The 61908-nt window shown below is 37.6% G+C and overlaps 1 protein-coding gene across 3 annotated transcripts; it reads left to right on the top strand.

The window, feature by feature from the left end:
* The first annotated feature begins 9439 nt into the window (after positions 1-9439).
* On the top strand, positions 9440-43303 carry KLHL24 (kelch-like family member 24). 3 transcript variants are annotated; one of them, XM_012734048.1, is made up of 8 exons: positions 9440-9537; positions 17562-17624; positions 22785-23765; positions 32350-32534; positions 33734-33852; positions 35875-36063; positions 37137-37325; positions 41513-43303. In XM_012734048.1, the coding sequence occupies exons 3-8, from the start codon at positions 22846-22848 to the stop codon at positions 41711-41713; spliced, it is 1803 nt and encodes a 600-aa protein (XP_012589502.1). In that variant the 5' UTR covers positions 9440-9537; positions 17562-17624; positions 22785-22845; the 3' UTR covers positions 41714-43303. The 3 variants fall into 3 exon arrangements, with proteins under 3 accessions (XP_012589502.1, XP_012589505.1, XP_012589508.1); XM_012734051.1 differs by lacking the exon at positions 9440-9537 and adding an exon at positions 11314-11339; XM_012734054.1 differs by lacking the exons at positions 9440-9537; positions 17562-17624 and adding an exon at positions 22083-22094.
* The last annotated feature ends 18605 nt before the right edge of the window (positions 43304-61908 follow it).

A 61908-nucleotide genomic window follows, 5' to 3' on the forward strand; every position in this document is an offset into this window, starting at 1 on the left:
TATATATATATACAAAGTAAGTTCTCCTTGTCTTCTCCCAATAACTGCCTAAGTACGATACCCTTGCATACAACCTTTCACAAAATAAATTTTTTCCTATTCATTTCCAAGAACTGACCATGATAATGAAATAATGCAAGGGAAGCAAAAGTCTATGTATAAGAAAATATCAATTGTCGGGAGAAGAAAGCCAGAGGCAACATAAACATCTAAAATTAATGAGGCTGTACAAAGAATAGCATATCTACCAAGACACACCATGAAGCCAAAGTAATTGTGTGATGGTTCAGAAGGAGCACAGAGACTGGAATCAGAGTGTCTATGTTCTGGGCTTCAGGCAAACTGATTAATGATTCCCCGTCTGAGTTTTCCTATCTGTAAAATAGGGCTAGTTAATAATAGTTGTTACCTCATTGTGTAATTGTGGTCATTAAATAAGAGAATACAGGCAAGCACTCAATATCTAGAATAATGCCTAGTAAATGGTGGCCATTATTGTTATCAATACTAGCGAGAAGTTAATGAAAATAGTAAATTGGGTGAACTTAATAAAACATGGAAAATGTCCTCGTACAGTCTTAAGGGAATATATATAATAGAAAGTAAACAAATTCTGAACCAATGAGAAATATATATATGACATGTTTAAATAGTTGTATTGCTAGAATAATAGCATGAGCAAGGTTTTTGTGATTAGTTTATTCATATTGCAAATTTCTCTTTAAAAAATGAAAGGGGAGGTAAAAAATTAAAAAGTTTTTTACTGTAAAGTTGAAACTTTAAAGGAAGTAACAGTATGTAAAGAACTGGAAAAACAAAAAATAATTGGTTCTGGGATTCATGTCTATAGAGTTGACAAGTTTGAATTTGGGGAAAAACTTCTTTATTTCAGTATGGGAAATGCTAACTCATCTCAATGTTTAATAATAACACTAATTCATTCAATATTTAGTATTAAGCAAGTTCCAGACGCAGGTCAATGACAATGGAGCTGCCACGGAGTGGAAAATCAAAACAGAGAGGAGGAATGGAATGCCACAAATTAGATGTCAACACATGAGTTTGTATGAAAGTATAGTATATATGTGCATGGATAGCGTTCACTCAAATATGAAAGAGTATGTACAACTAGGTATAGACATACTGTAAATACAGATACAAGAAAAAGGATTGGAAACACTAAAAGTAGGTATTTTGGAGATGGAAGATCAAAAATGACTTCCAATTTCTTCTTCATCCGTCCTGTTTTCTCCAGTTCACATACAACTCTCTTAAATTTGAAGGAAGGAAACTTCAAACGTGATTTGTTTCTTCTTTTTAAAAAAGAAGAGAGCTAAGCCAGTCATGTCATAAATTCCCTAGCTCATGTGATTGTTGTGTCCAAAGAGTCCTTGTGATAGGAGCTAAAAATAAAGCTGGGGGCTCCAGAAGAGGGGGTGTGAGCAGGGCCAAGGGTGATGCAGGGGGCATGGGAGACTTGGAGTGAGGGAAGTTTGTCCCTTAGGAGTAGGGCCTGCAAGGAAAGGAGGTACTTGTCCAGACAGACTGGACTCCTCCTCCCCCCCCCCCACCCCACACACACACCAAAATACAAAATACTTAATCTTAAGTCTTTATGGGGAGACAGAAGACATGACTGTCAAAGTGCTGAGCTGATGTAAAGGAGCCCAAATGAGGGGGCTCCCTAGATATCAGTGTCTAGAGAGAGACTCGGCTTGGAAATGCAGTGTGGAGGGGGGTTGCTTCAGGAGTGGGAGAATCGTTTTTAAGGGTTTGGCATAGGAATAGGACATAGTCTGAGTCCCCCCAATCTCTTTAGCCTATTAAGCCAACTCTGCACTTTCAGAGCTAGGACCTAATCTGTCGTCCTATATGTCTTCACATGTCCCCCCCACTTCCTTCTCAAGAAATCCAGGTATGTCCAGATTTGGATGCATCTTGAACCAAAAGAACTTTTCTACTGCAATTCTTTACAATCAAACACTATGCAGACTTCCTGTATTTCCAAAACTGGACCGGCCTTTGGAAATAGTGGACTTTGACTTCATATGTGGTTTCATACTGCTCCATGACCTTTAAGAGACACTGAGTAATCCCAGCTTGATCTTCCTCTGCTGTCCCTAGCACAGCTCTCCTTCCAATTGCCTGCCGCCCTGTCTGAGCCTGCGACTTGCCACCTGTGGTTCCCAGATTGCATCATGTGTTCACCCTTGATTACTTGATAGGAATCCTGTGGGAGTGCATCTGCAGCAGACCTTTTCTTTTCTTGAGAGATTCCACCCAGTTCGTTAAGAAATCATCTCTCTTGATGCTAGATCATTAACCTCCAGCCAGAGAATTCTCACTTTAGGAAATCACTGATGCTGTGCTCACCTGAAGCACAATATCTGAAGCATTCATTTTGGACAGCTAACCCTCCTGGTGCAGGAGGGTTATCCAGCCCCACCCCCCAATCTGGGTTCCTTTATATAAGCTCAGCACTTTGACAGTCATGTCTTCTGTCTCCCCATAAGGACTTAAGATCTAAGTACTGCAGGTCGTGGTAGGGCGGAGGGTAGTTAAAGATCTAAGCACAAAATTTCAGTTTTGTTACTTTATATGTCTTTGAGAAAGTGACTTAATCTCTCTCAGTTTTCTTATCTATAAAATGAGGACAAAAGCACCTACTTCATAGAATTATTATGACAATGAAATGAGAAATTACATGTGACATACATTATATTTACATGTATATCTATATATGTGTGTGCACACACATATATATAAACGTATATATACACGAATGTGTACATGTGTATGTACTGGCTGGGATGTAGTAAGCACTCAATAACCACAATTATTGTTAATGTTTCCTCTCCCACTAGTTCCACAGTCTGCTCTATACCTTGTCTTTTACTGAAGGGGAAAGGAAGAAAGAAAGGGAGGGCAAAAGAAAATATAATCTCTATTATATAGTTTTGATAAACAAAACTGAAGTAGTGAAGTGATTTTAAAAACTAGAAGCCAGGGCCCTCCCTGGTGGCGCAGCAGATTAAAATAAAGTACAGCATTAAGAAGCTAAAGCCACTTCAGCAAGAGTTCGATCCCCGCCTGCCCCGGAGGTGACCACATTGCACGGCAGACCTCTCCTGACCCACCCACTGCTCCCCTCAGCAGGGTACTTCATCAGTTGACCTGTTCTGCTCCCCACTCTGTCTCTGGTGAATCCTCTCACCGCCCCTTCACCTATAGCCTGTACCCCAGTTCTGTATGTATAATAAATCAATCTTTGAAAAAAAGAAATTAGAAGCCAAGTTAACCCTTCTAGCATTCAACCAGAGTCCTGTCCTCTAACTTATTTTGTCTTTCCCAATGGGCATTGATAAGATAAAAGAGAGACTACCACCAGATGTGGGAGAACAGTTTGCCTCTGCTCTTTAAATATCCACACTCAGAGGCCACGGCACTGAGCTTAAGCCACCATTGCCTCTGAGTTGCAGACCAAGGGAGTAATAGCCGGGGGGAGGAATGCATATGCCTTTTTATTAAACTCTTAATTTTTTTTGAATAATGTCTAGATACATATATACACTTTTCAAGTAATCCTTGCCTGACTAATGTGATCAAAATAAGTACCTGTGCTCACCGTTTTGCAATCTTCTTTGCTTCCAGCCCCAGTGTAACTGGCCTAGAAAACAGTGAGGCTCCCCAGGTCACCAGCACACAGGGACAGACACTCAACCCTGCTGTGACAGCATCGCAAACACATGCCTGACATACTCTGGACAGCCTGCCTAGTTCTATTAGTAGTACATGAAAGTTTCACTCAGGCAGCAAATCTCTAAATTTAGATGCTTTTCAGGATGAACTCTGCATGATCTTTGTCCTGAAAACTAGTACAGAACTGGAGGGCACCTTGTTTTTTATTCATTAATTCAAATGTCAGAGTTAATGTTTTATAATGCAGAACTTGTGAAGAATGCCATATTCAAGAAATATAAAAAACACACAAAGCATCTCCTTCACAGTTCTCATAAAAATTTTATCCTGGTGGGCCCTCCCTGGTGGCAAAATGGGTTAAAGCACACCACTAGGGAGCTAGCCACCAGAATTCCATCTCAGCCAGGGAGTAACCCACATGGTGAAGCAGACATCTCCTGTCTCACCACTGCTCCCCTTAGCAGTGTACTTTGTCAGTCTGCCTGTTCTGCTCCCCACTCAATCTCTGGTGAATCCTCTCACCGCTCCTGAGCCTCTGGCCTGTACCCCAGTTCTGTGTGAATATATATATATAGATATGTATACACATACACACACATACATACACACACACACACACATATATAATTTATCCTGTGTTCCATTTTTGCACTTAAGATTGCAAAGCATTACTGTATTATAGAACTGCATCATAATAATACTTTACAAACAAAAGTGAGGGCCCTCCCTGGGGGCACAACAGGTTAGGACACAGCCGCCTCAGTGCAAGTTCCATACCCCACCCAGAGCTGATCCACATGGCATGGCAGACCTCTCCTGACCCGCCCGCTGCTCCCCTCATCAGTATACTTCATTGATCTGCCTGTCCTAGTGAATCCTCTCATGGCCCCTGCACCTCTAGCTTGTACCCCAGTTCTGTATGCATAAATGATTTTTTTTAAAATACCTATGGTAAAAATATCTTATCCTAGTAACTCCATAGAGTACTTAGAATTACTACAATTTAGGAATTTAGTTCTCATATAATGTCAAGATGCTTAAATGACATTTTAATAGATGAAAAGATATTTTGGTTAAGGAAAGGACTTAATATAGTGCTGAACTGAATAAAGAACCAATTCCTAATAAGCCAACCCCCACCAGGAGATACAGTCAAGTTATTTAAAAAATGTCAGAGAAGTGTATTTGACAAGTAAAAATTATATATATATATATTCAAGGTGCACAATTTGATGATTTGGTATACTTATTGTAAAACATTATGAAGTGATTACCACAATCTAGCTAATTAGTGCATCTATCATCTTACATAGTTATGTTTTCTTACTTTTTTTTGATATGGTGTCAACATTTAAGATTTATCCTCCTAGCAAATATCAAGTATACAGTGTTGTTAAACATTAGCTCTTCCACAGGTTCAACTTGGTTAGACTCCACATATAGTTGAGATCATGCAATATCTGTCTTTTTGCATCTGGTTTACTTCACTTAACCTAATGTCCACCAGATTTATCTGTGTGCGTTTCATTTATATGCAGAATATAGAGAAATCAAAAAAGTGTCCGGAAAAAAGACAAAGTTTGCAAGTGGATAGATCTAACACACACAGCATGGGAGGAGGTGGAAGACGGTCAATTAGGGAGGGGAGAGTACTAGGTTCACAGGCGCTGTGGTGGTGGGAGAACTACGGGAACTCCACCTGACCAGAGAAACGAAATACTGTCCAAAAATTAATAGTGATGTAAGAAACTAAATATAATTTGTTTTAATTTATGATTGTAAGAAATTAAAGTTTGTAAGTACTTAAGTATGGGGGGCGGAGGGGGGAAGGAGGGAACAGATTCAACCAGGTTGTTGCAAGTTGCAGGTTTCATTCTATTTTCTGAAGCTCCAGAGGTGAGACTCCCTGGCTGTGTATTCAGTAGGGAAAGTTGGTGTGACCCCACTCCCACCCCAACCCTGCTACACCCTGACTATTCTAGTTGGGTCCAATTCTCCAAGGTACACCCATAGTACCTTTTCACAAGACACTGCAAAACTCTCAAGTATGAACATATATAAAAAGTATCTGCTCCTGCTCACCCATCTGGTCTCAAGTTCAGGCCAATTTTTAAAATGACTATATTCCCACTCTTATTCCCACTCTTAGCACAGTTCAGTGATCTATCCACGGATGGTTGAGAGCCCACCCAGAATTTCTAGGACAGACTTCTGAACAGTCAGGGCAGGAATAATTTACAACAAATCTTTTTAAATCTTTTTAAATTTTTTCTTCCTTTAATTAAGGAAGAAGAGAGGGAGATGGAGTCAGATGTCCTTGAACAGAAGAATGAAGGAGAAAAGCAGTAATCAAAGTGCAGGGGGAATGCAAGTGCATCCCTGGAGTTGGAGTCCGGGCTCAAGGTGATGACTTATCCCCTTTATCTGCGTTTCGTGTGGAAGGTTTGGTCACCAACAGGATCCTGGAGCCACACATTGACCTCAACCTGTTTGAAGGACAATTTCAGAAGCCACGCAAAAACTGCAGCCACCACCACCTTCCCCACCCCACCTAGCAGGAGATGAAATGCTCACCTCTAGTTGCTCTTGTAAGGAAGGACACCTCGTGGCAACCTCCAGATTACAGAAAAGCTCAGGGAGGAAAAGGGACAGCTCACCTTCCAGGTAAGCAAGACTTACTCTGTCTTTTCTTAGCGCTCACAATGAGAAATCTTCCAGTCATATCTTTCCTTGTTGTATGTTAAAGTGACTATGTTTGACCCCAGGCTTCAACTGGTGGGTGAGGGAGTTGGGCTCCAGAAGGGTATTTTGAGTCTTTCCTATTAACCACACAGTGAGGGAGGGTTGCATCTATGCATCCAAAAGGGTTTCAGAGGCAAGTCACATCTGACTTCACCGAGAAGGAGGGGCAGGTGGACTTCCAGTGGAGAGGCCTGGGCGCCAAGAGCAAATAGTGCATTGTGTTTGCTCTTCCCTTCACTCAACACTCTGAGGGGTTATTGTGTAACAGACTTGCTGAGGTGTCAGTAAATCTGTGGAGGAAAACTGGGTGTGGGCGGGTGGCCAGAGATGATTTGTTATTCATGATATTCTCTCTCTTGTAAAGAATGGAACTCTCTTGTTTGAAAGTTGATGATTATGAAAATGCAAATTAAAGCGTAAGAATGGGGAAGGGGTTGTCTAGAAGGAAAGTGGTGAGATCAGAGGGAGAGAGAAAACCCAACTGGTGGCCAAAGGGAGAGGGTGTCTGGTGGGAATAAAGGAGTAGCTGGTACCAAGGGAGCAGCTGATGTGAGGGAGCAGAGCTGTTTACAGTGTGTATGAAGTGTTGCACTGTGTGGTGCGATATGATTCTTTGTGGAACCTTCAGTAAAATCTCTATTCATCAGTGCTTCACAAGTGAGATTTATTTCAAGGAAGGAGCTCAAAATGCTGGGTCCAGAACTAGTCAAGGAACCCAGCTGTATTCAGGAGCTTGTTATAAACATGCAGCAAGGGGCCTCCCTAGTGGCACAGGGGTTAAAATCTCAGCACTATCAAGCTATTGCCAGCCACTGCAACTTGAGTTCAATCCCCAGTCAGGGAGCTGACCCACATGGAGCCTGAGCAGACCTCTCCTCTTACCCACTGCTCCCCTCCGCAGGTATTTCAGTAGACCTGCCTGTTCTGTTCCCCATTCTGTCTCTGGTGAATCCTCTCACCCCCTGCACCTCTGGCCTACACTCCAGTTTTTGTATGCATAAATTAAATAAATCCTTAAAAAAAAAAACAGCAAATAAACATACAGCAAGTGACACATTCTAAAGGATGTGGGAGTTGTATACCGCTTCATAACAGCTGAGAGAGAGGGGAGAGACTCAAGAAGGCCCTTCACAAGAGGTGGCCCCAGAGATGGACCTTAAAGGATGACCAGCGTTTCTACTGCAATGGAGAACAAGGAGGGACTTCAAGCATGAGAAACCAAGTGGGGAGGCAAGGAAGTCTGGGGCAAGGAATATTCAGGAAGTGATGATTTACTACATCCTGACCACCGTCTGCCTGGGGGAGGGGAGCAGGCTAGAAATAAAAGAATGACCAGAGGAACTATGGTTATGTGGCTATGTGTGCTCTGGAGAGTAGAACAAGAATGTCCTGAGGTATTTGCAAGAACACAGAGTATGACACTATATTCCCTGAAAGGAGGGAAAATAGTTCTAAAAACCCTCTGGATCCTCCCCTACCACTCTATTTCAAGTATCCACATCCTCCAAATACCAGGGGCCTGGATTGGAAACATTCCAAAAAGTGAATTACATTATTATTTACACATGCTTAATTTTGCAACCTCCCCCATCACACTAATCCTATCAGTTCTTTTTCCAGATGAGGTTAAGGCTGCTACCTGACCACGAGCACCGGCTTGAGCAGTGAGTAGATGGCCCTCCACTGGCCCCCCACCTGTGGAGCTCCCACACCCACCAGTTGGCTCTGGCATTGTGCCCAGGCTGTCTGTCCTGTGAGTCTCCCCACCTGCCTTCCTCTCTCAGTCATGACTCACCACCTTGCACCCAAGAGAGTCTGAGGACTCATGCAGGCACATCCAGGTAGATACCAGGAGTCCTGTGGCATTTTTCTTTTCTCAAAGTCCCCTTACTTTAAGTGGCAGAAACAATTCTATCAGTTAACAGATAGATACTGAGTACCTATCGCAGTTTATTGAGGCCACTTAGTTGTCTGCCAACTGCAGGCGGAAGGAGGGAGTCATACAAGAAAGAAAACTACATACTATTTGACTCAACATTGAACAATAAATACATATTCTTAATAACAAATATTAATGATTTAACCATAAGTTAAATAAATAAATAAAGTGATTGACATTGAGTCTAGAGTTTATCAGGAACCCAATAAATGACAGTATTTTCATTTTTAAATTAACTTGACAATCTCTCTCCAGGCCAGTCCTATCCATTCCCTGCCCCTTGTGCCTTTTATGGTCCCTCCTTCCCATCACACCATCCACTAAGCTAATTCTTGCTCTTTTTTCTGGGGGTTCCATTACTTAATAAAGACGCGACTATTCATAAAGTACAGAAGAGAGGGAAAGTACAGAAGAGAGAAGTTATAATTCTGGTATCAGAAACCAAACACTAGTTAAATGTTTCACAATCAGGAGGTATACTTCTCTTTAAAAAACATTCTGCAATGTTTTTTAAAAACAATATCCTTTGAGGTCTGTCTTAGAAAACAGGAATTTGCGACAACTTTGTTCCATTTGCACGTATCTTTGAAATAATAAGATAACCTAGAATTCAATACGAGAGAAGACCACCCCTCAAACCCTCCATTGCACATCCAAAAACCAAATGAAAAGATCTCTAAACATTATTCCAGGCTGCTCGGTTGTGCGAATTCACGGTAAAGTGCTTTTTGCCTTGGGACGTGGCAACAAACAAACGGCTCGGGTTTCTCGCTGGCTCCAAACACAGGATGCATTTCATCAACCTGTCTCTACTTCAAACTAAGTGTTTCAGAATCAGCACTCCCGGGATTGTGTTTGCTCCATCTCCACTTCTGACACCCGCCTATAGCTGTTTTACCCCTGGGGTCCCAGGGGCTGCCCCGGAGAGAGAACTACAGCTCCCAGGGTACACCAGGGCCGAGGGCACCCACTCGGATTGGCTAAGGGTCGGTGACGTTCACTGTTTTGGCCCGGACGGTCACATGTTTCCTTTGTTGTGAGCTGCTGCAAAGACCGGAGGCTGGGAAGACGCCGGCGCTGGAGAGTGCGCTGCACCGCTGGCCGCTGAGGGACAGAGCGGGCCGCAGCTGCTGGTCGCTTCCAGCCTTAGCCGAGAGGTACCCGTGGGTGACAGCTCCGAGACCAGCCGAAAGGCGAGGAGCCGGCCTGAGCCGAGGGCGGAGGGGCGGCGGAGTTCATGACCACCGGGGTGTCTGGGGGAGGGGAGCCAGCGGCAATCGGCCTCTCAGAACTAAACGGGGGTTCGGCGGAGTGGTTGCGATGAGGCTGCAGGGCCCTTGTCAGAGGCGAGGGACTTCCCGGCTTCCCTCAGGGGTCGCCAGCCCCAGCTGGGTAAAGACAGCCCTGAAGGGAGAGCACCCCCCCACCCCCCGCCGCCTGCTCTACCGCCCCGGAACCTTGGCGCTGCAGGCGCGCCCTGCCGGGGCCGTGTTGGGTGGGGGCTCGCTGCAAGGTGGGGGGTGGGGGAGCAGGTGCGAGCCACCCGCCGCCTCGGAATTGGGGGCCGCTGCGGGTGAGTGGCGATTCGGTCCCAACACGCTGGCGGTGGGCTTAGAGCGGGCGCTGCTTTTTCTTATTCGGAGAGACACAGTGCGAACGTCCCACACCAAGCCTTCCCGTCGGGTGGGGGCGAACGTTTGTCCAATCGAGAAGGACGGACGGGGTCAAGGTAGGGTCCCCGGGCCACGGGCCAGAGAAGCCCCATTAAAGCGATTGCGAAATGTACTCAGCACTGTCACCTGACCGTTACTCCGCCCCCACCCCCCGCGAGCCTTTGTTTACCACGGATGGCAGCGGGGCCCGCGCCGGGAACCCGGCCCGCGAGAGCCGGTCGGCGGGGAGGCGGGGCGGGCGGGGAGGGGGCGTTCCGCCGGCGGAGCCCAGGCCGAACCTCCCACTTCCTACCACTCGGGGACTCGATTTCTTAATTTAGGTCCTAACGGCCCCTCCCCCAAGTTCTGGACTCTCGGGGCGAAGACTGTTAACCGGCCGGCGATTGGGCGCCTGCGGCGGCTCGCGGGCGGGCCAGCGGGGCGAGTTGCGAGTGAATATTGGCGCTGTCTGGTCGTTAGGTGGACCTGTCCCTGCAGTTCCTCCCCGCCCCCTTGAAGGTGATCTGGAGGACGCGCGAGAGCGCCCTCTCCTCTGGCTGCGGCGGCCGGAGCGGAGCTGGCGGCGTGTTCCTGCACCGAAGGTCGCGGGCTGGAGGCCGCGCTGCCCCGCGGCCTCTCCGAGGGGCACGGCGGCTTCTGTCCGAATCTGGACCCGCTGAGGACGGCTGGCGTTGCCCGCCCTCCGAGAACTGGAAAATTAGCTCCTCCTTGATGGTGCCGGGATGTTGGGAAGAAAATCTTGCGAATTCGTTTCGCTGGCAGTGTAAACAAGGTTTAAATAGCTAAATATGAGACCATAACACCACATTTTACGGTGCCTTGAAGCAGAAGCCAGTCACACTTCATTGTAGCGAAATTTAAGATTAATCAGCGGCTTTCTTGAATATCTTTTTTGAAATCACAGTATTTGACACTACTGAGTACTCAAGCAGCTGAAATTGATTCGAAAATGGATTTGAAATCTGCCTCTTTTCAATGACGTTAAAGAATTAGAATTCGACGTTTTAAAGTAGATGACTTCCTAGAAGTTAAAGATTCCCTCTTTTTCCCGTTTGGGGAATTGTAGTTCAGTTCTCTATGTATGTATTCCCAGGGTAATTCAACATCTGTGAGTGGACTGCAAATGTGTTGTTTTTAAAGTTGTAAATTAAGAAGGTAGCAATGAAATTTACGGAAATCATTTCGCCTTAGAACATTGAAGATGCATTTTTTTTCTATTTTAACAGATTTTCTTTTCCTGTAAATCAGTAAGAATTCACCCAAGATTTAGTGCGTTTCTGTAAGAGGTAAATTGAGCCCCTTGGGTGAAGCAGAAATTGAATAAGAGCACTACTTTTTTGGTTATGCATTTATTCTTTACTATTGTTATTAATTTACTGTTTACATGTGTGTATAACTTAGGGATTAATTTTTACTCCTAATATATACTATACACAAGCTTCACTCAATCTCCACCAAATCTGTGCAATGCATTATCCCTTTTCTTCCCCTGTTCCCTCTATAACCCAATATATTCTTCACAGTCTAAGAGAGTTGTTTTTGCTGTACTTTGCCAGTGTTTTGATTTTTTTTTTATTATATTACACAGATCAGTGAAACTATTCCATATCTGTCTCTCACTTTCTGACTTATTTCATTTAGCATAATCACCTCAAGGTCCATTCATTCTGTCCCCAGAAGCACTATTTCATTTTTTAAAGTTAGCTGAATAGCACTTTCATACTGTTCAATAATACTTTTCCATTAGTACTGAATATATATTCCAAGTATGCATTATTTTAAAAATTCTAGTGGAGATGACTACACCCAGAAGGAACAATTTCTGTGGTTCTGAGCTGCCTCATCATTTGTGCATTGAGGGAATTTAATATATCTAAATAAGTACAAAATGCAAATCCTAACTTTAAAAAAATAAGTAAATAAAATCACTCCAAAGCTTGCTGATTCATGATAAACCCTGCAACTTAATCTCTAAACAAGCGGAAGAATTAATATTCTGAATTAAAGCTAATTATTAGCTTTAATTTAAACTTTCCTGGCTTTTGTCCAAGTTGTTAAAACCTTCATGCTTTTTCAAAAACCTTTGTCTTCTTTGCTTTTCTATTTCATTAAAATCTAAAGCTCAAATCTGTGAAAAAATACATACTATTTATTAAATAAATGGCTGCAGTTCCTTTTGTGTATATAAAAAATAAATATTATTTATTAAATACGTGACTGCAGTTCTTTTTATCTACAAGTTTGGGACATCTTTTTCAATAAATAGGGATGAACTCTACAGTAATAAATATAAATAAAATATCCTCCTAAGTATTCATATGAAAAATACATTTTGTATGCATGTTTATTTTTTTAAAGACTTTATTTATTTATGCATACAAGAACTGGGGTACAGGCTAGAGGTGTGGATGGTGAGGTTTCACCAGAGACAGTGGGGAGCAGAACAGGCAGATTGTCTGAACACTGCTGAGGAGAACAGTGGGCAAGTCAGGAAAGGTCTGCCTCTCCATGTGGGTCACCTCCCTGGCCAGGTGAAGTGTGTGCTACAGTGGCTGCGGAGAGCTTCATAAGTGCCATGCTTTAACCTGCTAGGCCAACAGGGAGGACCCTATATGTGGCTACTTGGTAACTGCTGATTATTTACTTAATTTATTTGTGTTATAATACTTTTATATTAGAAACAAATGAAGTACTATTGTTTTACATCCTTGTTAATATTTTGGCAGTATAGAATTTCTCCCCTTCATTGTGATCACTATAGCTCTCTCACAACCAAAGCATCCATAGTTCTCCACCATAGTCTATTGTGCTCTCTCTTACCTCTCTATCTCCCCTATTGAATGCCTGAAATCTATGGTCAGCTTTTAAGGGTTGTTTTTAAAGTTTGTCATTGCCTGACTGTTTTCTCTTATTTTGTAAGTGACACCATCTGGTATTTATCTTATTCACTGTGGCTTATTTCATGTAACATAATCCTCCATTTTAATTACAAAAAATGGCATAATTGCTGAGTAGTGTTCCATTTTATTTGTATGTACACATACACATCTTCTTGAGCTACTTATCTTGGAACATTTGGGTTATTTCCATATTTTAGCTATTATGGGTAGTTCTTCATTTAACATAGAAGTGCACATTTCCTTTCAAATTAGTGTCTTTGTATTCTTTGGGTAGATTCCTAGGAGTGGAATTGCAGTATTCTATGGCAGATCTATTTGTAGTCATTTGTAGAAACTCCACACTGCTTTCCATAGGAGCTGGACCAGTCTACACTCCCACCAACCATACAACAGGTCCTTTTTTCTCCACCTTCTTGCTAACATTTATTTCTGGTTTGTTTGGTTTTTAATATGGGCCATTCTTATTGGTGTGTAGTGATACCTCATTGTGGTTTTGATTTGCATTTCCTGAAGATAAGTTATGATTATTTTTCCATGTGCCAATTGACCATCTGTCTTCTTTGGAGAAGAGACCTATTCAGTTCTTCTTCCCAGTTTTTATTGGGTTTATTTCTGGTTGAGTTGTATGAGTTTTTGTAGATATTCTGTATTGGTCCCTTGTCAAATATGCACTATGCAAATATTTTCCCAGTTAGTAAGGTGTCTCTTCATTTTGGTTACTGTCTCTTTTGCTGTACAGGAGCTTCTCATTTTGATGTAGCCCCAGGTGTTTATATTCGACTTTATTTTCCTTGCTAGTCAGAATTAATCTATAAAAACACTTGTGAAGTTTATGTCATGGAGTAGTTTGACTATGTTTTTCTTACATGTAGTTTATGGTTTCAGGTCTTACATTCATGTCTTTTATCCATTTCAAATGGTTTTTTATGTATGGTGTCAGATAGTGGTCAAGTTTCATTCTTTTGCATGTGGCACTTCAGTTTTCCCAACAACATTTATTAAAGACGCTTTCCTTGTTCCTATGTATGTTCTTCACTCCTTAGTTATAAATTGGTTATCCATACACGTGTGGCTTTATTTCTGGGCTCTCATCTATTCCATTGACCTGTATGTCTGTTTTCATTTCAGTACCATGCTATTTTGATTTTTATAGCTTTGTAATATAGTTTGAAGCCTGAATAAATACTACTATTTCCCACCCCCCTCTTTTTTTTTTGTTTCTCAGGCATTTAAAAAAAATTTTTTTTACATCATTTATTTTTCCCCTTTTTAATGGGTAGAGCATTGACTAATCAGGGTCTTCTGTGTTTCCATATAAATTTCAATAATATTTGTTCCAATTCTTTGAAGAATATCATCAAGATTTTTATTGGGATTGTATTAAATCTGTAAATTTCTTTGGGTAGGGTGACCATTTTGGCAGTGGACAACTGTTGGCATTTTTAAATCCTTATTCTATCTCTTAAAAATAGCTAATTTAACTTTTTAAATAAAGTTTATAACTGCCTAAATTCATCACCCAAACACTAAATTTTTTTGGCATTTGGCATATTTTAAAGGCTACTCAGTTGATGTTTAAAAGTGATTAGCCTTTACCTTTTATTGAATGTTTTCTAAGTTAATTCTGAAAATAAGTTGATACCACTACCAGATAAAAATTACTTACTCAGAAGTGCTTTTATAGCTAGAGAAATCATCTAAAATACTGGAGGAGTAGCAGAGTACCAGATAGTGTCCTTGCAGATATAATTAATTCTAATAAGAGAGCCACAAACAATTTGCTAATGGAACAACTATATTATACACCTATAGATTTTGCAATTTAAAAATAAAAGTGTATTCAGTATTTAAATGAAACATGTTGCCAGGAGAAAACCAAATGGCTACTAACTTTGCATGTCAACTGTAGTGAACTGCATAAAGTAGGATCAATAGGGCAACGTGATGCTAGGTGTGATGTTGATGACTAACAATTCTATTTTCTTCCTTTGGTGTTGGAAACTAATAGTAAACAAAAATGTCAAAGCAGTGGAAACAATGAGTGCATAAATGAGATTTTTCTTTTTGTTCTTGGGAGATCACAAACTAGTTGTTGATCACATTGGAAGATCACAAAGTAGTTGTTGACCACATTGTTTTAGTACTCCTAAACTTTTCATCATCAGGTATCTCTTATTTTTCTTTTATTTTTCAAAGTCATCATGTACTGACCATATGTGGCCCTAGTGAGCATAGGATTTTGTCACTAGTTGCTATAATTCTAGACATTTAAGAAATTAAGAAATTTTAAGATTTTAGCTGACTTCTCATATATTATGGTGGATAAATCTTTTCTTGGAGATTCCATTAAGAAATTAGAAGTAATTGAAAATAGAACTTGAAGATTAGACTTTGAATATTACATTTGTAAAACTACCATCAGAAAACACTACTTCAACAGTAAAACTTTAAACTGAAAATTTTTAAGTGTAAGTTTATAACTTTTGAAAATTATAAGTAGATTAGTTCGATTAAATAAATAGCTTGTGACAATATCTGACATTTATAAAAACTTCGATTTTGTGTGAATTTTCTAGGTTTGTTTTTTTTTTTAAGATTTATTTATTTATGCATACAGAGCTGGGTACAGGCCAGAGGTGAAGGGGTGATGAGAAGATTGACCATAGTCAGAGTGGGGAGTAGAACAGGCAGATTGATGAAGTACACTGCTGAGGGGAGCAACGGGCCAGACAGGAGAGGTCTGCAGCGTTGTGTGGATGACAGGAGAGGTCTGCAGCGTTGTGTGGATCACCTCCTGGCAGCGAAGCTGCTGTGGCCATCTTCGCAGTGCTGTGCTTTAACCCACTTGTGCCATCAGGGAGGGCCCTTTAGTTGTTTTGAAGACTACGACATTGTACTTTTCTGGCATTTCTTCTGTTCATTACTTTATATCTTAAAGATAAACTTTTATCTGTTAGTTGTAGTGTCTCTGTTACATTATTTTTTGCTCAGATTTGAAAATGGAGTAGTATAGAACATAGCATGTGGCAATTCTCTATTTCAAGCTATAGACATGTTAGTCAAAATTATGTTGGTTTCCTTTGTTTTGGGGTTTTTTTTGTTTATTTTATTCCTAGTGAGACCCTTATAATATTGGCTCATACTGATAGTAACTTCTTGGGGACATAATTCCTGCATTCTAAGGAAAAATAAGGTTGATTTTATATATAGTTCTGCTGTCACATAAATCCTTCAGGTTTTGTATACTGACCTCCTCTGTCCCTTTTAATCAAAACTCTGAAGAAAATGCGCAGATGAATTGCCTTGCCATTCTAATTCTTAGGATATAATTCTAGGCCAGATTAGTTATGAGTTTGCCATAATCTGTATTCTGCTAGAAACACTAAGAATCTGAATCTTTTTTAGTATCAGTCTTGAAGTTTTTGTTTAGTTTTATTCTAACCCAACTTCACAAAATCTAAGTTTGGATTTGAATCCATTACTTGCCACTCCAATGACATACAGTAAGCTCTTTATAAATACTTCTTGAGTTGACCTCTATGTTGGATAAGGATCTTAGTGCCGATTGGGAAAAAACTTCCTTACCTAGCACTGAGAGTCCCTGAATATTCTTTACCCAAGGATACATGTGAGTTACACTCATGCCTGAAAGTAAGGAATATGCAAGATAACATTCACCTCACAACCAGCACAACCTGGGTGTAGAGATGTGTATTTGTGTATTTAAAAAAAAAAAAAATCACTCCATATCATGGCTGTTAGGATAAACTTCTGAATTTGCCTAAACTTAAGAATTTATGAATCCTGTTTGTAGATATGTAGACCAGAAAACAGAACTATTTGTGTGTTTAATTATTGTTGCCATTCTGTGTACTCTTCAAATTTCTAGTAGTTTTTCTTAAGAATTCCTCTCCTAAAAAAAAAATTCCTCTCCTCCCCTTCCACTGAAGAAAAAAGAGAATTGTGCTGAATTCATTGGTTGGTTTCTATAGGTGTTAAGTCTATAAGGTTCAACAAATCAGAAGAAATATGCATTTATATTTTAAAAGTTAAAAAGATATTTCATAAGCTTGGAGATTTTATATGGATCACCTAGATGACTTATTAAAAATGAATCTTTTCCTGAATTACCCAGAATGCTTGAGATTTTCTCAAATTTCTCAAATTGTAATAGTTAAACTTTGCATGTGATAATATTGATATACTAACTCTTAGAATTATATAATGCCCCAAACTCAGATGAAACATCAGTTACCAAATACTCTTCAAATATCTAGTACAGGATAATAACAGGATATGTACCTTCTCATCTCAGTGCCATCATTATGTTGATGTGAATATTTGTTTACTCATCTTTTCACTCAAGAAACCTGGTGCAGGATACAGTTACCAAGTAAAGAAGTGAATAAAAAGGGAAAATCACTTATATATAAAATAATGAAGATGTTAATATGCTTTAAGTTATTACTTGGTAATGATTTTCTATCTAAAGCTGAACTTTCAGTCAAACTGAAATCTAAAAATTTATTTAAGTATATTAGTAAATACCAACTGTACAAGAAGTGAGTAGTATCTGACTTATGTCTTGCTATTCTCCATTTATTTTAGGTGTGGAAATTAAAACAACACAAATACTTTCACTGGGACTTTGATCAAGCAAATGCTAACAAGGTATTTATTATAATAATCATAAACTCTTAAACATTGTTAGTAAAATTCCTAAATCATTTTCTTTTCTTGAACTAGGAGACTCTTAAGCCAAACTGAGTAACATGGAATAATTCTGTTTTCAAGATCATAAAGGAAGACACAATCATTTCTGTTTTCAGATGAAATATTTACCCACTTCTTTCTAATCTTTACTGATCCCCTGCATGCCTTTTTACATTTTTCTACTGTCTAATAGACACTAAAATAAGTTATCTACATTCGTTTTTATGAGACACAGGTCAAAAACGTAACAAAATCTACTGAGTAATCAGATGCTAGGTCTGTAACGTTTATAAGTTCTGCAAGTTGGAAATAAACCTTAAAGTAACTTAACCAGAAGAATCTGTCTTTTAAGAAAAGTCTTCTTTTAAGTGTAGTTCCGGGAATAAAACTGGAGAAATGAGGGAGAGAAAGGAGACACTAGTTTTTCTAAACAAATCTAAACATTTTAACCCTTATAAATGAAAACACTTGGACTTTAAATGGTGTAAATGGAAAAGTAAAGTCTAATAAATTGCATCTAGAAACCCAAAAACTACATGTTGTAATACATCTCTTTCTTAAGACCTTGTTATGTTAAATCACTTACCCTATCACTGATATTTGGTGATGTATAGAGACTGGTTAATGGAGCAGTCTTAGAAAGTGAACATGTCCTAATAGCCAGCCCAACGCTTGGAAAGAAACAAGCCAAAGATATGAGATTTTGCCACTGTTGATTACTTTATAATATCAAGTAATTTTATAGTTGTTCTAATCCAGGATTTTTAGTTTTACATGGGGTAAAAGCAATTTCAGTCAACAATCAAGGAATCAGCTTAAAAAATAAGGGGCAAAAGTTAGCATAAAAAGACACACCCTTCCCACCTGTAGTTTGTTTTTTTTTTTTTTTTTTTAAGATTTATTTATTTGTGCATACAGAACTGGGGTACAGGCCAGAGGCTCAGGGGCGGCAAGAGGCTTCCCCAGAGACAGAGTAGGGAGCAGAACAGGCAGATCAACGAAGTACACTGCTGAGGGGAGCAGCGGGCGGGTCAGGAGAGGTCTGCCACGCCATGTGGTCACCTCCAGGGCAGGCGGGAATCGAACTCATGCGTAAGTGGCTTTAGCTTTTCAGTGCTGTGCTTTAACCCAGGGAGGGCCCCCACCTGTAGTTTTAATCCACCTTATGATCATGCTTAATTCAGTCAATATAGTGATTATTTCCAAATTTATCTTACAGATATCAGATACAGAAACTAATAATGAAGCATATCAAACTCAGATGTAATTTTATTCATTTCAGAATTAAAATGATCTGTTACTTAAAACCTCCAAAGTATAATTAGACTTCAGTTCAAAATCTAACTTGCTTGAAGTTAAACATGTGTAGACAAATGACATCCACAAATGTAAGAGAAGTTAATCTTACTGATTGTGATACTTTGCTGAGATTTGCCCTAAAAAACCCCAGCTTTTGTAAGCATCCTTCTGGGTCTATTATTACTTTATATATTCATTTAAGTCATCCTTCCACTAATGCTTCCACTGCCATGTTTCATCACATTAGACACCTTTGTTAATGCATTTAGAAAATAAATTGCCTGTTTATTTGTATACTTGGGATTTGTTATTGTTGTTTTTCATTTAGAAATAAGGGAAAAGTTTATCCCTGTCATTCTTTGGTTCCTTTGTTAATAGTTCTTATCTATTTAGACACATCTCTTAGTCCTATATACATATAAAGTTCTAAAGCTATATATAATTCAATTTTTTCATTAATTGCCCTATCAACCTCATGAGTTTATTAGAAGGATTACGTTAAATAATCCATATGAGCAGTTTGGAAAGTTGGTACATGGCAACTAGTCAAAAAAAAAAAAAAATAGTGTTGCTATTCTGTTTGTTGTTTGATATAAGAAAAACTAGCCTCTGCGGTTTCATCAAACTAGTTGATACACAATTAGTACACAGATTTGACTCTGTAGTTCCTAAAACCTTACCTGGTAGATTTTTAAGACCTTTTACAGTTCTGTCAGGATTTTGTCCACAGCAGACATTTCCTTATTAGTGTAGTGTCTCTGAATCCCCACCTAGTGATCCCAGATGAAAGCAAAATTTGTTTTACTTACTCTTTATTCTGTTGGATTGATAAAACTGCCTGAATTTTTTGTGACCATACCTGTAAACTGGATGAAAGAGAGGAATGGAAGAGAAAAGATCTATATGAAATGCAAGTTTTTAGATGCACTTCAGATTGTTATAACCTGGTACTTTTCCCTGGGCAATTCAAATAATCTGCACACATCTGTCTAGGGAAAATTCTGTCACCTAGAATTGAGGAAAGTAAAGTGGTGATTTATGTGAAGAAGTAAAAGAACAGAAAATTAAATCTATACAAGTGTATCATCATATTGCCTATTCTATATTATGGTATTTATCTTTTTATGAATATGTTTTGTCTCAACTATATTTTATAAAAATCTGAACAGCAGACTTTCCATCTCTATAAAATGTAGGGCTAGCATAGTATCCAAATAGTAGATACACAATAAATATTTACTTATTTATTTATTACATCACTCTTCATTTTGGGCATTTTTCCCATCTCAGTTGTAATTCCTGTGGACTTCCACCATCAGTTCTCCTGTGCAATATCACCATAGTCCCATGCACTCTTCACACCCCAGTTTTCCCAATCCCTTTCCACCCCCCAAAAATGTCTCTGGCTTATAGTTGTTTTTGTTTTTACTTTATTACAATTGCTTTTTCTTTCTGGCTTATTTCACTGCATGAATCCTTCCAATTCCATCCATGTTGCTGCAAAAGGCATGAGTTTATCTTTATTGATTGCTGAGTAATATTCCATTGTACAGTAAATATGTTTTAATGATGATAGTAATATGTTACAAAATTAAGTGAACTCATTAAGGGGAGTGATAAAAATTGGTAGCACCTAGAGAATATGCTAGAATCACTGACTTGTTAGGACTATTGAGGAAAGAGGGCAAAGATAAGAAAATGATATGAAAAAAGAATACATATCTATAAATAAAAATTTGCTTCTTGATTTTGATGTTTCATGATTGCTTACACATTATGTCTTAAAGACTTAAAATGGGATACAATTAATATGTGATAGGGAATACAAAATATAATCTTAAACTGAAATTAATTTTCAAGTCTAGGCTGTCTGTATTTGGGGCTTGAATGTAAGAAAACATTCTACATCCTGTATAGATTATCTGTAATATTCTTCAGCTTTTTCTTTTTGTTGATACAGTTAGGCCTGAATGTCCGACTATTGTAATATTTCAGGAAGAAGTTGAGACATTTAGAAGAGTTGTACATGAGATCATGAGGGCATGAGAATAGATGAGTTACTCTGAGTACTTTTAAGCCAATTACAAATAAATTTTTGTTCACTTATCAATTTTTGGAGTTATAAAAATGACTAGGGGCCCTCCCTGGTGGCGCAGCGGGTTAAAGCACAGCACTGAGAATCTAAAGCCGCTTCTGCATGAGTTCGATTCCCGCCTGCCCCGGAGGTGACCACATGGTGTGGCAGACCTCTCCTGACCCGCCCGCTGCTCCCCTCAGCAGTATACTTCGTTGATCTGCCTGTTCTGTTCCTCACTCTGTCTCTGGTGAAGCCTCTCACCACCCTTGAGCCTCTGGCCTGTACCCCAGTTCTGTATGCATAAATAAATAAATCTTAAAAAAAAAAAAATGACTAGGATCCAAAAAGCCTCTTAAAGTCAGAATTTAAGAGAACTGTAGCCAAGTACCTCAATGTATTACCTATTAATAGTAATTTCTGAGAGTGGTTTAGAGATGTTCTTTTTTTTTACAAAAGTAGAGATGTTCTTTTTTAATTAATTTTTTTCTTAGATTGTTGTAGTCCCAATAGTCCTCCCATCACCATATCATCCATATTCCCTTGTGTTCATCCCTCCCTTGTTTTGACCCCTCCTGTCTTCTCCTTTTCTCTATGCCTCTGTTCTGTGTGTCAGTTTGCTAATTGACTTTTTCTTGATCTTTTATTTGGTTTTTCTATATTCCACATATAAGTGAGACTTTCTAGTATTTATCTTTCTCCTTTTAATTTTGGCTAGCATAATCCCATCCAGCTCCATCCATGTTCCTGCAAATGCCATAAATTTGTCTGTTTTGATTGCTAAGTAATATTCCATTGTATAAGTCTACCACAACTTGGTGATCCATTTGTCTATTTGTGAAGCATTTGGGTTTTTTCCATATCTTAGGTATTGTAAATAGTGCTTCCATTAAGATAAGAGTGCAGGTTTCCTTTCACTTTGTGTTTTTGTGCCCTTAGGGTAGATTCCTGGAAGTGGAATTACTGGATCATGTAGTAGATCCATTGCTAGTTTCTCAGGAATCTCCACACAACTTTCTATAATGGCTGGACCAGTTTACATTCCCACCAACAGTGTAAGAGGATTCCTTGATGGAGCTATTTCTTTTCAATGACTCTATAAACTGTTCCACTATTTAAGATGTGCTGTGGTTTCACTAATCTCCTATTATAGGGTTTTTAGGTTGTCTTAAGTATTATCTATTAATGATACAGCAGTGAACATATCTATAAATAAATCTTTCCACATATTCTGGATAATTTCCTGAGGACAGTTACTAGAAAATGATGTACTGGTAAAATAATACACATATTAAAAGACTATTGATAGATATAAATTAATTCCTCTCTATAATAAGATGTAGAGACTATATTAAGATTTTATATAATACTATATCAAGATAATAACTATATTAGGATTCTGAATGAATCAAATGTCTTGCTTTACAGCATTCTGACTTCACTTCTCTGTCATTAGATGAAACCTCGCTGTGTAAAAGGGGAGGTAGGGTTATTAGTAATTCACAGTAAATTACTGGGCAAAAGGCAACTTAAGAGGTACTATTGCAAATTACCCCAAATTTCTAACTGTGCAAATGCAAAATTTTCATTTGTAAGTTGTTATGAAAATGAGATCAAGTATATGTTATGAAGTATATGTTATTTCATTGTATAATTTACATCAAAATGAAGTGTACTGTAAATACTGAATATTTTCACATTCAGCTGTTTTGTGGTTCTTTGTTTGTTTGTTTGTTTTGCTTTAGCCACATAAAGAAGATTCCTAGCAATCATTTCTCAATAATTATATAGTCAACTGATGTAACAATGGTACTAATATTGGGCCGAAGACTAAACAGAGAGGATCTTGGGGTGCGTGATTCTCCAGCAACTAAGCGAAAAGTTTTTGAAATGGACCCTAAATCTCTGGCAGCTCATGAGTTTTTTGAATTCTCTTCAGAATCATCCCATGCTGAAAACATACTCCAGATATTTAATGAATTCCGAGATAGCCGCTTATTCACAGATGTTATCATTTGTGTGGAAGGAAAAGAATTTCCTTGCCATAGAGCTGTTCTCTCAGCCTGCAGTAGCTACTTCAGAGCAATGTTTTGTAATGACCACAGAGAAAGCCGAGAAATGTTAGTGGAGATCAATGGTATTTTAGCTGAAGCTATGGAATGTTTCTTGCAGTATGTTTATACAGGAAAGGTGAAGATCACCACAGAGAATGTGCAGTATCTTTTTGAGACATCAAGCCTCTTTCAGATCAGTGTTCTCCGTGATGTGTGTGCCAAGTTTTTGGAGGAGCAACTTGATCCTTGTAATTGCTTAGGAATCCAGCGCTTTGCTGACACCCATTCACTCAAGACACTGTTCACAAAATGCAAGAATTTTGCATTACAGACTTTTGAGGATGTGTCCCAGCATGAAGAATTTCTTGAGCTTGACAAAGATGAACTTATTGATTATATTTGTAGCGATGAACTTGTTATTGGCAAAGAAGAAATGGTTTTTGAAGCCGTCATGCGTTGGGTATATCATGCTGTCGATCTGAGAAGACCACTATTGCATGAGCTCCTGACACATGTGAGACTCCCTCTGTTACATCCCAACTACTTCGTTCAAACAGTTGAGGTGGACCAATTGATCCAGAATTCTCCTGAATGTTACCAGTTATTGCATGAAGCAAGACGGTACCACATACTTGGAAATGAAATGATGTCCCCACGCACTAGACCACGAAGGTGAGATGACAGTAAATTAACTACAATAAAATGAATAAAAGCTTTTTTAAAAAAAAAAAAAGACCACTAAACCTCCTGTATGTAATCTCATTGCAGTCATTTATATATATTGCATACATGTGTTTTTATAAAACTTAATATGTGTTATGAATTATGCAGTTCATTAGGATATCTTGCCCAGTGAAGGCTAGATTCAACAATAGCATTTTTTAATAATTGTTTTGACATGTCAGAGGATGTTGGCAAAGGATCTTGTCAACTGTGCATGTCAATGTATTTCTACCTATTTCTGTTAATGATGTTCTTCTCAAAGAAGCTTTGCATATAAAGTAGCAAAAGACCTTGGTAGAACTCTTTGGACTGCTGGTACTTAAAGACTTATACAAAAACAACTTGCACATAACAGATTAACCTTTTTCCTAACAGACAACTTGAATTACAGGAATACAGTAATAAGTAATCTGGTAAACACTGAGTAGATTCTCAGATGTAAAATCCAGGCGTCAGATCTTTTCTCATTACCACAGTAACTACTTTTTTTTTTTTTAAGATTTATTTATTTATGCATACAGACCTGGGGTACAGGCCAGAGGCGCAGGGGCAGTGAGATGATTCACCAGAGACTGGGGAGCAGAACAGGCAGATCAACGAAGTACAGTGCTGAGGGGAGCAGCGGGTAGGCAGGAGAGGTCTGCTGCGCCATGTGGATCACCTCCAGATGGGCATTAAACTCATGCCAGAGTGGCTTTAGCCTCTCAGTGCTGTGCCACCAACGAGGGCCTCAGTAACTACTTTTAATGTCAGTCAAAATTTTTTTTTCTAATTATAAAAATTATGTCCTTATAATAGAGAATTTAGAAAATATGCTTTGGAGTAGGAATGCAAATAAATATTGTACTGTCTTTCTCTAACTTCTTAAAATGAGTTACTTCTATAATATATCTATATATTTTAATTTATGATTTATAGAAAAATTGTCTATATGCCTTAAGACTAAAAGGAGTAATATTAAATGTAATTTACCATGAATCATTAAGAAATGGATATTGTAAGAAATATTAAAGAATCATCTTAACAGATAGAATTTTTCCTAACAAAGTTTATATCCTTATGGTGGAAAAAACATATAAAATTTACTGTCTTAACCACTTTTTCGGTTCAGTGGTGTTACATTCAATTGTTGTGAAACTACTTTGTTACATTCATTTGTTGTGAAACTATCTCTACTTTTTCTATAATTTGCTATAGCATAGTTTTCAAACCACATATTTTAGTTTTGACTTTAACTTTTGTTTTGAGATGTGATTCAAATTCAGCATAGTATGAGATAACATGTCTTTTAAATCAACACTAGTTTGAATTAGTAAGATTTAATCCTCTCATCTGAATGAAGTGATGAAATTGAAATGAAAATGATAAATAGTACTTAATTTCACAGGTTTTATCATTGAACATATTAAGCGTAACAGTTCCTAAGTACTCATCATGGAAAAGGATACATAAAAAGTGGTTAAAAATAATTAGCTATTTAGATAATATAGTATAGCCATACACACACACACACACACACACACATATGGTATAGTTAGTATTTATAAAGTCTAACGCACTTATTTAAGAGAACGCACTTATTTAAGAGAACTCGCAGTACCGGATACTCCACAAACTTTTTATAAGTAGATACAACAATGAGTAACTATTATTACAAAATACTAATGTGATATTTCTGTGTATTGAGATTGGGGTGTTTTTTTTTCTTTAAAGTCAGCTGACTTTAGTTAAATTTGTTTATAAGAAAGAAATATAAAATATTTTATTCTTATACAATAACCAAGGACAAAGAAAAACACTTGCCCTATAATATTCTAATGGCTTCTTGTTAAAGCTCTCTTTTTAAAAATTTACTATTAATAGACTTGGACTAAGGATAAGAATGTGGAAAGAACATGTTTTTGAAGGTTTTAATTAGGAAAGCTAAGCAACTTTGAGGCTATTGGAGAACTTTTCTGTATACAAGGTACCCTTTCAAGGGGAAAAATCATACATTATTCCTTATAACAAATAGAATAACTTGAAGTCAAATAGGGCTATTAATAACTAGTCCATATAGCTCATAGAATTAGTATCAGGACCAATCAGGAATTTGAATTGTAAAATAAAAGTAAGTCCTTTATTATTAAATTATTTATATATATCTGAATGAAATCAGATTGCAGCTAAGTTAGGCTAGATGATAATTTTCCTGATTCATTTACTTATTTAATTTACAGGAATTTATTTTACATTTAATTTTTAAAGGATCTCATCCATTTCATACACTGAAACATCTATGTATAGGACTGCAATATCACCTTTCTGTAGGAAACAAATGAAGGGAAAAACTGTTGTTATACTGAAATTTTAAATTTCTGATATTTCAATAGCAGATATTTATATAGGAGTGTATGAAGAAACCTTTTCTATATCTACAGCTCTGCCATTATCTTTACAGTATGTCTTTCACTTACCTATTACTGCATGTTAGTACCAGTCCTAGGTATTTCATTATCTGAACTCTGTCTGTTATTTGTACAGGTTCTCATCTTTCTGAAAAACTCCAAACTTCTTTGAAAAAGGAGTGATGTCTCCACGCTTCAACTGCAGTTCACTCCTCTGACTTCTGCTCCAGTCACTCTACTGCAGTCACTCTACTGAAACTCCTCTCCATCAGGTCATCACTGACCTGTTTGCAACTTGTTAGCCTCTTCTCAGTCTTTATCCAGCTTGATCTCTCTTGAGTATTTGATATTGCTGATTGCTTTAAGCCCTCTTGAAATTCTGCTCTCTGTTAGCTTCTATTTCTTCATGGTCCTCTTCTCCATTTGTTCTTTATCAAATTGATGTTTCTGTAGCTAGTCTTTTGAAGTGTTGATGATCACCTTGGTTCACATCTCTTTGCCTTGCCTTATATTCTTTCCTAGATGATCTCATCTATATTATCATGGTCTTAATTGCCATGCATACTTTTGACTATCAAACCTCTATCTCTAACACATACTGTTCTCATTTGCTCATTCAACCACTGCTTGTGTTCTTTTTTAAATTTTGTGTGTGTGTATATATATATAAAATCATTACATATATATATACACACTTGTATGTACACATATTTTTTTAACTTAAGGGTACACATTCTAAAAAATAATATAGTTGAAGTGGTATCAGACTTCAACATATTTCTTTCTTATTTAATTCTTTCATATTATCTCATTTCTAATCCATATTTTGATTTCCCCAATCTTTTCTAAACTGTTCTTTTATGAACCTCGATCCAATCTCATTGATTGATGTGGTTATTTCCATGAATTCTCTTTTATTCTAAAACAGTTTCTTTTTATTCTGACTCACTGATGAACAAGTTGTTCAGAAAAATATTCCACTTTCTATATTAGTCTGATTGCTTCTTTAAAGTGTATTCCTTATCAGCTATATTTAGATATGTTTCTTGGAAATCAGAAGATGGTCCCCCAAACTTCAGATTAATGGAAACAAGTTAAATGGTTTGGGCTAGAATTTGTCTTAGGCAGTGCTTTAGATTAGGAGAGCCTGCATAGCTGGTGATCCCAGTTAGTGATAGAAAGATTAACTCTGGATTAGAATGTTGACAGCGCTTTTCTATCATCGTGCAGTTAGGTTACATGCTTAGCATTAACTAGTTTTTCTTTAGTCCTTATCCTGGCCAATTATCTACCAGAGCTCAACCCATACATTATAGTCTGATTATATAAACCCACATATTTCTTAAATAACAGAGAAAATCTCAAAATGCATTTATATTAATTAAAAACAAGGTATGATAGTAGTTTCCTGGAAAGAGGATATATATAGACCAAATTAAAAGCACCTGCACCACCAGTTATAAACTGGATCGATCCTTTCTTTTGCTATATAGCCCTGTTTTTTTTAATATTCATTTATTTATGCATATAAGAACTGGGTACAGGCCAGAGGTGTGAGCATGGTGGAAAGGATTCACCAGAGACAGAGTAGGAAACAGAACAGGTGGATTAAGTAAAATATACTGCTGAGAGGAGCACTGGGTGAGACAAAAGAAGTCTGCCATGCCATGTGGGTCACCTCCCTGGCCAGGGATTGAATAGTGCTGCAGTGGCTGCAGATAGCTTCATAGTGCTGTGATTTAACCCCTTGTGCCAACAGGGAGGCTCCCATAGCTCTATCTTTAGATCTTACAGATAGAAAGCCATTGGTCTCTTTAGGGCTTAAAATCTCATATCTCTGTTTTAATTTATTATTTTCATTTGATTACTTGGCTTTCAGATATAATAACATCTTGGAATGGTGAGTAGAATAGGCCATATCAATAACATCTCTCACCTTTCCCTTCCAACTTCTCACTTATGGAAACACACTGCTTTTTCTATAATTTTTACTATATTTGGTTATTCTTCTCATTAGTCAGGTTCACTTGGTGCAAATCCCTTTTTGTTGATGAAAGTTAGTTTGGCAGTTCAACTGACTCTGGCATACTTGGAATTCATAATAAGTAAGTCTGTTATTCAGCCAACAAATCTTGTTTTTCACTTTGAGATCCTTAACTGAACCTGGTCATTTTTATACATTGTATTGACTTGTTTCAGAGTATCTCTCAGATTTTAATTTTTCCTTTACAGAAGTCAAAGTATCTGATCTTTTAATTTTGTCTTTTCTCAAATTCGTGATAAAAGGTAACAATACTTATTTTTAACTCACTGTTGTAAGAGGGTATTTTAAAAAGTAATATATATGAAGTGGCATCAGACATAAACTTCATTCATATTATCTAATTTCTAGTCCGTATTTATATTTCCCAAATCTTTTCTAAACTGTTCTTCAATGAACTCAGGTCCAATCTAGGACCATTCTCATTGATCTAGGACAAATGGTTAAGACTTACTACTAAAGCAGCAGAAAATCAGAATGTTCATTTAAAGGATTAGTAAAGTAGCATTCACTCTAAAAATAGGTTTTATGGGTATTCTAGACTTTTTTCATCCCAGACTATCATCTTGACAACTACTACCTTTTTGTTCTAGTTTCCATGTCAGCTAGAGTAACTTATTTCCTTTAAGGCAGTCAGCTCTCTGCCTGAGATGAGTATTTTTCCAAATTATTTTTCCAGAAATAAGAATTATGTTTTCTGGGTTAACTGTCTGTATGGAAACACTAGGCCTTTAAAAAGTCATTTGGGGGCCCTCCCTGGCGGCGCAGCGGGTTAAAGCACAGCACTAAGAAGCTAAAAGTCACTTCCGCATGAGTTCGATTCCTACCTACCCCCCCCAGATCCACATGGCGTGGCAGACCTCTCCTGACCCGCCCACTGCTCCCCTCAGCAGTGTACTTCGTCGATCTGCCTGTTCTGCTCCCCACTCTGTCTCTGTTGAATCCTCTCACCCTCCGCATCTCTGGCCTGTACCCCAGTTCTGTACGAATAAATAAATAAATCTTAAAAAAAAAAAAGTCATTTGGTTGTCAACCCTTAGTACAAGCAAAACTACTACAATAAATACTCTCCAAACCCCTACTTTATTAAAGGCTCACTAGAAGATCAAATCACTTTACCAGGATTCCTTCTTATTAAAATACAAACCACTTTAAAATTTAATATTCATATTACCATTGCCATCAATTAGGCCATGTGAGTGGGGCATTTGATTAATTTAGTATATCAACAAAATTATAGTGTTTATCGATGTGATTTGTCATACATAGTCAGTAAAAATCATACTGATAAAGTATAGAGATGTTTTAGTTTTTAGTCTTTATCCTTACATACGAGTGGTTATTAAATTGTGTAAGTACTGTGCTGAATTGTAAATTGGTGTAAAGAGCATATTGAAATTTCAGTTAAAACAAGTAATTATAAAAAAGAACAATGATGGTTTGAAAGACATTGGTACAAAAATTTGGTTTTTCCTACCCTATCCATTAGCAAAGTAAGTAATTTTGAAATTACCTTTTCCCGTTTATTTGTTTGTTTTTAAGATTTCTTTTTATTTATTTATGCATACAAGAACTGGGGGATAGGCCAGAGGTATGAGGGGATTGCTGGTGAGAGATTTCACCAGAGACAGAGTGGAGAGCAGAACAGGCAGATCCACTGAAACACACTGTTTAGGAGAGCAGCAGGTGAGACAGGAGAGGCCTGTGTGGGGTCTCCTTTAGCTCCTTGGTCAGGGATAGAACCCATGCTACAGTGCTGACAATAGCTTAGTCGCACTGAAACCTTAACCTCCACGTTACCAGAGAGGGCTTACATTACTTGTTTAATTATCAAATTGTAATGCCAACAGGATGAAATTCTCAGTATTTTTGTTGTTTTGTTGTCTAAATCACAGTGAACTTATTTGTTACAAAATTTTCAAATTATGCCATCTTAGAAGTTACACGATACAATGTATTATTGTGAACATAATGACAGTTTCACGTTTGAGTCTGTAAAACAGATTAATGTGGTAAGTCAAGGTTCTCCAGTAGTTTGCAGATTCTTTCAAGTAAATACACATTCCAGCAGACTCTGAAATGACCCTTTATCCCGTTTTACAACTAATTTTTTGTGCCATTTTCTCTTCTTGTTAAAACAAATGTTTATTGGACTTGAAAAAGGCAAGCAAGTTAAAGGAAGGAAAAGCATAAAATAATTAAATGTTGTAGGGAAAGTATGAAGCAAAAGTATCTTTTAATAATTGCCTTGATTATCACTTGGAATTTTCTTATAGTACTGTAAGTATAATTTTAGGAAGTGATACTTATATAGAAAGAAAGATGATTTAAACTAAGTACCTAGTACTATTTACTTTTAATATTTTCATTTTGAAATATTTAGAAAAAAAATTACACTATTGATACTTGAGTCCTCTGGAAGATAGTATGTCCTACATATAATTTGCTGGATCTAAAAGTAATTTTATGAATACAATTATTTTCTTCAACTTTTTCTGGTTTTTGTTTTTCTGGTTTATAATGGAAAGGTATGGCTGGTATAGAATGAGTGATTGACTCAGTTGTAGTAGCTATGAGTAAATGTGGCTGGACTATGGCAGCTCTGTTAAAGGGATGTCCCACTTTAATTTTTTTTTCCAACTGTAATTGTGAAACATCATACTACCTAAAACTAGAAATTAGTGTTGTGATGTAGTTTTTTCCTCTCCACATTTAAGAGAAAATGGGTTGTTCCTATTTTTTTAATTGTGATACTTAAAATTATAACAACAAGTGCTCACTTCAGTAACACATAAACTGAAGTTAGAAAATTACAAAAATGCAATTTGAAGTCTTCTTAATGCATTCATGAAAAAAATAAGCCCAATGAATTTTAAAATTCCAGAACTATCTATTAAGCCTTTTAAACAACAAAAGGTTAGATAAGCTTTTAGTTTTTCTTGCCTCTATCTTAGATTTAAGCTACAAAACAGAAAAAAGCCAGTAATTAAAATATAAATCTCAGTATTCTCTTAGTTCTCATAAAAGTTGACTTTTCCACTCCAAAAATTACCCAGCTTCACTATCATTTTAAAATGTTTTGTGCTAGGAAGTAGGAAGTCATGCAGTTCAGAGGCAAACATTGTTAGCATTCTTATGTATTCTTTCCAGACCATTTTTTTTTCATAGTTTTTTTTTTTTTTCATAGTATTCATTGTACTTTAGGTACAATTTTTCATAGTACTTTTTTATTTTGACATTCTTTGTTGTAAACATTGTTAACATTTTTAGTGACTGCAACAGTTTGTGTTGAATTACCTTAATTTAAATAACTTTATTTTAAATTTTTTTTTTTTTAGATTTTTATTTTATTTGTACATGCAGAACTGGGGTACAGGCCAGAGGCTCAGGGGTGGTGAGAGGCTTCACCAGAGACAGAGTGGGGAGCAGAACAGGCAGATCTAAGAAGTACACTGCTGAGGGGAGCAGCGGACTGGTCAGGAGAGGTCTGCCACACCATGTGGTCACCTCCGGGGCAGGCGGGGATCGAACTCATGCGGAAGTGGCTTCAGATTCTCAGTGCTGTGCTTTAACCCGCTGCGCACCCAGGGAGGGCCTTATTTTAAATTTAAATTAAAAAATTTTAATTTATTTTAAAAAGTAATTTCTGAACAAATGCATACACTCTTTTAAAGGGTGCACAGATTATACTAGATTTAGCTTTTTTAGAAGTAACAATCTGAGGAAAACACCATTTTCCTACACTTAAAAGAAGTGCGCTATCTTGTATGGTTATGTATATATGAACCAACAGAAAACTGCATTTGAAAGTCATAAATATTTCCAGGTTTCCAGTTAAGTAAAACTTTTGAACTGCTTTACAAATTCACAAGGCAAAACTTCTAGGAATAAATACAAGGTTTTGTGGTAAAATGATTTCATTAAATCCCTAATATATGTTCTCAAAGTAAGTGATTCGCATCCTGTATTATTTAGCACATGCACAAATAAACTTAACCGTTTATAATACTGTTCTACTTTCTCTAAGTATGTATGTTTTTAGGATTTTTAAACAGTCTTCAGTGTATTTTGTTATTTATGCATTCTTTTATAATAAATATTTTAGGTCAACTGGCTATTCTGAGGTGATAGTTGTGGTCGGAGGCTGTGAACGAGTTGGAGGGTTTAACCTTCCATACACTGAGTGCTATGATCCTGTCACAGGAGAATGGAAGTCTTTGGCTAAGCTTCCAGAATTTACCAAATCAGAATATGCAGTCTGTGCCCTAAGGAATGACATTCTTGTTTCAGGTAAATAATTTTCACAGTAGCTACTTTAAATTGAACATGGCTTAGCTGTTTTAAAATGGTAACAGTGTCTTAAAGAAAACTAGAGATACCCTTTTTTAAAATTAGTTGGCAGTGGTTTATAGGTTCCAAGATTATATCTTCTCACCATGTTACCAAACATCCCTTCATGACTCCAGACAAACCAGTTCACCTTCCCCATTTCCTCCCTTCTCTTTCCCCTGTGGTAATCACCACTCTATTTTCAGAGTCTAAAATTTTGTTTTGTTTTCTTTATATTCTTCGAATAAGTGAAATCATACACAATTTTTGTCTTTCTACTCCTGACTTATTTCTGGGTGTGCCTATTTTATAGGCAGGTTAGTTTATACAACATATACAATGGAGATGTTTTTGCTCTTAAAATAGGCACAAGATGATGCAGAAATTTTACCAAAAATCTACTAGAAAATACCTTTAAGCATATCATATTTCAAATGCTCTCAAGTGCATATAAAATATGGTATAAATTTTAGAAACTATTTACTCAGTATTTTAAGAAACAGTTAAGTGTGCAACATCAAAAGTACTCAAGAATTAAGCAACTCTAATCTGCCCGTATTTTCTGAAAATGTCCCCAAGGTTTATTATATAGGTTTTCCTTTAAAATTCTTTAATTTCTTTTATAATATGTAATATCAAAAATCAAATAATAAAATGACAAACTTACCAAATATAACCTGTCTATATATATGCTCTAAAGTCTGTCAGTTGTTTAATTTCACCAATCTTGCAAAATTAATATATTATCACATATTAAATAATATACAACAATACATACTTTATATTGTACAATGGTATGCTTCCAAAAAGATGAAACTTTTTAAACTCTTTTTAGAAGAATTATGTTGTTTAGGTGCTTCTGATATCTCACTTTTAAGTTAACAGTCCACACATTTATAAAATTCTTATCCTGCATCTTACTATTTTAAGGTATATAATCATTTCTCAAAATAGCAGTTGTCCAGTTTTAAGTATGATTTGTAGAACTATTTCTAATAAGTATTCCGAGGGTTCTTTTTTATTTATTGAACTCAATTCTCAAGTTCTTGTACTGGGTAAATAAATGCCATGTTTTCATTACCTTATACCATGGTGGCATATATCCCTTCATGATATACATATGTATATATAATTGTATGTACTTTATTTTGCATTTAAAGGTGGAAGAATCAATGGCCGTGATGTCTGGATTTATAACTCACAGTTAAATATTTGGATAAGAGTTGCATCTCTAAATAAAGGCAGGTGGCGTCACAAAATGGCTGTCCTTCTTGGTAAAGTAAGAGAAACTACTTTTTATTACTATCGTTGGAACATTTCCAAAATAACATAGCTAAATCCTTCATTTTACTCTCTGGGTATATTGGATTCAAATTGTGTATTCCTTCTACTTGTAACCCAATAGATAAACTAAAAATATAAAAAATTTGACACTGTACTTTTGAATGGATATTTTGTTCTCCCAACTTGGAATTTGTAGCAGTGTAGCACATTTCTCTTCTCATGCTCCAGTAGATTTTATATGCCTAAGAAGCATTGGGAAATAAGGTGGTTACATTAGGTACAAAAGCAGACCAATGTCTAATCCAAGCAATCTTTTACTTTTTACTGACTTTGGTGGCTAGTCAGAGATATATTTATCTAAATGATGCTGTTTTATCTGTACAACTAAAGACAAAATTTTTAAGAAATATTAAGATAAACTCATCGGTATATTTTAAAGAAAACCTACTACTGACTGCAGCTAAAAAACATTCGAGAGTAAATTCTGGATTTGAACCAGAATTCAAACTTATACTATTATTTAAATTTATAATCTGTTAAGAATATCTGGGGTAGTTTAGAATATAGAACTTTGGAACAAAGAGGCATCTTGGAGAATATTTAATGTAGATTTTTCAGTTTATTAAGAAATTAAATGATATCCAAAGTCATCAAGTCACTTGCCCAAGCTTACAAAGAAAAATTGACAAGGTACTTATGGATATAATATAATCTGTGCTTTAGAGAACACAAGAGGGGAGACCAGGAGATTAATTGAAAAGTATGAAGTGACATGGACCCTGAGGTAGGATACTGGCAGTTGGAAACAAAAGATAGGGACAGGTATGAGAGACACTGTTAAAGGAGACTCATGGGAATTAATAATTAAGATGTGGAGGGAAGAATTAATCCATTAAAGGAATTGTGAAATGTTATATTGGAGAATTTCTTTAAGTTCAAGATTTCTTGTATAGCTCGTGATGTTTAATGGATTACTATGCACATAAATCATGTAATATGTAGCTTTTTAATTCACCTGTCATGTAAAGATGTTAATTTGCCTCATGTTTGTGAAAACGAAATGTACATGAAAGCCCTTTCAAATATATGGTTTATTATGCGTCAGGTACTTTGCTAGGTATTGTAGGGGATAAAATTAGTAAGAAGGTAAGCCCTCACTTCAAAGACTTTACAGTTTACTAGTCTTTACCTAATATTTAAGTTTCCTATCTTTATTACTTTGTAATAATCAAATATTTTCATTATCCGTAAATGTGAACATTTAATTTAAATAATGTACAGATCTTCCTTGTCTTAAGAGATGCCATCCCAATAAATCCTTTATAAGTTAAAAATATCATGAATTCAAATTCCATTTAATATTCCTAATCTAGCAAGCAGCAACATCGTAGTGTAAGCCTATCTTAAATATGCTCAGAATATTTCTGTTATCCTACAGTTGAGCAATGAAAGTGAAAAAATGAGGTGGTAGTTTGCCCTCACGACTAACTGGGAGTTTTGGCTTCCTCCTGCGGCCCAGAGTCAGAGTACTATACTGAATATGGCCGATTGGGAAAAGATCAGAATTCAAATTATATCAAAGTGATGCATATCACTTTGGCACCATTGTAAAATAAAAAGTCAGTAGTCAGATCATCACAAGTCAGGAACCATCTATAATTCTCAATTTGAGAAGTATCATATTGAAGAGATGGAAGTTGGTTCTTCGGGGCTGGGAAAAAAATTGTACTGTTTCATATAAAAACAATTATATGCATATAGGACTTAAACAGATACACAATATCTCTTGTATACACACATTACATTTTCAATGGCGGGGGCTATTATGAAAAAAAATTGTCTAAGATGGCTCCTTTGTGGTGGTAAGGGATGATTAAAAAATATTTTCAGAAACTGAGCTAAATCTATTGCAGTTGTAATTATCAAGGGCTTTTCAAAGAAGCAATCCCTTGTTTAAGTAACGTCCAAAAATCCAGACTTGATAATTAAGATTTGTTTCCATGTATTTTACGTGTAGGTATATGTTGTCGGAGGCTATGATGGGCAAAACAGACTTAGCAGTGTAGAATGTTATGACTCCTTTTCAAACCGATGGACTGAAGTTGCTCCCCTTAAGGAGGCAGTGAGTTCTCCTGCTGTGACTAGCTGTGTAGGCAAATTGTTTGTGATCGGTGGAGGACCTGATGATAATACTTGTTCTGATAAGGTAAGCCAAGTTCTGTTTTAGAAATGGCCACTGATTTATCTACAGGTACAGAAACAGAAAGCTTATCAATTAAGGAGTAGTTTCTAATATTAGGTTCATTAGACCATTTAAAAAATGATCTAGCACTTTGTGTGTTAAGGAGAAAACAGTGAATTTCAAGTTATTTAAGTTCCTAATATATCTGACAATTTGCTATTTAAAACTTGATTCAGTCTTTTTTGAAACCATTAATGAGACTAGTCTCAAAGTGTTGATAACTTGTACTAAATTGTTTTAATCCTTTCATGCCCTGGTCTGCAGAATCAAAGTTATTTACACAAAACATGGATGGAAAGTAAATTTGCAAAGGACAAGACTACTTTCACTTAGGTCATTTTCTGCATACTTTAAAAGTATTTTTTAGAACAAAGAAGGGGAAAGAAAATCTCTGTAATGTAAATGGAGGGCTGCTCCTACTTGATGTAGTTCACTGAGCTCCTGGGACAAAAGGACATGTGCCATCCTGACCTCTCAGGACATGCCTGCCATGTTTATTCTAGAAATAAGTATCTAATACTTAATTAGTTAAGCTGAATTTTACCCAAATAGTCAACTGAATTTTGTCAATTATTTTTCTAAACGAAATTTTAACATGTTGTCAAATGTTAGATATTTAGAATTCATTTATTCAAAATGTGTGATAATTCAGCATATACTAAATTTAGATTTATGTGTTCCTTTGAAAAAAGAAATTCCTAAAAATTTAAAAAGAAATTATATTGAGATTGAGGCATAGTTCTATGTGGCACAACTTTAATTGTTAATTTTAATGGAAATAAGTAGCAAACCGGGTCACCCTTTTCCCTGGAAGCAATCTGTATTTGGTACTCTGTTATTTCTGTTTTATAGAAATAAATTTGTCTTTCTTTTGAGGATTTAGTGATCCATACACTTCACTATCAAACTAATCTCCCTTAATTCTGTGAATTAATGGGATTGGGTTTTTAATGATGATACTATATATCAGCAGAGTTTATTAAGTAAATTTTCATTTTCATTAGAAATTTTAATAAAATATTTTTACGTATTATCAGGTTCAATCTTACGATCCAGAAACCAATTCTTGGCTACTTCGTGCAGCTATACCAATTGCCAAGAGATGTATTACAGCTGTATCCTTAAACAACCTGATCTATGTTGCCGGTGGACTGACCAAGGCAATATACTGTTATGATCCAGTGGAAGATTACTGGATGCATGTACAGAATACATTCAGTCGACAGGTAATAAATTAATCTAGAAGGGGCTAAGAATATGACTATTATGAATATGCTATAATTTCACTATTAAAATTTTTCATATGTGATAGAATTCTTTCATAATTTTTTAAAACTCTACAGAAAGTATATGGTTTACCTATTTTGAACTCCTACCAAAGAAATGTTTTCTTGAAATAACTTACTTTTACCATCCCTTCATGAAGTAGCTGTTACATGTGGACTGTTGATTTTTTTTCATTGACCTTTTTCAGAATCTTGTAGCCCTTTCCCCTCTTTTCTTGCATATTTGAAGAGAGAATAAATCTTACATTGGTTTTTGTCATAACAGAAATGACTGTATTCAGATATCCTTCACTCACTCTCTCCTCCCCTCCTAAATTTCCTGCCACCACAAAAGGCCTTCGCATAGCCTTTTGATTCATAACAGGACTTCCTTTCTTCCACCACTGAATGTTTGGAGGTTCTCATCCTTAAAATTTGACTCTACCCATACCACTCCAGGGATGCTGTAGTCCCCTTTAGGCATCATTACTAGTTACCTCCTCAGTGTCATTCTTAGTCTGTTTATTTTCTCCACTCAGTCTTGAGTGTCTTTCCCCTGCTCTCTTCCCTACTTTAAAGCTTGCTGAATGATCTCTTCTACTACTAAGTACTTATGACTTCAAGTCTTCATATCCATGGAATACTCTCTCCTGTGCTCCAGAATCAAATTTCCATCTATGTGTGAATGGAATTTGATATTTTCCAAGATTTCAAACTTAGAATTCACCTTCTAAAGGACCTAATCAATGAAAGAACTGTTTCATTGTGTAAGGGGAAAAAAACTACCAACATTTCAACATTTCTTACACCACATGTGTGGGTACCTTAGAATTCAATTTGATTCTGGTACTATCTATCAAATAGTTATTCAATTTAAAAATTATTCAAGTTAAGAATTCAGTCCCACAAGACTGCTGCTGCTTCAGACACTAGTTGCATGTCCCAGGTTATGTCCCCAGTACTTCTAACAGACAGGCTGTAAATCAGTATCCCCACAACCCTTCCTTGAGTTAGGTAATTTGCTAGGGCAGCTCACAAAACTCAGGGAAACTGCATGTTTCCATTTATGCTACAGAAAGGAAATAGAGGAACAGCCAGAGGGAGAGGTACATAGGATGAGGTCCAGAAGCTCACCAGCACAGGAGCTTCACCACAGGGGGTTCCACATCCCATACTTCTGTGAATTTCATGGACACTTGCATTTAACTTACAGATCACACGTATTCTTGCCTTGACCAGTGCTGTGCTTGTAGCCTTTAATGCCTTTTCTCTGTTCAGTTTGCTTCACTTTCAAGGACTAATTCATACTTATAACAAACTGAGGTTGTCCTGTTGAGAATTGATTTCTTTTTTCCTGTTCTTTCACTACACTTGCATATCTATTTATACCTTGATATCTATTCATATATCTACATATCTTTATTTCTAGGTATAAATGTTGGTTTCTGTACTAGAATGCAATCTTCTTGAGGAAAGAATTTTTCCCTAATTCATCTCATGTATTTTACATTTTTTGGTTTTATGTACATTTTTATTCAGTAAGTAAACAAATGATAAACTGAAATAACAGAGGGCCCTTATTTTAAGATATTCTTACGCAAGTTATAAAATGTAAAGCTAAGGAATAGAGTTGAATATAATGCTGTTTTTCTAAAATTGTTGACATTGAGGTATAGTCTCCAACTAATATTAGAATAGTATTGCTTCAGCTGATGAAAGAGGGATGATAGGACAGCTTCATGGGACAGAGGATATACTGCTCATTCCACATTTAAGTAAAATAAAACATATCTCTCTAGCTCAGTGGCCTCTTCTGGAAAGGACAGATTCCAGCCCTTAGTGGTGAGTGTGCCTTACCACATAAAACACACATTATAGTCCAGTGTAGCAAGCATTTACACTTATTTCTAAATGTTTTCATCTAAGCTAGGCTTTATTATAGTGACTATTTAAATAATTTAAAATTTTAATTTTAATGAATTAATCTTCATTAGAACTTGTCTCATCTTCATTAGAACTTGATAACAGCTTAGGAAAGTAATTGCCAAAACTAGTATAATGAAGATCATACAATGAATATATTTTTGACTAAATGATTGAGGTAAAGTAAGAAAAAAACAATAAGTTGCACATGACACATTTAACGTACTCAAACAATGAATAACTGACTTTTAAAATTTCAAGGAAAAACATTTAGATCATCCCAAATCTATTATAACAAAGACAGATAATTCATGTCCAAATCTAGTACTCTATATTAAATGCTTTAAAGCAAAAAAATCCTGAAATTTTCAGAATTATCTTTCTCCCCTGCTTTGTCCTTATATAGTATCTCTGAGTATATCTTCTATACATTATTAATAGAATTTAACTTCTGTGCTTGTCCTTTTAATCCTGATTAATGATAAATGAAACAGTCATTTGAATCCAAAGCTGGCTTTTAAATGCTTAGTATATTGAAAATTCTGTGATTTTCAAAAAGTCAGTGATGGAGTAATTTTATTAACTCTTCACCAGGCAAGATATTTTTAAAATGTCATTAAAGTTAAGAATAATAGGCCCTCCCTGGTGGCGCAGCGGGTTAAAGCACAGCACTAAGAAGTCAAAGCCACTTCCGCATGAGTTCGATCCCTGCCTGCCCCGGAGGTGACCACATGGCGTGGCAGACCTCTCCTGACCCGCCCGCTGCTCCCCTCAGCAGTGTACTTCGTCGATCTGCCTGTTCTGCTCTCCACTCTGTCTCTGGTGAATCCTCTCACCCTCCCCATCTCTGGCCTGTACCCCAGTTCTGTATGAATAAATAAATAAATCTAAAAAAAAAAGTTAAGAATAATAAATGAAAAGAAATGTTCTTTTTTGTTTATTGATAGCATTTTAATATGTAAACCTAAAGCATTATAAATTAAGAGTTAGGGATTTGGTATTTTTTATGATATTTCAGTGCTTCCTCTTAATCTTGAAAAATAACATTAAAACAGTGCCACCATTCTCGAGAGTACACTTCATCTAGCACAAGTCACTTCTTGATAAATAAATAACGATTTTGCTTGCTTCATTTAATTCTGAGCATTATTATTATCATCAATGTGACTGACTATGAAGTTTAGCAATGTGAGCTAGCTGGTACTTAAAAGCTAAGGGTACGTTTTTTTGTACTTCAGAACTTTTAGAATGTATTTTAATTAAAAATATTTTTAATTAAAAAATTTTACTAAAAAATTTCATTGTGCTTTAGATGAAAAATTTTATCGTTTGGCCTTGAACTGCTACTAATCATGAGTGGTAGTATGGAGAAGTTTGTCATTCACTAATGAGAATGAGCCAAGTCACTCTGGATATATCCAGACTCTAAATAGAGGTATCTTAAGTGCTCACTAATTCTTGTAGACCTCTGAAGATACATCAGTTCATCAAGATTTAACTTCTTCTGCAAAAGAAAAAAATATATATAGCAAATCAAGTGAAAATGCTTATTGTACTTAAGTAATAAAACACATCTCATTAATGGCTATAAGGATCCAGGATTATAATATGCAGTAAGTTTCTGAATCAGAGTAAACTGTAAATAAAAAATAATTTGACCTGCAGAATAACCAGATGCATATAATAGTGAGACAATTTTAGTGTAAATTTTTTTTCATTAGTCACCCTTATCCTTGCAAGAATATTTGTCTTGTATAGGACTACAATTTATATTATTGAGAGAGAAGAGTTTAGCTAAGAATCCCATTAGGTGGAAAGGTAACTGTAAAATGTTATTTAGGATATTTCTATGACCCAGCCAGTGCTTTGTTAATTTGATTGTAATTCTTCCGTTCATTCCATATGGGTATTTCCATATAATGAATATGGGTAATTCCACATAATGAATAATGTCTCTGCTTTGTGGTCATGTAATAGCCACTCTCTATAATAAAAGATCTTCCTTAGTAGGAATAGCAAGTCAAACTCTTCAAAAATGTTTTTGTTCAGCCGTCATTGACTGCACCCTTCTCTCAGTCCACCAAAGGGAAGCTTATTTCATTTCTCGCTTTTTTTTTTTTTTTTTTTAACTATATTATAGCATGTCTCATTTTACTTTACACTTTGTCACCAAATGCCTTACCTTCAACAGTTAATTTTTTTTTTTAATTTATTTGGTTAAACAGGAGAACTGTGGTATGTCTGTGTGCAATGGTAAAATATATATCCTGGGTGGACGACGGGAAAATGGAGATGCAACAGACACTATTCTCTGTTACGATCCCGCAACAAGTATCATCACGGGGGTAGCTGCAATGCCCAGGCCAGTGTCCTATCATGGCTGTGTGACTATTCATAGATACAATGAGAAATTCTTTAAGCTCTAAAACCAGGATACCTCACCCAAGAAGCCACACCAATCCAAGATGGAAAGGTTTTTGAAACTCCAGAGTGGGAACTTGACATATCTCCTTTGTGCTATATGCACACACAAAAAATATAATAATTGTGGTGCCTTTCTCCCCAAAATAGCAATCTTTCAAATCATAATAAAGCCTTATTGTATTTGAAAAATATTTTGCTCACTGAAGGTAATGGTGGTTGTTACTTGGGCTCTGAGAGTTTACCTTTGTAAGTATTTGTGAAAAACCTGTATGGAATAGGACGTAATGGCTGCCTGCATACCTTTTAGGAATATGTGGATGGTTTCTTATATATGTATGTGTATGTCTATAAAACTGTATAGTCCTTATTTTCTCATAAGTAGATAGAAACTTTCATGACTTAAAGTTTCATTTAGGTTGAATCTTAGCGTAGGATGCATCCTAAAATGAAAAATTAGTTTAAAAGATAATTATTGTTAAAAATATGTACAAATTGATTAATTTTATTGAAGGTTGTTTCTATAATTGATAAAATTTACATGGCAACAACTTGAATATCATAAAATACTGAATTTTTATGACTTATTTGTGTTGCTGTTTTTCATTAAACATTTTTTGAAGGAGATTGGATAGGAGATATAAAAAGCAAGTGCCCTTGAAATGAGGATTAAATTTTTAGGTTAGTTCCTAAGAAAAAACTATCTAAGACCTTTGAAGGAAAAATGACCCGTTGTGGCTCTCAAGGTATTTATGTATCATCTCTAAATTGTATAGGGAAGCTCCTTGTCTTAAACATACCTAAATCCATTTTGCAATATTATCTTATGAAAAGCAGGGACAGATTTTCTCCCTAGCCCAACAGGGTTTGATCTCATTAATATAGTGCTTTGGGTGAGGATCTTTTTCCTGGTTATCCTGTTTTCTTGTGAGCTGAAAATTCTGGGAGTCTAGTCTAAAGAGAGGATAAAAGCAGGGACCACATATCTCTGGGTCCATTTTTCTTTTAAAATGAAATGGCTATCTAAAAAGAAAAAACTCAACAGCAGTCGTTACGATCTTCTAAGATAAATCTCTCATTTGGTATCCATTGTGTAAGTTACTGATCATTATTCCCAAGTTTCTGTACAGCGAATTACCTTTTTCTAGATTTTTCAGTTCCAGTTTATAAAGTTTATTAGTTTTCAGAGAATAATGTAAAAATTCTTTTTAAGGCACATGAGATGACAGAAACTACAGCATACGTGATTATTGTTCTTCCTGGGTGGGCAAATATAATTCACAACATTTTAAGGATGTTCTAGGTAGCCTACATTTCCATTTCCCAGGCAATGTTGTTGTCTCACATTATAATTGTATATTCCTTGTCATAATAGAGATGATGCAGATATTTGATGATAGTATAACCAGGTTTCTATTAAAACCAAGGTAATTGAACAGAAGACCTAACAGTGAATTTCTTTTTGTTCTCACCATAGAGTGATACAGAGATTTTTAAGTAAAACATATGGAATCAATTTTAATGTTTATGTGGAATATAAATGCTGAGAACTTTGAAAATCTTACAAATTTTTAGGAAATTTTTATTTTTGAAATTAAAATTTAAAAGGGTATAGATACTTTTTGTGACAGTTATCAGAACAGTTCAAGAAACAATCTTTTCTCATTTTAGTTGAACAACAACTATAGGTATATTGGGATACTTGTACTTTAATTTTAAAGTAAACGTCTACTTCTGCATTATACTTTTTGTAGATAATGGAACATATTTAGTTCAGAAATTCTTTGCAGTAAATGAGATAATGTATAAGAATATTGTTTTGTAATGCTGAGGATTATGCAAGTAATACTTATTTTCATGTATATTTGTAAGAGGGTGGTCATCCATAAATACAGAGACATCACACAAAAAACTTTGTCAAGATAACTTGTATTCTTGTATTTTGCCTGTTGTAAACTATTAACTATCTGCTTGTATTTTAGTATACATTTATCTGTGTTTTTATTGTAGTAAATTTGAGTTGAAATTCTATAAAAGAGTTGTTTAAACATAGACCTTGTACCAATATTGCTTCATTTTTTTCTCTACCTAATTAAAACTGTAATTAGGTAGGCCACCATGAACTTTCCTTTAATCCTAGGAAACTAAATTAACTGTTTTTAAAGTTACCTAACTGGTATTATGATTTCCTTTCATTGTCTTCATTTAATGATTTTTGATAAGTAAATTCTAGTATTGATAAAATAATTTTAGCATATAACTAGTTTATCAAAAGAGCTATATCAATGAAATTGGTGTTAGAGTATATCCATACTATCACCATACAGTTGACAGATTTTCTTTTGATAGGTCATGTTCATTTAAGTCTTTGTGTTTGTATACGCATAGATATGTGTAAATATATTGTATGGTCATGTACACATACATACAGACAATAAGAATTTTATCAGTTTGTGATGATCAGAGAAAAGCACATAAAGTAAATATTCATAGACCTTATTAAATTCAGTTCCAGAAGATGTTTTTATTTGAGTATTTCTAGAATTTTTTTTAATGTTTGAAAGTACATGATGAATTAGGATGATGACTTGTATACAGACTCTATATAGTACATACACTCTTACAAAATCAGAAAACAAATTGGAAGAAGACATGAGTTTGCTAAACCCAGCTGTGATACCTCAGTGGAAAGAAAATTCAAGGGCGTATTTTGTGGGTCAACAGAAAAGTACCTTTTTTCCTGTAAACTTAAATCCTTCAAGTTTTTCTATAAGTAAGTGATCCATAAAGTATCTGATTTTTACAACAAAGACCTTCCTTTTCTACTCTAATACTCGACTGACTTTACTGCACAGCTATAAAAATGGTAGCCTATGGATCTTCAGTAACATTTTTTCCTAAATGACTTCACTTTGTTTAAACCAGGTGTTAAAAAAATGACGTAAATACTCAGGGAGGGTATTAACATTTTGCCTATTGGGGGTGTTTAAAATGCCATAACTAAAACTTCAGTATGATTCTACGGTAAATTTAATTTGATAAAGGGCTTCACACATGACGGTGGTTGAACATTCATTCTTCTATATTTAGAAAGATGAAAATGTTTTGTGGACTGAAACATTTTTCTCTTAGTGAATATGAACTATTTATGTATCTCTACTGTCAAATACCCTTTTGAAACTCAGGAAAGACAAAGGTTCAAATATACAACTTTTGTCAATATACAAACCAGGTTTTTTTTTTTTCCTGTTGTCTGGATATGACAATAGATTTTTTTTTTTTTTTTTTTAAAGAACTGCTGTGAGAACCCATCACAAAAAGAAAAGGGTTAAACTGTTTGTGTGTGCCTTTTGTGTCTTGAGACTTATGTATGGAAAAAACATCTTTCTGATCTAGACTGATTTTCAAAGAGGAGAGATTGCTAAGTGGTGTGAAGTGATAAGATAATGTCTCTTAAAGGCTTCCTGTGGATTGCCTTGTTTTACTAAACTCAAGACACCAGTAAACCTCAATGTAATTTTGGCCTTACTAGGATTTGTTGTGCATTATATTGAAAGCCAGGTTTACATCACCTCAGCCCACTGTTCTTTAGTTAAATAATTTCACCATCCTGAGTAACCAGAATGGGGCAATTTGGTTGACCTTTAAAGCAGTAGGTTTGACTAGCGAACTATACATATTGTTACATCCAGCTCTAGGCACCAGAAACCACTTGAGCCAGGAGTGTGAGCTGATAATTCCAGAGACACTTGCAACATACTTCAAACATTTTTAAATGTTTTATATGAATGTTTTACATTTGTGTGATTGCCTTAGATGTTAAATTTACTTAGTACTAAAAAATGATCATCATAATTTTTTAAAACAGGAATTGTCATAATTTATTTTATATATTATTCCAAAGAATTTGTTTCAGTGTTTTCAGAAAAACATCATCTGAATTTATGTGCCTTAAGTTCTCTAGTGCTGTCTCAACTTTTTTTTTTTCAGTCTAAATTCTCTATGTAGAGTAAATAAAATTCTCTTCTTAAATTTTTTAATAAGCACCAACCACGTGATTGCTTGGCAGAATGAGAATGCTGAGAGGTTGGCTGTTTGGAGTTTTATTACAATGTTTGGTTTGCTTTTGATACCAAGGTGCTTTTTAAGATATTGAGAAAAATACCTATTTTACATTGGTTAAACCCTTGTAACCATCACTTGCCATTTCTACATCTAATATAGAAAAAGTAAATCCACTTACTTTGTTTCATTCGGATGTACTTTTTTTTCTCTACAGACTTTTCAAAATTTAACTTTCTTGAAAAAGTTCTTACCCTTCCCCAATACCCTTCCCTACAGCATCTTTATTTAAACTTTTGTTGAGAGTTTCTGGAGCTAAGATAACACAATTACTGAGTTGAAAAACTTATACAGACCCTTGACAGCCAAATGTCATTTGCTTTCAATTAGAGTCTCCAGAGTCTTCACAGTTAAAAAGAAAATGCTTTGTATTTGTTCCCCACTCAATTTGTAACGCATTAATACTTAAATGTTTTGTTTAAATATACTCTGTGCATAGTCTAATTTTTTAAAAGTTGTATCTAATAAAATGTTGTTTAACCATTATTACTTGACTATATGGTTGTATTAAATTTTGTTTACCAAAAATTTGATGTTCTGTTTTATTTTAAATACATTCACTTGGTTGTATGTGAAAAAGGAATGGGATTGTATATTAACATAGATATGTTCATAGGTATGTCCATAAAGTAACTGAGAGATTAAACAAGAAACCAAAGACATTGGTGTGTATGAGGAGAGGAATTGGTGGCTTAGAGAGAAGTGAAAAGCAAACTTCACTACACACTAATTTATAATTATATATGTGTGTGTGTGTTTATTTGTAGTTATATATAAATATATATAATCAATTATATAGTGTAAACTAAACATGAAAGTGTTACCTAGTCAAAAAAAAATTCAATAACCAGGATATGACCCATAACATTTGAACTCTAGTTTTCTTTTGATTTATAGGGTTCTCAAAAGTAACCCTATAATAAAATAATGCTGAGGTTAAATCAGCTAAAATTTATTTCCGGTGTCAAGGAGAAGAAAATTGTCTAATAAAAGTAAAAATTTTGAAAACATGCAAGCATTATAGAGGCACAGGCAATGCTTAGCTTTTTATGCTTAGCTTTTAAATTATACTATCAAAATTAAATGTGAAGTTAGAGTCCTTTAATAATAAATGGTGCCTTTGTTTGCATTTGACTTAATTCCTCTACAGCCACACCTGGAAAGTGCATGCACTTCATCAGACCTGACTCCAACTCAGCTCAGCTGTAAAGCCATTTAACACTGACTCATGCTTTTCTTCTTTTAAGAAATGCACTCATAATACCTTACAGGCTTGTTGTTAAGATGAGGTCATGCAATGTATGTTGAAGGTGAGCAACATTCTGGCACAGAAAAAAAAAAACTGTAAATGTTGATTCTTTCTCATGCAGCTGGCTCAAGGCAAAATTACAATGGGTACAAGAAGGACAAGAAAGAATTAAAAGTATGAGTTATATTTGGAATACAGGGCAATGGGGGAAGCTTAAGACCCATTTATATTTTAAATTTTCTCCCAAAAGATCACCTGCACTTTTAATGGAATGTGGGGAGAAATGGTTTCTGCCTTGTGCTTCTCTGCTCTTCACTAGCTGTTAAAGGAGACGGGAAATGAAAAGGGATGTTTCCCTCTGTTTTTTTTGTTTGTTTGATTTTTTCTTTACATCTTTGAGGAAACTTGGTGGCTGAAGAGAGACTATCCCTTGCAGGATTATTTAATTCTTAGACCATTAAACAACTTGCCAATAAAACCACCTTTTGATGTAAACCCTTGCCCTTATCCCCACCACCACCACCACCATACCACCACTTGAAGTCTCAAATACCATGCCGGTATTTCCAGGTACCAGATGACGAGGAGCAACCCCTGTATCCCACGGAAGTTTTCCCACTGGCCGGTCCTATGCTTTTACTTTGCCCTGAGTTTCCCTTGAAGCCCCAGTAGAGGTCATTGCCTATGTTCTCCAGTTATTCCTACCTGCCGCCTCACTAACGCTGGTTCTTCCTGCAGCCGGCGTGGGCATGCTGTGTCTCATGTTTCTAAGAGGGCGATAAGCAGCACTCTTTCAGTGGTATTGACCTCTTGATATCCTCAATAACCTTTATAAATTCAGACAGATCACTTGACATTCTTGTAACACTTTTAGCATCGAGGTGTTCAATGTTTCCAGTGATGAAAGCGCCAATTCGGGTTCCTATGACTGTAAAAGAACCTGTTCAAAATAGACCTTAAAACAGGACTTTCCCTACTGTGATAAACAATAATCCATATATATGTACTAAGACCAAAATGCTAAAGAGAATCAGTCCAAAGAGTCAAGGTCTTGGGTACTATATTTTTCAGTTGATGTTAAAGGGAGGAGACATCTTGTCCAACTGGAAGGGGGAAAGAGTGTTTTGAAAGGACACTTGTTTAAGCGGTCTATTATATGGAAACTTGACTGATAGCACTGTAAAGCACTGTAGGAATTCACTGTCAGTAGATGGGCAAACTGGTGGTGAAACAAAACAGACAGCAGCCCTTCTCCAAGAAGCTGTCAGCATGGTGCGGCACCCTGGAAACAGGCCTGCAAATTGGGCCTGACTGGCTCCCAGCCACAGGGAGTGTGACTAACCAGTGTCCAGCTGCTGCCTTTGAAACCATCTTGCCACCCTCCCTCCAGCTGCTCCCAGCCATTGACTTGTCTCTGGGAAACTACCCACACATCTGTTCTGGGAGACAGGTGTCTTCTGATGGTGAATTTTGACACAAAAACTGCCTTTTAAGGGGTGTTGGGGGGGGTCAGGGGAGAGAGGCAGATAATGTATGGACATTGAGGGTTTGGTGGAGGGTGAATGGAATGTGCACATATGGAAGAACAAATCTGTTACAGCAAAAATTAAAGTAAAAATTTTAAATCACCCTCTGCTTTGTCCAGCCCTCATTAAACTATCAGGCAAGGTGGGATGCTGGTAACCAACCTTCTTTTGCTCTTTTGCTTGCTTTTAGGTTCTAATGGCTCTCCCAGGCTTTCTCTGATGCTCCCTCCCTGCTTTCTCTCACAGGGCATTTCCTTACGTAGTTTTATTAAAATCCTTACTGGTTCGATCACATCTTGGCATCTGCTTCTCAGAGGACACAGGACTAGCACACATGGCGGCTCTTTAAAAGTCCCTTGAGAATTATTACTCTAAAGATAACATTAGCTGGCCCTCCCTGGTAGTGCATTGGGTTAAAACATAGCACTATGAAGCTAGAGCAGCCACTCCAGCACAAGTTCAATCCCAGGCTGGGGAGCTGACCCACATGGCATGGCAGACCTCTCCTGGCCCGCCCGCTGCTCCCCTCAGCAGTGTCCCTCATCGATCTGCCTGTTCTGCTCCCTGCTCTGTCTCTGGTGAAGTCTCTCAGCACTCCTGTACTTCTGGTCTGTACCCCAGTTCTATATGCATAAATAAATAAACCTTTTTAAAAAAATTTAAAATTAAAGATAAAGTTAGCATATGGAGCCTAAAGCTGGTTTTCTGAAAAGCACTAGTGGTTACACTTGGACTAGGTGTGGTAGAAATATGTGTGAAAATAGGTTTTGAAATCAGAACTGTATTCAACTGCCAGCTTTAACATCTATTAACCTGTGTGTCTTTGGGTAAGATATTTAATCTTTCTGAGCTTGTCTCCCTCTTTCCAGGCAGTCTTGTTGTGAAGATCAAATTAAAATGTAAAAACACTTAACTTACTACTTGGTAATCGTGCTTAATCAGAGATAGTAGCTCTTAACAGCCCTTATTCATTTATTATTTGATAATGGAATCAATGTAGATCAGGCAGGGCCTCCCCGGTGGCAGAAGGGGTTAAAGCACTGCAGACTATGAAGCTATCCTCAGACACTGCAGCGTGAATTTAATTCTTGCCTAAGAGCTAACTCACATGGTGCAGCAGATCTCTCCTGTCTCTCTTACTGCTCCCCTCAACAGTGTATTTTGGTCTGTTTGCCTGTTCTGCTCCCTACTCTGTCTCTGGTGAATCCTCTCACCCCTTGCACTTCTGGCCTGTACCCAAGTTCTTGTATGCATTCCTAAATAAATCTTTTTAAGAAAAAATATGGATCAAGCAGAAAGTTACCTGTTAGGTTTGCAAAAAAAAAAAAATGAAGTGATAATCCCTCTCCTCAAAGTTTATAAAATGAGGAAACTCCCTGATGCAGGGACATGGGTTAAAAGTCAGTGCTATCCTGGACTATGTTGACGGCACAGGGGTGATTTGGTGATGAGAAGCCCACGGGGATTACAACTGAGATGAAAAAAATGCACAAAATGATGTAAAAATAAACTTTTTTTTTTTTTTAAAGATCTATTTGTGCATACAGAACTGGGGTACAGGCCAGAAGCTCAGGGGCGGTGAGAGGCTTCACCAGAGACAGAGTGGGGAGCAGAACAGGCAGATCTACGAAGTACACTGCTGAGGGGAGCAGTGGGCGGGTCAGGAGAGGTCTGCCACGCCATGTGGTCTCCTCCGGGGCAGGCGGGAATCGAACTCATGCGGAAGCGGCTTTAGATTCTCAGTGCTGTGCTTTAACCCGCTGCGCCACCAGGGAGGGCCATAAACTTTTTTTTTTAAGTCAATGCTATCAAGCTATCATCAGCCACTGTGGCTTGAACGTTATCCCCAGCCAGGACGTGAATATACATGGTACAGCAGCAGACCTCTCCTGTCTCACCTGCTGCTCACCTCAGCAGTGTATTTCAGTAGATTCACATGTTCTGTTCTACATTCTGTTTCTGGTGAACCCTTTCACCCTCCACACCTCTGGCCTGTACCTTAGTTCTTGTATACATAAATAAAAATAAATCTAAAAAAAGTTTACAAAATGATGGGAGAAGCAGGCTTTATAAACAGATAAATTCTAGATAGTGCAAAAGAGGAAGTCATAGGCATTCCAGGTACTGAGAACTGTGTAAATGAGAATAAAGCATCACTAGCGATTTTATGGTCTTTTATTTCCAGTTGTTGCCAAGCACTGGGTCAGGTACTATGGGATAAATACATCAAATGAGACAGGCCCAGATGTCCAAGAGCTTTCTGTAAAGTTAGAAAATACGTAACAATCAGAAAGGGCTGTTTGCTGGAAACATGGAAATAACATTCCACTAAAGTCCTAATATCCTGTTTCCCGCTTTCCAACTGTGGCTTCTTTATACCTACTATTCACATGTTCTTTATCAGCAAAGTTGACAATCTGACTCATCACCTGATTCTTTAATTTTTATTTCTGCCATTATGCCTGAGTCATGTCAGTCTATAGGACCCATCCCCTTTGCTCTAGACTCACTTTTTTTTTTTTAGATTTATTTATTTGTGCACACAGAACTGGGGTACAGGCCAGAGGTGCAGAGAGGATTCACCAGAGACAGAGAGGGGAGCAGAACAGGCAGATCGACAAAGTACACTGCTGAGGGGAGCATCGGGCAGGTCAGAGAGGTCTGCCACGCCATGTGGTCACCTCCGGGGCAGGCGGGAATCGAACTCATTGGTAAGTGACTTCTGATTCTCAATGCTGTGCTTTAACCCGCTGAACCACCAGGGAGGGCCGCAGTCTCACTTATTTTGACCTCTACTTTATGGACCTCTACCCCTCACTCACTCCAGTAACATGCAAACTCAACGCCTTAGATGCCTTCATCACCCAGGATTACTCTGCCTATGAAACCTTACTCCAAGCCCTCTGACTTATGCCAAAGCCTTCCTCCCCTTGCATCTTTCTTATTCTGTGACTCTCCTTGGGCTCTTATCCGCATCTCCTCTCTAACATCAATTCACGCAGGTCCCTGGCTCTCATTAACCCTGCCCAGCCTGCACTCCATAATTATAATGTCATTCAACCACTCTCACCATCACGCAAACTCTGGTCTTCCTTTGATGTCCCCTTCCACTTATTCTTCTGCTGCCTGGGCAGGTATCAACCAGGTTGCTGTTGACCTCTAAAACTACCGCCAAGCTATTAAAGAGCTGTAGAGAAAATCAATTAGCAGCAAGTTGATACCTAACAAGCTTGTGGCCTCCCTTCTCACCTGAGCGAGGTATTCTTGACAAGCCTTCAGTGTGCTCCTTCTTCCCTTCCCCTTTTTCTGTGACAGCTTAGTCACTCTCCCCAGGGGTCCTCGACTGTTTTCTGTTTTCAGCAGTTTCTCTGGAAAAAGGCTTGAAGGGAAAGACTGGAGTAGAATGTCTCTGGACATCTTATCCTCTCATACTTATGTCTTATCTTCTTCCTCCTTGGAGACTGAGGTTTCCTTCCCCCGTCTAAACTCTGAAAGCTGCTCATCCAGCATCTTAGGACTCTCTTCTCTCTCTTGCTCTGATTTCCAGCCTCTTTCTGTCCCATGGCATTTAAACATTTTCCCACCTTCCCATTCTTTAAAATTTATTCTGCAACCTCATGTTCCTATCTAACTCCACGCTCTTTTTTTTAAAGTATTTGAAATTTTTTCTCTGTGCTCACGCTAGCACTGGTACTCTGCCCTTTTAGGATTACTCTGACATATCATGTCTGTTCAGTTTGAAACACCAAACCAGAAGGCATTTACTCTGACCATAGATGAATAAGGTGTTTTAAAAGCTGAAATGAAAATTATGGCTCTCCCTGGTGGTATAGCCAGTTAAAGCTCAGCACTGCAAGCCAGCCACAGCAGCAGGCGCTTCAGTGCGATTTCGATCCCTGGCCCTGGAGGTGACCACATAGTGCAGCAGACCTCTCCTGACCCTCCCCACTGTCTCTGGTGAATATTCTCACTGCCCCTGCACCTCTGGCCTGTATCCCAGTTCTGTATGCATAAATGGATAATCTTAAATTTTAAAAAAGCATACATGAAAAAGCATAATGGTCATACAAAGGGAGACAACATGAAGCTATTTGGAGAAATTAAAGTGATTACACACATGGTATATCTCACTGACAAGGTCTTCCAAAGGGAAGAAGCTCTTCCCAGCTAAAACCCCTTTGTTTGCTTGCACTGGAGAAAAGAGATCTGATTACAGGGACAACATCTCATAATTAGTCATTGCATGTCCCATTGTAAGGGCAGAATAATAAGATTTCTAACATCAGGTGAACAGGATATACCCTGGGCAGTAATCAGCTTTTGAAACCTGATAGACGCAACCTTATTTGCCTTGGCTCAGTCTAGGCTACCAGAGATTATATTTGGGAATAAGTGCTATTTACAGTCAGGACTATGCATTTGAACTAAGGCCATTGGGGGCATTTCTAGAGTAGATGGATCATAAAATAGAAAGCCAGGCAAACATCATGATTAAAAGCTGGCAGAGGAAAATACAATTAAATACCCTAAGAATAATAAAGAATATTTAAAATTCTGTCAGCAAATAAATAAACTCAACATTATTTATCCTTCACAATAGCTATACAGCAGAGGCTCCACTAAAAAATGATAAATAGATGAAAAATCTCAGTGTTGGCATTCACTGGGCATTTAAAATCCAGTTAAGGATATCAGGAAATTTAACCAAATTAAAGTCAGAACTCTTCAGTCTTTCAAAATTTGACTCGGACTTTTAAGTTGAACTATTTTTTTACGTTTCTCTTTACATTGTCTAGATTTCATAACTCATGATATAGCTAAAATTTTCTATCTAACTTGCTTTACCTTATAAGTAATTTCCAGACATGGTTAGCCTATGGCTAGAAGCTTAAAAAAAGAGAGAGAAAGTGGTTGTATTTAGATACATGCCTTTGTTGCAAAAACCTCATGAACAAATTTTGTGTAAACATGCACGTTCATTTCTCCTGAATATTTGCTGGGTGCTATGGTTTGACATGTTGAAGAACTGCGAAGCTATTTGCCGAAGAGCAAATAGCTCTTCTCACCAGCAATGTATGAGAACTTCAATTTCTCCACATCTAGAGGTTTCCTTTTTAAAAGAAACAAACATTCAGAACCCAGCCAGAACAGACACAAGAAGAACAAATATCATGTTTTCATGAATGAAAACATGTGTTGCATCATTTCTCCTATTCTCAAACTTTGTCGTCTGTGGTTATTAAATAATCCAAAAGAAACACAATGCTCAGGTTATTTGCGGTTATAACAGGGACCAATAAGAGCTACAAAGCTGGAATATGATTTACCAAAATCCAAACATTTTGTTTCTTGTTTGGACTTTGCTGTTTGGTCAAACAGGATTTAGCAGAGGTTGTAACTCCCCACCCCACCACCACCACCACCACACCCCATCCAGTAAGTCTGAAAAAAAAAGTCTATGCACATTCCAGAGCAAGGCCACTCAAATCCTATTAGCTTATATCCTTTTCTCACGCTGGGTGTCCGTGATTATAAAACCTCTCCCTATCTTACTTAACCAAGAGGGGTGTTATGACCCAGTGGTCTTATTAAACCACTGGTCAAAAACAGTTCAGGATCCCATCTGTAAAACCCTACCCCTTCTTGCTAAACAAAACTGGTCAGGACTTACCCAGTGACCCAACTCCGAGCCCTTCCTCTTACCCCCTCAGAGTAAGCAAGTATTTTATATCAGCAGCCTTAAAGCCTTTGGTGCAATTCTCTTGAATCTACCTGCTCTCACTCCAGTGTGTACTTTTGCCTGCAGTAAAGCTTCACTGCTAATTCACCTACTCTGACTCTTGCATGAATTCTTCCCTGGGCCAAAGTTAACTCCCTCTCCCATCCCTGCCTTCCCAGTTTCATCAGTTGGAGACAATCATTCATTTTTTTTAACTGCCTGTGTATAGTACTAGGCAGTAAGGGTTTGTTTGGGACTGTAAAGTGAGTTTCTCATTTTACAAGTCTGATAAGTCTCTGTATCCTGGTGGAGAAAGTTCATCACCCTAAAGACTCCAGGGTTCCTACTCCCTTTTATCTCAGGAAGGATGATTGGTCTTCTTAAGAGAAGGCCAGACATTTGGGGACTGTGTATTTTTGCACTTGAGATTAGCCACAATTTTCCATCTGAGCCAGCTCTCCCTTCCCACTCTCAGGTGGAGTTTTGGATTCTCCATCCTTCTCGATCTTTCCTTATTTCTCTGACCATTGCTTTCAGCCTGTAGATTCCCCTTCTGCTGGAGCCCCCCAAAGAGGTCTTTGGAAGCTGCTCCAGGCTTGAGGCCCCACATTAACATTTACCTTTTCCTGGTCAGTGACAACGCTCTAGGAACTTCTTGACCAACTTTAATATGTTTTTCCTTTTATTTTTTAAAATTATGCAACTGCCTAGTACTATACTAAGGCACTTAAAAACTGGGATACAGGCCAGAGGTGCAGGGGCAGTGAGAGGATTCACCAGAGACAGAGTGGGGAGCAGAACAGGGGAGCAGCCGGGAGTCAAGAAAGGTTTGCCACTCCAGGGAGGTGGGTCAGCTCCCTGGTGGGAATTGCACTTGTACTGAAGCGGCTTTAGTTTCACAGTGCTTCGTGTTAGCCTGCTGCGCCACCAGGGAGGGCCCTGCTTTCCCTCTTATTAATGTAGGACATTTGACATTTAATATCCATCCCACCTCCCACCGCCCTCCTCTCACACCTTCCCTAAGGTAGACACTGGTGAGCAAGCTAAACTTTATATCCCCACACTCCTTTCCAGTTAAGAATCTATAATACTGACTAAATTACACTTTTCCCCAAGACTTGAAACTAAATTGACGCATGCTATCAAAGTGTCTCCCACCTAGCTAAGGAAATCAACATTATCTAAGTAAAAATGCCTGAAATGAAACAGTTAACATTTAAGCTGTCATTTTAATCTCATAAACTTGGGAGTGACAGATCACTTCAAGAATGGAAATAGTTTTTTCTCATACAGAATTAAATTATTTATCGGGCTACTTTTATCAACTTTATCTGACCAAACAACAAACAAAAAACAAAATTTCACTAATAATTTTTTTAAATTCTAAACCATAGATGTTAAATGGCTCAAAGCAATATATTTTTTTTATTTAGTAGAGACATGGCTATAAACAGGGTGGGGGGGAGGGGAAGGATGTCCTTTATAGAACCCCACTCTCACCCTAGACCAAAGAGGTCCAAGACACCAAGCACTACAAATCCCATAATGTCATCACTAATGAAGAGTGGATTGCTGGGAACTGAGGGTAGGGTTAAGCAGCCAGACTTGGTACATAACAAAACATGGGGGCCTTGGGGTTATTGGTTTTTCACAAGTTTTCAGCATGATATTGGAGTCCACGCTAGCAGAACTGGTAGGACGCATTCATCAGTTTATCTCTCTTTCTTCCTGAATTATTCTTTCCTTCATTTCCCCTTTTTTGTATATAAACCCTTTATTAACCTTTTTGTATGTATCTGCACTTGAGTCTCATTTTAAGTCCCATGTTAAGCACATGGGTGAGGAACCACAGTCAGGCCAACCCATTTCACACTGGGTTTGCCCTGTAACAACTCTTAAGAGGCAAAAATAGCAGTGTAAGTAAAACAATAAATGGCAATTGAAGCTCAGACTGGGATGAAGGAGACAGGGAAACAACAGAGAGCAGGGGGGTAGGGGAGATGATCCCCTGAAGGCAATGGGACACCTGAGTGGGGTGGCAGCTTCCCAGAAGCATCCCAGCCCATCTGGTGTAGATCTAAACTTCGAGATGCTGATCTGTCACTCCACTCCATCACTTAGCTGTTACTCTACCTTTTTACTGTAATGTAACTTTCTCTAATCAAAGTAATCTGTGTTAATTTGATTACATTTGTGAGGTGCTTAGACTCCTAGCCTAGTACATAGTAAGTGGTAGCTAATAGCCAACTTTAGCAATTGGGTCCAGATTAACACAGCTTCTGACTTTTTCATAGAAAGAAACTCTGGTTATTATGTGAAATTTCTCATTATTTGGAACATTGGCTTGTTTCTTTTTTTAAAGATTATTTTTATTTATTTATGCATACAAGAACAGAGGTGTAAGCCAGAAGTGGGTGAAAGGATTCGCCAGACAGAGTGGGGAGCAGAACAGGCAGATCTGCTGAAATACACTGCTGAGGGAAGTAGTGGGTGAGCAAGGAGAGGTCTGCTGTGACATGTGGGTCAGCTCCCTAGCAGGGATTCAAATTCACATGGCCACAGCTTGATAGTGCTGAGACTTTAACCCCTGTGCAAGCAGGGAGACCCACGTTGGCTTGCTTAAAGCCATGTGGGACTTTGGCAGTATGGCCTTACAATCACTCTAATCTGCACTGTCTTCTGCTGCACCCTCACCAGCCCTGGCTAACTAGCTATTGGGGTGTCCCTCTCCCTGCCCTGTAACAGAACTAAGTCTGGTGAGAAAAACTTTACAACGAAAACCATGGAAGCCTTTAGTAGCAGGGCCCCTGCCAGCCAATAGAAATGGCCAATGTGATGACATATGTATTGATGGGAAACTGATGCAAATAAATGTTCTGTTAAATGTAAAATGTTTCCATGTTACTGACTTTTTATCATCAAAAAATTCAAACAAACTTTTAGGAGATGTGTTAATGTTGGATATTATGGTAATAAGGACATGTAAATCAATTTTTGATTTGTAAAGTATATATTCAAATTACTTCAAAGATGATTTTTTTTAAGATTTATATATTTATGCATCTAAGAACTGGGATACAGGACAGAAGTGCAGGGGTGAGAGGATTCACCAGATATGGAGTGGGGAGCAGAACAGGCAGATCCATCGAAATACACATCTGAGGGGACCAGCGGGCAGGTCAGGAGAGGTCTGCTGCACCATCTGAGTCAGCATCCTGGCCAGGGATAGAACTCATGCTGCAGTGGCTGCAAATAGCTCACAGTGCTGCTCCTTAATCCATTGCGCCACCAGATTGGTCTGGAAAGATGATAGCTCTTTAGGGAGTGTATGTGAAGATCTGAAATTTAACTGGAAAAATTCCTGTAGATTTTCAATGCCGCATCCATATTCAAAAGAGGAAGTATTTTTAGTGGCATCTGCAACTCATTTCTTTTTTTTTTAATTCTTCTTTTTTAAGATTTATTTATTTGTTCATACAGAACTGGGGTACAGGCCAGAGGTGCAGGGGCAGTGAGAGGATTCACCAGAGACAGAGTGGGGAGCAGAACAGGCAGATCTATGAAGAACACTACTGAGGGGAGCAGTGGGCGGGTCAGGAGAGGTCTGCCACGCCATGTGGTCTCCTCCGGGGCAGGCGGGGATCGAACTCCCCATGGGGAAGTGGCTTTAGCTTCTTAGTGCTGTGCTTTAACCCACTGTGCCACCAGGGAGGGCCCTTATTTTTAATTCTTAATAAAACAGAAAAAGTATTTTCTCATTTAAACAAATTTATAGGTCATGTTTCAAGTTAAAATCATAAGTAGTAAGGATAAAAATCATCAAGGTAGAATTCAATGTAACATTTAAGAAACTTGATTTGATATTTAAAAGAAGGATTTCTTGGGCCCTCCCTGGTGGCACACTGGCTTAAAGCACCATATTATGAAGCTCCATCCCCTGGAGGCAACCCACATGGCACTGCAGACCTCACCTGACCTGCCTGCTCCTCAGCAGTGTGTCTCAGTAGATCGGCCTGTTCTGCTCCCCACTCTGTCTCTGGTGAACCCTCTCACCCACCACACCTCTAGCCTGTACCCCAGTTCTGTAAACAAACAAATCTTAAAAAAAAAGAAGAATTTCTTGTTTATAGTGTTGGGAAAACTTCCTTTTGACTCACTCAAGCAAGTTAGTTCTAGAATCTCTAACCTAAATTTTCTTTTAGTAAAACCACATCAGGATAAAAGTAGATTTTCTGTAAAAGAAGACACATTAAGTTTCCTAAATTTTATTTACCGTACAAGTAGACTATCTAGAAACATATTTACATATTATTTGTATATTTATAACTTCAAAGTAGAATCACTAAGTTTCCAATATCAGAGCAACCTTCAAAAGAACTGGGGTACAGGCCAGAGTGCAAGTGCTGAGAGGATTCACCAGAGACAGTGGGGAGCAGAACAAGCAGATCCTGTTTCTGCCTGCTTCTTCAAAAAGAAGCTAAGTATTCAAACAAAGGTGCATTTGGCAAGCTCAGAGTTAAAAAAAAAATAAAATTACCCTTCATGTGTTCTCAATAAAATAAGTCAACATAAAATAAAATAAATGCTCCATACTTTCTCATGGGCTCTAATTCTTACTGGGGGGTTAAGCACACTTGCCAGTGAAATTTACCTGGTTTTAAGTAGTCTTAGTTTGGGTAAATTTGAGTTACAATCCATCAGAACTTTTTTATGTTTTTTTTTTTAATGCAGATAAGAACTGGGATAAAGGCCAGATGTGTGAAGGGTGAGAGGACTCACCAAAGACAGATTGGGGAGCAGAACAAGCGGATCCACTGATAATACCCTGCTGAGGGGAGCAACGGTGGGTCAGGAGAGGTCTGCCAGGCCATGAGGGTCACCTCCCTCGCAGGGATCAAACTTTAACCAGGGAGGGCCCCCCATCAGAACTTTCTTGTCTCAAGATGGCCAATACGATCAAGGAGAAGCTTCAAGGTAGTGGCTGGAGAAGTCTCAGACTGTGTGTAGAGTTGTGAGCTGGAGCCTGGGTCCTCAGTGCCCTCTGCTGCCATGTCATCCGAGGTCATCCCAGCCCTGCTGGCATTGTAAACAAACTCAATGGATCTATTTTCATGGTGGGCATCTGGACTAAATGAAAGACACGACCAACATGCAGTGCACAAAGGACTAGTATTTACATCCTTGTGAAAGGAAAAGGAGACAGCCAGACCAGTGTTTCCAACTGTCTCGTAGATGGGACAGTGAGATGGTTATATGGAATTGTTCAGTGTGGGAGGAGGTCTTGAGTAATGTCTTTGTTCCCTGTGCTGGGTGCTGGCATCATCTGGATCTTATATTTAGTTAGGGAGATCTACAAAAACATACTTGCATGCAAACATGAAAGCTTGTCACACATGATTCTTATCTCCATTAGGTTTTATTTATGATCAAGGAGCTAGTGTACAAGGTGACCTACACCTGGTGACTTGGGCCAACAGGGAAAATTCCTTAATTCTTATTACACTGTGCTCACAGCATCTGCTGCTGAGGTTGTTGGCTAGCAAGTTCATAACTATTGCTTCAGCCTCTTCAGAGTCTGATGTCTTACCTTCCCACTCCATCACCCCTCCTCCCAGCTGACATGGGGATGGTTTAATTCTTGCTGGGGTCTTCAGTTCTCCACATCATTGGGTTCTTAGCCACATTCTCCAGCCACATTCTCCAATCTAGTACAAGTTCTCTGGTTTAGGATAATCTGGTTCCTGGCACTGTGCCTAATGGCCTGTCCATGGCCTCCCAGCTTGCTACTTTCTGGTTGCCTGGCAGAGAGCATATAGAGAAGCCCAAGTACACCAGTTGCTAACTGTAGCTACCCAGCAGCATTATATCACATTCCGCTCCCTTCCAACACCACTACCTGTACCTGAGCTCTGCTTGATGAGAGGTTCTACTAGACTTGTTTCAAGCTAAGGTAGGGGAAGTGGGTTTCCAGCCTCCCAGGAGCTTAGCTGGGTATTTCCCAGGGTTAGAGCCCCGAAATGATTAAAAAAAAAAAAAAAGTGACTGAGTTACTCATTGTGATCTCTTCCTCTACCTCTTTCTCCATGAAATGTATTCTTACCTTTCCAGTGCTTATTTTCTGTTGGTTCTTAGACTTAAGACTCAGAGAAGCCTTTCCTGGACTTCATATTAGATTGACTATTAATTTCACAGGGAAAGGAACTGTTCTTTTTATTACTACATCCTCATTGTCTACCACAGCACTTGGCACATAGTGTCAAAACATAGACTACAAATGAAATAAAAATTTGTTGAGCAAGTATTGTTAATGCATTTGTCGCCACCTGACCTTAAGTTCAGGACGCCAGGGGTGACATATTATAAATCCTTTGATTCCCTATTGCTGCAGGGTTTTGGGGTCAGTAATGAACCTACTATTTATTCAATAAATATTTTTTAAAGATTTATTTATGCATTTACAACTGGGGTACAGGTTAGAGGTGCAGGGGCTATGTGAGGGTTCATCAGAGACAGAGTGGGAAGCAGAACAGGCTGACTGATGGAGGACACTGCTGAAGGTAGCAACGGGCAGGTCAGGAGAGGTCTGCCGTGCCATGTGGGTCACCTCCCAAGCAGGTGGGGAGGTGGGGATGGAACTCATGCTGAGGTGGCTTTAGCTTCTTTATTTATTTATTTATTTTTTTAAAGATTTATTTATTCGTGCATACAGAACTGGGGTACAGGCCAGAGATGTGGAGGGTGAGAGGATCCTCACCAGAGACAGAGTGGGGAGCAGAACGGGGAGATGGACGAAGTACACTGCTGAGGGGAGCAGCGGGCGGGTCAGGAGAGGTCTGCCACGCCATGTGGTCACCTCCGGGGCAGGTGGGGATCGAACTCATGCGGAAGCGGCTTTAGATTCTCAGTGCTGTGCTTTAACCCGCTGCGCCACCAGGGAGAGCCCTGGCTTTAGCTTCTTAATGCTGTGCTTTAACCCGCTGTTGAGGGAGGGCCTCAACAAATATTTTTTAAGTGCAAACACTGTGTGCAATGTATGGCACGTGTTACTGGAGCTCTCAACAAGTCATTTAGAGCATTTTTATTAAATACAACAAAACATTGATGACATATATGTAAATCATAAGCAATTATAAAGTAAACCTCCTCTAAATCGACCACCAATCTTCCAACGGTAAATCTTAATATGGTGAGGAGAAATGTTTAAAGAAGGAGGCAAGTATGTCTGTCCTTGCAGGCTACAAAGATCTTGTGCAAATGGGTGATGTGGTCTGGGGCAAATTGGTATAGGAAGCAGAGAGAGGACTAGGCTCAAGAGATGTTGGGGGCTGCTGGACGGTCACTCAAAAGTTGTGACCTAGATAAGTCTCAATGCTTCATTTTCTGCATCTGCAATATAGATTAATAGTTATTTTTCTCTCTCATCACACACACACTCTACAGCAATTACTGTTATTGCGAGGATGCTTCATAAATGCACCCCCACAACGAGTCAAACTTGGAGCAGGAACTCACACTTTCTTCGAAGGAGGAAATGACAAATGATGCATTACCAGTGTGACGCCCCCCCACCCCCCCGCCCCCCGC

This window comes from Condylura cristata, unplaced genomic scaffold (assembly GCF_000260355.1).
Source record: "Condylura cristata isolate star-nosed mole 26May11 unplaced genomic scaffold, ConCri1.0 scaffold00003, whole genome shotgun sequence".
Classification (NCBI taxonomy): Eukaryota; Metazoa; Chordata; class Mammalia; order Eulipotyphla; family Talpidae; genus Condylura; species Condylura cristata.

Excerpts from the sequence above, each read along its gene's own strand:
- KLHL24 (XM_012734048.1), top strand. The coding sequence starts at position 22,846 with ATGGTACTAATATTGGGCCGAAGACTAAACAGAGAGGATCTTGGGGTG. Across the intron at positions 36,064-37,136 it reads ATAATACTTGTTCTGATAAG|GTTCAATCTTACGATCCAGA; the intron begins GTAAGCCAAGTT and ends ACGTATTATCAG. Across the intron at positions 37,326-41,512 it reads AGAATACATTCAGTCGACAG|GAGAACTGTGGTATGTCTGT; the intron begins GTAATAAATTAA and ends TTGGTTAAACAG.